The sequence below is a fragment of the Chionomys nivalis genome, chromosome 2 (genome assembly GCF_950005125.1).
Source record: "Chionomys nivalis chromosome 2, mChiNiv1.1, whole genome shotgun sequence".
Classification (NCBI taxonomy): Eukaryota; Metazoa; Chordata; class Mammalia; order Rodentia; family Cricetidae; genus Chionomys; species Chionomys nivalis.
Genome location: NC_080087.1, coordinates 77,855,187 through 77,923,070, shown reverse-complemented (window position 1 = coordinate 77,923,070; position 67,884 = coordinate 77,855,187). Strand labels below are relative to the sequence as shown.

General features: G+C 50.3%; 6 protein-coding genes across 7 annotated transcripts in view; all 6 read left to right on the top strand.

Annotated features, from left to right (window-relative positions):
• Tomm40 (translocase of outer mitochondrial membrane 40) overlaps positions 1-1,653 on the top strand; it is a 12,529-nt gene extending 10,876 nt beyond the window's left edge. The window contains exon 10 of the mRNA XM_057763035.1: positions 474-1,653. Coding sequence (XP_057619018.1) covers positions 474-613 — 140 coding nt within the window. The 3' untranslated portion in view covers positions 614-1,653. The remainder of the gene's footprint in view (positions 1-473) is intronic.
• A 1,110-nt stretch (positions 1,654-2,763) lies between these two features.
• Positions 2,764-5,745, top strand: Apoe (apolipoprotein E). Its single transcript, XM_057761674.1, has 4 exons — positions 2,764-2,852; positions 3,612-3,677; positions 4,252-4,432; positions 4,908-5,745. Exons 2-4 carry the CDS (start codon positions 3,635-3,637, stop codon positions 5,632-5,634), a joined length of 951 nt encoding a protein of 316 aa, XP_057617657.1. The 5' UTR covers positions 2,764-2,852; positions 3,612-3,634; the 3' UTR covers positions 5,635-5,745.
• Positions 5,746-9,031: 3,286 nt separating this feature from the next.
• On the top strand, positions 9,032-12,454 carry Apoc1 (apolipoprotein C1). Its single transcript, XM_057762947.1, has 4 exons — positions 9,032-9,122; positions 9,233-9,308; positions 9,690-9,837; positions 12,315-12,454. Exons 2-4 carry the CDS (start codon positions 9,251-9,253, stop codon positions 12,373-12,375), a joined length of 267 nt encoding a protein of 88 aa, XP_057618930.1. The 5' UTR covers positions 9,032-9,122; positions 9,233-9,250; the 3' UTR covers positions 12,376-12,454.
• A 5,795-nt stretch (positions 12,455-18,249) lies between these two features.
• Positions 18,250-21,864, top strand: Apoc4 (apolipoprotein C4). The gene is made up of 3 exons (XM_057763284.1): positions 18,250-18,339; positions 21,225-21,357; positions 21,699-21,864. Exons 1-3 carry the CDS (start codon positions 18,264-18,266, stop codon positions 21,862-21,864), a joined length of 375 nt encoding a protein of 124 aa, XP_057619267.1. The 5' UTR covers positions 18,250-18,263.
• A 1,106-nt stretch (positions 21,865-22,970) lies between these two features.
• Positions 22,971-26,501, top strand: Apoc2 (apolipoprotein C2). Of its 2 annotated transcripts, none has more exons than XM_057762871.1 (4): positions 22,971-23,059; positions 25,679-25,753; positions 25,929-26,088; positions 26,304-26,501. In XM_057762871.1, exons 2-4 carry the CDS (start codon positions 25,699-25,701, stop codon positions 26,389-26,391), a joined length of 303 nt encoding a protein of 100 aa, XP_057618854.1. In that variant the 5' UTR covers positions 22,971-23,059; positions 25,679-25,698; the 3' UTR covers positions 26,392-26,501. The 2 variants fall into 2 exon arrangements, with proteins under 2 accessions (XP_057618854.1, XP_057618853.1); XM_057762870.1 differs by lacking the exon at positions 22,971-23,059 and adding an exon at positions 23,395-23,470.
• Positions 26,502-36,034: 9,533 nt separating this feature from the next.
• Positions 36,035-67,016, top strand: Clptm1 (CLPTM1 regulator of GABA type A receptor forward trafficking). Its single transcript, XM_057763105.1, has 14 exons — positions 36,035-36,143; positions 44,591-44,703; positions 54,685-54,808; positions 55,494-55,652; positions 57,702-57,819; positions 60,890-60,975; positions 61,536-61,656; positions 62,223-62,467; positions 62,959-63,052; positions 64,392-64,582; positions 64,843-64,938; positions 65,221-65,356; positions 66,035-66,202; positions 66,304-67,016. The coding sequence occupies exons 1-14, from the start codon at positions 36,072-36,074 to the stop codon at positions 66,573-66,575; spliced, it is 1,995 nt and encodes a 664-aa protein (XP_057619088.1). The 5' UTR covers positions 36,035-36,071; the 3' UTR covers positions 66,576-67,016.
• The last annotated feature ends 868 nt before the right edge of the window (positions 67,017-67,884 follow it).

Sequence of the window (67,884 nt, the reverse complement as noted above, 5' to 3'; positions counted from 1 at the left end):
TGAAGACCTTTCAGTCGAGGTTCCCTCAAGTGACACACAAGTGGGGAAACAGCCCATTAGAGTCTAGGGGGTGGCAGGTTCAGACTGTCCTTCTATTCTAGGCAGTAACCCAGTCTTTTCAAACCTGGGTGATCTGAGTCTTAGGTGGTCACAGCTCTCTTTGGGGCCCTGATGCTGGGGTCTGCTTGTGACTCCAATACCACAGTCCCCTGCAGTTAGGGGTCAGTTGAGTCCAGCCCTGCTACCCTTGTCCTATTCATTCTGTCCCTTTCCCTGGGGACAGCTAAGTTGGCACCCAACCCCTAAGGTTCTCATGCACCTGCATATTCAGGAAATCGACCATTCCCAGAGATCAGGGCTTTGGAGAGGAGCTGCCCAAGTAGCTGCTTGACATGTGACAGGGCTGGTGTGACTACCCACGGAGGTGATCAGGCACATCTACCCACCCATTCTCTTCCCCTCTTGGCCCACAGGCTCTGTGAACAGTAACTGGATCGTGGGTGCCACGCTGGAAAAGAAGCTGCCGCCTCTTCCTCTGACGCTGTCCCTCTGCGCCTTCCTGAACCACCGCAAGAATAAGTTCCTTTGTGGCTTTGGCCTCACCATCGGCTGAGCCCTCTCGTCGTTCCTCTGCAGACTACCACTGGGCTGGCCGCCTTCCCCTCCTCTCCGTCCCTCCTGGGGTCTGGGCAGCGGGAAGGAGGGGATCCACCCCATGCCCGAGGATCCCTAGTGCCAGGGGATAGTGTCCAGGGGGCCTGGGGTCCCAAAGGGAGTTCTGCAATCAGAAAGGCACTCAATACTGAGCGCTCCGGCAGAGGCAGCCGGACAGGCTCAGGGACGAAAGACATGACGTGATGTCCCTGTCCTCCCGAGGGCAGCAGAGGAGCGCCCGGCCGCCCGTCACTTTCCTCTCCACCCCTCCATAGAAATCATGTTTATAAGTTATGGAAGAACTGGGACATTTTACAGAAAAAAACTTAAAAAAAACAAAAAATACACATGGAAAAAAAAATCTGAGAGGCCTCGATTTTCTCCACTTGCTGAGCACGGCTGCCAGCAGGGGGCGCCGAGGTTCACGGGTACACAGTAACAGGATAGGGAAAGCCTGGCCCAGCGTCAATCACCCTCGCGTGGTGCGGACATCACAGAAGGGTGCCCCCAGGTCACTTGCCCCTGTGCGCCCTGACCCTGAGAGGTGGCAGAGGACTTTGTCTCTACAAATAGGGTGGGGGCAGGGAGATGGGGCTCCGGAGCCTCCCTGTTCCAAAAAGGGCTGAGGTAGCTTGTGGTGACTTTCTCCGGGTAGGAAGGTCAGAGGTCTCGGAAACTTCAGGAAGAAACTAAGTTCCTGGAAGAAATTCAGCACAATACAGAAAGTAGCTCTCGGGAAGGAAGGGGCCCTTGGACCTTCCCAGACTGAAACAAAGGAAGTGTCCAGCTTTAGTTTTTGCTGGTTGAAGATGTAACTGGACCTCACGTGTCAGGCAGGTGCTGGGTCACCAAAGTGCTTTTTCCATGGGGCTACATTCCGGCCCTTGCTCTGGTGAGGTGTAGTACCAACTTCAAACTGGGTCCCGTCTCTGTGGCTGGAGTCATGCGCTCCTCATGTCTCCCTGCTGGAAGTGCCGGATTTTGTAATGCCAAGCAAGACTCAAATAAACTGGCTCATGTCCCTGTAGACAACAACACCGAAACCCTTTCTTCTGCATGTTCTGGGGATGTTAGCTGGCCAATGGAGTTGACCCTTAATAACCCACAGAAATCTCACCACACCCACTTCTTGCCATGCCAGTGTTCAATAAAGCCAAAGCTAACAGGCCTGGGCCTGGCCAGGCACCCTGTACCCTTCTTGGAATAAGGTGTTCTCCTCTTCCATCCTGTAGAATCATGTGCCTGCCCAGTCTAGTGCCAAACCTTACTGTATGGCTTCTCCTTCTGCCACCCTCTCTGGGCAACAGCTGGAAATAGGAAACTTTGGTGCACCTGGCAGGCCTCTAGCAACCTTGGCCCTACCTGAGACAACCCGGGTGCAGCTGCCTTCTCACTTTGTTAGCATGGGGCTTACCCTGACTCCCTGAGCTCCTGCCTTGGCTTCCCAAATGGCCAGGACTATAGGTGCCTGCCAGCAAAAATAACTGCTCTGATCTCAGGGCAAAGAAGCTGCTCAGAAAGGCCAGTGGCACACACAATCCCGGCTTGTGCTTTTGAGGCCAGCCTGAGGGTCCTGTACTCTGGGAGGGTAGTTCCTTCTCCCAAGGTCACACATCCGGGAACTGGCAGGACTAAAGTCCTGGCATCTGGCCTTCCAGGGCTTGCTTCGGTGTATTGCTTCAAACCCAGTGGAACTGGAGTTTTTGCAGCCCCGGGATACGGAGAGTTTACCTTTATGTACCTGAGGAATAAACAAAAGGGGTGGGGGGCTAAAGTTTACCCCAGAAGTCTAGCCTCATAACAGACTCAGGCCTGGACCCCCGCAGCTCTCCCCACTTTCCACGTAAGCCTCCAACCCTCTTCCTTTAAAGTGCACCAGACCCCATAAGAAAAGTCGGGAAGGATTACTCTGGGCGCCAGCATCCCACTATGGAGAAAGATGCCTGGTTTATTCGATGAAGTGTAAACTCACTTGTGGGGATGGAGGGGGGGGATCACAAGGCCTCCAAACTCCACCTCTTTCCTCTGCCCTGCTCTGAAGGGGGGGGGGAGCAACCCGCCTCGTGACAGGGGGCTGGCCCAGCCCGCCCTAGCCCTGAGGAGGGGGCGGGGCAGGGGGAGCCCTATAATTGGACGAGTCTGGGATCCAGCGACCTGCTCAACCCCCAGAGGCTAAGGACTTGTTTCTGAAGGAGCTGGTAAGACACGCTGGGCTGGGGACTCACCCAGGGCCCTTGGGACGTTGTAGGCTGGGGACCTTGGAATCTCCAGACGTCTAGGAAACGGGCAAGAATTGGAAAAGCAGAAAGCACGATAGAAGCACTTGGGGACAAACTAAGGACATGAGGTGACTAGCCTTTGCCCGAGTCAGGACAGATGGAGGAGCTGGAGCGGCCACCTCCTGGCGTATGTTGCGTGGCATCCAGCACAACCAGAAGGTGGGACCATCCTTCCGCGAAAGAGCTGGGAATGTGCCTTGGACTGCGTTTATATAAACACCTCCTGGTTTCCATCGCAGTCCCCAAGTAACCTGGGCTGGCCTCAAACTGACGATCCCCATGCCTCAGTGTCCCGAGCTCTGGGGTTATGTGAGGGCACCACCTCGCGGGGCTAGAGGATGATTAAGTGCGCGGTAAATTAGCACCAAAACGGAAAGCAGGGCTTAGCCGGGAAGGCAGAACGAGGGATGTAAATTGGACTGCCCGCTGTGTCCTGGTGAGGTGGAATTTGAACCGTAGGAAAGGGAGCTGGAATTTTTGGCAGCGGATCTACCCCAGGGATGCCGATAGCTAACACCGGAGCGGGAGTACTTAGACCTTTGGGAACTGCGGGAGCTCTCTTTGGGAAATGTTTGTGATTGGCTGAGCTCTCAGATCTGAGAAGGGAGGTAGGGTGGGGCTTTCTGGGTGGGCGGAGTACCCCCCTAACTTTTCTAAGACAATTTCTCTCTCCCCCAGACTGGCTACTCACAATCGGGAAGATGAAGGCTCTGTGGGCCGTGCTCGTGGTCACATTGCTGGCAGGTATGGGAACAAGGGTTCACTCTGGTGCCTCTTCCTCTGCTCCTCTCTTGACTCCTTTCTAGCCCTAGGTCTCTAACGCTGGACGCTGGCGGGCTGGGACTGGGGCCTCTCTGAGATTCAATATCCTGAAGCACAGCTGTGTGATTTCCTTGATTGTTAAATAAGAGGATTGACTTGCCATATAGCTCAGGGGATAAAGGTGCTGCCACCAAGCCTGAAGATCTGTCATCTCCAGGACCAATATGGTGGAAGGAGAGAGCCGATTCCCTCTAGCTGTCTTCTGACCTCCAAGGGACACGCGCGCGCGCGCGCGCGCACACACACACACACACACACACACACAAACACACACACAAATAAAAAGTTAAAATATGTTATATATATATATATACTTTTAAAGGGAGGTATATATTTTCTAATTCCACACCTGCCTGGTCTCTGTACTTCTGGGACACCAAGACAATGCATGCTTGTAGTAATGGAACAGACTCCATCCCCTTCGGACCCACTGTTACTTCAAAGAAACCCAAGGGCACTGTAGGTCCTGATCCAGTCTTGAACTTACTCTGCACAGGATGCCTGGCCGAGGGAGAGCCGGAGCTGGAGCCGGAGGTGACCGATCAGCTGGGATGGCAGACCAACCAACCCTGGGAGCAGGCCCTGGGCCGCTTCTGGGATTATCTGCGCTGGGTGCAGACACTGTCTGACCAGGTCCAGGAAGAGCTGCAAACTTCACAGGTCACGCAGGAACTGACGTGAGTGCCCAGCCCTGTACCTTCACCCTCTGCACCCACTGAACATCCTCCAGGCCCTGGGGTGTCTGACTCTCTGGGCACCTACCCCCTTCTTGTTTCTTGTGTGTAACCCTGGCTAGCCTTGAACTCTCTATATTCCAGCCTTATTTAGCCTTCTGGTGCTGGTTGGTTTTGTTTGTTTGTTGTTATTTTCGAGACAGGGTTTCTCTGTGTAACAGCTCTGGCTGTCCCGGAACTCACTCGAACACTCAAAAGAACTCAAACTCACAGAGATCCACCTGCCTCTACGTCCTGAGTGCTAGGATTAAAGATGTGCGCCACCCAGCGGTTTTTGGCTTAAAACAAGAGTCCCAATCAAGCTGGTTTCAAAGGCTCAGCACACCCTTCTGTCTTAGTTTCTTGCCCACCTCACCCCTGTCTTTGGGGCCCTTCTATCTTGGTCCTCATCTTTCTTGTGTTTCCTCTGGGCCTGTAGGGTACTGATGGAGGACACCATGACGGAACTGAAGGCTTACAAAAAGGAGCTGGAGGAACAGATGGGCCCAATGGCAGAGGAGACACGAGCCAGGCTGGCCAAAGAGGTGCAGGCAGCACAGTCTCGGCTCGGTGCAGACATGGAGGATCTACGCAACCGACTGGGGCTGTACCGCAACGAGGTGCAGACCATGCTGGGCCAGAGCACAGAGGAGCTGCGGGCCCGCCTCACCACGCACCTGCGCAAGTTGCGCAAGCGCTTGATGCGGGATGCGGAGGATCTGCAGAAGCGCCTGGCAGTGTACAAGGCCGGGGCACGCGAGGGTGCAGAGCGTGGCGTGGGCGCCATCCGTGAGCGCCTTGGGCCATTGGTGGAGCAGGGTCGCCAGCGCACAGCCAATCTAGGCGCTGGAGCCGCCCAGCCCCTGCGCGAACGCGCCCAGGCTTTGGGTGCCCGCATCCGAGGGCGGCTGGAAGAGGTGGGCAACCAGGCCCGTGACCGCCTGGAAGAGGTGCGTGAGCAGATGGAGGAGGTGCGTGCTAAAGTGGAGGAGCAGGCCCAGCAGATGCGCCTGCAAGCCGAGATCTTCCAGACCCGCCTCAAGGGCTGGTTCGAGCCGCTGGTGGAAGACATGCAGCGCCAGTGGGCAAACCTCATGGAGAAGATACAGGCCTCCGTGGCTGCCAACCCCATCCCCCCCTCCTCAGTGCCCCAGGAGAGTCAATGAGTATCCCTCTCCTACCCACTGCGGCAACACCCACGGCCAGCAGGTGGCCCTGTCCCCAGTACCGCTTTGGCCCTCTGGTGGCCCTTGCTTAATAAAGATTCTCCAAGCACCTGCTGGGTCTCTGCGAGTGAGTGATTCTACACAGTTAACAGCTCCAGTCTCAATTTATCTTCTCTCCCTCACATTAGCCACACATTCCCTGACACTGTCACTGCCCTGCAGGGTAGGGGAGGCTATGTTCTTTTGTTTCACCTATAGTTTGGCTTCTTCTGGTTCTGCAGCAAAAGTTTAAGCCTTGAACCTAGCAACTTTAAGAGCTGATTACCATTGGGCCACACCCCAGCCCCTCACTGGGGGATTCTCGGCAGGGGCTCTACTACTGAGCCACACCCCAGCCCCTCACTGGGGGATTCTAGGCAGGGACTCTACCACTGGGCCACACCCCAGCCCCTCACTGGGGGATTCTAGGCAGGGGTTCTACCACTGGGCCACACCCCCAGCCCCTCACTGGGGGAGTCTAGGCAGGGGTTCTACCACTGGGCCACACCCCCAGCCCCTCACTGGGGGATTCTAGGCAGGGGCTCTACCACTGGGCCACACCCCCAGCCCCTCACTGGGGGAGTCTAGGCAGGGGCTCTAATACTTGTCTATATTACTGCCCTTCTTTTTATTTTGGGATAGGATCTCAACTGAGATTCCTTGACCTCCAGCCCAGGCAGGCCTTGAATATTTGAATCTTTGTCCTCAGCCTCTGTGGGAAGTAAGAAAACAGGTGTGCACCACCCTATCTCTGCTGAGCTACTTTTCCCAACTTAAACATCTGCTGGGCTGTGTTTACTCATCTGCCAGCCTCAGCCCTCCCCCATCCCTCCTCCGCTGTAGTCTTATCTGATTCCTTCTCGGGCTTTGTCTCCTCTCTGTTCACTCTTAGGGCTTCCTTTTCTGCTTCCTGTTTTCCTGAGCCTCTGTTATCTCGCCTCCTGCTGTTTCTTTTGCTCTGGGTCTTTGGTTGATCCATTCCCCTCTAACAGTGTGGCTCTTGGAGCCTCTGCCTTTCTCTTGCACTCTGAAGATAGCTAGGTCTCTGCTTCCTCTGGGTCAGGCTTTGGGCAGCCCCAAGCCCACCCTTTCTCCCCCACTTCTGCTATTTGTCTTTCCCAGAAAGCCTATGGGGATACAAAGACATTTTCTCTGTTGATTGGAAGCTGGCACTTCGAGGGGTCAGGGTGGAAGCTGGAGAGCCCCTGACTGGCTTTCCCTCCCACCCCCTCAGTTCTCAGGAGCATAGCAGGGCTCCCACCAACAGGGGCAGGCCAGGGCTTGAGCTGTTTGTCTCTTGGGTCAGACCATGGTTTCAGTCCCCCACTGCCTCTGGCACACCCTGAGCCTGGAGCTCTTTCTGGCACCAAATTGAGCATTATCTGGAGGCAGGCACCACTCCCACAGATGATTCATGGGACCCAGGGAGAAGAAGGGTCAGTGGGCTGAGTGGCAGGGCTCAGGACGGCCGCACTTCATGCCTAGGGGCTAGGAACACACTCTCAGAGCCTCCAATATCTAGATGAGGGGAGACCATATCAGGCATGACTCCACTAAAGACCTGAATTGTTTTGGTATTATTTGAGCCAGGTTGGCTTTGAACGCTGAATCTGCTTGCCTAAGCCCCAAATGCTGGGAAGGCTGGAATTACAGGTTTGTGCCACCAGATCAAGCTTAGAGCTCAGTAAGAGAGATTTTGTTTTTGTTCATTTGAAACAAGGCCTCAATGTACCCACCCAGAGCTATCTCCGTGTAGCCAAGGATGACCTTGAACCCCTGGTCTTCCTGCCTCCGAGTCCTTGGTGCTGGATAGACGTGCACTATCACCCCCAGCTGTATGTAGTGCTACGAATGGCATCCAGCCTTTCCTTCCATGCCAGGCAAGTGTTCAACCAGCTGAGCCGTGTCGTGTCCTCCTCAGCCCTTTTTGTTGTTGTTGTTTTTGAATCAGGATCTCCTTCTATAGCCCAGGCTGGCCTAAACTCACTCTATAACCAAGACTGTCCTTGAACTCCATATCTTCCTGCTTCCGCACCCCAAGTGAGGGGTTTACAGGAATGTACCACCAAGAGCAGAGAGAGACCTGGTCGTACCAGAGGTGAGACAGGGACCATAGAAAGACATTACAGAAGAAGGTTTGTAAGGGAAGCCATGGAGTGCTGGTTGACCTTACTAAAAATCAGAGCATTATCTTCAAGTGTAAGAATCAGCATTGAAGCCGAGCAGAGGTGGTGCATGCAACTTGGGAGGCAGAGGCAGGTGGATCTCTGAGTTTGAGGCCGGTGTGGTCTACATAGTGAGTTTCAGGACAGCAGGGTTACACAGCAAAACTGTCTCACAAAAAAAAAAAAAGAAGAAGAAGAAGAAAGAAAGAAAGAAAGAAGAAGAAGAAGAAGAAGAAGAAGAAGAAGAAGAAGAAGAAGAAGAAGAAGAAGAAGAAGAAGAAGAAGAAAGAAAAAAATCAGAGTTGAATGATGGCTAGTAGTTTAATGACCTTAGCTGTGCTTCCATGACCCACCTGTGGCACAGAAGGCCCCATTGCCAGGGAGAGGATGAAACTGGAAGCTCCAGGATGGAGCAGGGTGAATCTGTTACATTATTCAGATGGGTGCTTGAGCATTGAGCTGTGTTCAGTTCAGGAAGCAAGAGGGTCAGGCCTGGCGCCCACACGGACAAGAAGCTGTGAGCTGGCCCCAGAGATGTTGCAACCCAGCCAGGGTCGAGTCTGTTCCTCCCCTTTCACAACCATCCCCTGTTGAGCCCCCTCCCTGGAACTGACACGTGGGTTGCAGGGGCAACCGGCCAGCCAACCTAGAGTGTGGGGCCCATAGCCACCAGCTGCCAGGGGGTCACTAGCGGTCAATGACATCTCTGAGGGAGGGAAAGGCCTTGGACTCCAGCCTCAGGGAAAGGATGTGGTGGAGGAAGGGGGCAGGGAGGCCTGTCTGGGGCCCGGAGGGGCTTGAGAGGCCCAACAGAGCTAATAATGTCTTACAGGAGGGGAGGGGGTAGTTTGTGTCAGTTGGGGGGGCAATGTGCAGCTTTGCAAGCTGAGAGGCTCTGCAGTTTTGACTCACTGAAGAGGCAACTCCTAAAGAAGGCAGATTAGGGCGTGACAAGATCCTAGAGGGCCATCAGAGGAGGTCTGGGGTGCCCAGATGCAAAGGTGTTGGAGGTGAAGGGAGGTGGGTGGGTTATGGTCGTGCATGCCTGTAATCTCAACACTCACTAGAGAGGCAGAGGCAGGAGGATCACAAGTCCCAGGCCAGACAAAGAGACTATGTCAAAAAAAAAAAAAAAAAAAAAAAAAAGTAGGTGGGCACAAAGGCAAGAGGGAGGCTCAGGGGGAGGGCGATGAGCCTGCTCCGCCCCCTGCCCCAACCTGTTAAACCCCTGTGCAAGATCCTCCCACCCCTGCGCTCCACCTAACAGATCTGACTTAGATCCAGGTTGGTGCGTGGGAAAGTGCTCCCCACTTCCTACAGCCAAGGGATGGGGGTGGTGGTATAATGGTGGGGGTGGGAAGGTGTTAGTGATGCCCCCCCCCGTCTGCTTCCAGGGTGCCCCTCCAGCCACCATGAGGCTCTTCATCTCACTTCCTGTCCTGATTGTGGTCTTGGCCATGGCTTTGGAAGGTAAGAAATGGGCATGGAAGTGTGGAGCTGGTTGTGGGCCCGGGGACGAGACTTAGAGGACCCTCGCGAGAGCTCTGAGGTGCCCTTCTTTGTCCCCGTTCCGCTACGGCCCTTGGATGGTCTGCCACCCCACCTGTCAGATAGCTTATTTTTCTGTCAAAGTGGTACTGCGGGAGGCTAGTCTGTCCATAAGAGCCCTAGCTACAGATGGCGTGGGACATCTCCCCGCTGGGATTGGCTGATCTTCCTAAAAGAGGTGGAGCGTGGATGGTGGCGGTGGACAGTGAAGTGACACACTAGTGAGCATCGTCCTGAGTCTGGTGGGTCACTCCGATACCCTACCCCATGCTAACGGGTTTGCTTACAACCCTCTCGTTGCAGGCCCAGCCCCTGCCCAGGCGACCCCTGACTTGTCCAGCACATTTGAGAACTTACCGGATAAGCTGAAGGAGTTTGGGAACACTTTGGAAGACAAGGCCCGGGCAGCCATTGAACACATCAAACAGAAGGAATTTCTGACCAAGACCCGGTTAGGCCCTTTCACGGCAGGGCGGGTTCTGAGGGTGTTTGTGTAAAAAGTCCTAGGGGACAATCCGACACTGCCACAGTGGGGAAACTGAGCACCAGAAAAGTGATTGACACTGTCCCTGAGGTCACAGAGCTAGGTCTCAAGGTGCTCGGAGTCTGGGGAACAGGCTGTGGAACTCCTAGCCACCTGGTAGAGGGGTTTCTGGGAGGTAGTGAAGGGCCCAAGCTTGGGGGCTAACAGACCACCTTAGACCCTGAGCTCCCTTAGATCCTGAGATACCTATATGTTCTTGAGACAAGATATGACCAGGAATCTCGGGGACAGGAATAGAAAGAGAGGAGAGTTGGGATGGGCATCATAGTTGGAGTTGTGCAGGTCAGAGGCTTTCCAGTTCACACTAGCCCAAAAGATAACTAAAGAAGGGAGATTAGGGGATGCTGGGCTAAGACCCCAGCCACTAGCTGGGCGCTGGTGATGCACGACTTTAATCCCAGCCCTCAGGAGGCAGAAGCAGGCAGATCTCTGTGAGTTCGAGGCCAGCCTGGTCTACAGAGCCAGTTTTAGCACAGCCAAGGCTACACAAAGAAATCCTGTCTGGGGAGGGGGGAGGGACAGAAAAAATAAAACCTAGCAACTTGGGAGGCTGAGGGAAGGCCTGGGGCACAGGACAAGGCTCTGCCTCAAAACAGAAACAAAAGCGGGAAAAAAAGAGGGGGCGATTTTGAAAGGGAAATGAGAGCGACCGGTGAGGCGTCTGGTATGCTGTAAACAGGTTGGTTTAGCCAATTTCTGCTCGTTTTGGCAAGTAGACAAACCATTCATTTAAAGTGAAGTCTGAATTTGATTACCAATATCCAGCCAGGCAGGCCTAAACTTGGCAAGAAAGTTTCCTGTGTAGCGAAAGTGCAAAGGCCCTGGGGCAGGAAGATTTACAGACAAGAGAGACCTGCCTTTCAGACAAGGGGAATAACTTAGGCCAAAGGAGGAAGGCAAGAAAATGGGTGGTGACAGCTTAGGCAAGCACAGGCCAGAGTAGGCGCGAAGCAAGAGATGGCACGCCTCGTGGGGTGTGGTGGCATGTTTTTAACCCCGACAAATAAAACAAACAAGATTTGGGGGGAAAAAAGCTAACTAAAGATAAGAAGATGGAGGGAGACTGAGGGAAGGCCATTCAGCGTATAAAATGCCTGAAGTTGATACCCAGGCTCCGCGTTTTAAGACAGTCCATCTTGAGGTTCAGCAGCTAAGAGCACTTGCTGTCCCCAGCACCTACGTCAGGTGGCTCACAACAGCCTGTAATTCCAGCTCCAGGGGCTACAATGCCAACTCCTGGCCTCTGCAGGTGCACAAGCACACAAATTTACGTATAAAAGAAAAGCTTTAAAAAACTGTATAAATGACCAGGTAGTGGTGGCGCACCCCTTTAATCCCAGCACTTGGGAGGCATATTAGGAGGCAGAGACAGGTGGATCTCTGAGTTCGAGGCCAGCTTGCTCTACAGAGTGAGATCCAGGACAACCAAGGCTACAGAGAGAAACCCTGTCTTCAAAAACCAAAATCAAAACCAAGAAACAAAATAAAGTGTAAGTGAAGTAAGGTGGTGAATGCTCTTAACCTCCCTGCTGGAGAGGCGGGCAGATCCCTGGGGCTAGCTGGCCAGCCTAGATCAGGGAGATGCTGTCTGAGGAAACCTGAAGGTGTCCTTTGCCCTCTTTACACACCTGCTCGCCAACTCTCACACTGGCGGGCTTTGAAAGAGGAAGTTCTTTGACTTTTGATTTCTTCCTGTCTTTTTTTTCCCTTCCATTTTTTTTTTTTTTTTTTTTTTTTTTTTTTTTTTTTTTGGTTTTTCAAGACAGGGTTTCTCTGTAACTTTGGAGCCTGTCCTGGAACTAGTTCTTGTAGACCAGGCTGGTCTCGAACTCACAGAGATCCTCCTGCCTCCATTTTTTTTTAAGACAGGGTTTCTCTGTAACTTTGGAGCCTGTCCTGAAACTAGCTCTTGTAGACCAGGCTGGCCTCGAACTCACAGAGATCCACCTGCCTCTGCCTCCCAAGTGCTGGGATTAAAGGCGTGCACCACCACTGCCCGGCTGAGCTATTCTCCATCTGAGTGGGGAACGTGGTTCAGTTGGTAGAGTGCTTGCCTTGCATGCGGGAAACCTAAGGTTTGGCCCCCAGCACCACAGAAAACCAGACATAAAAGTACATCCTAGCATCTGGGAGGTAGAGACAGGAGGGTCAGAAGTTCAAGGTCATCGTTAGCTACCTATCAAGGTGGAGTCTAGCCTGGGCTACCTGGGACCCTTTCTGAAAACACACAGAGCTCTGGTCTATGTGAGGAAACAGACAGAGAAACTGACCACAGACAGTGTGGGTGGGGATTAAGGACAGGGACACTAAAGGAGTAGGAAGCAGGGCTCTGGCCCCTTGGAGGGCACAGTAAACAGTGACCCTGTCCTCATCTCTTTCTAAAGGACCTGGATTTCAGAGACATTCAGCAAAATGAAGGAGAAGATCAAAACCACATTTGCCTGAGCACTTGGTGGGCCACCTAGTGCAGCAAGGACGCCCACGTGATGTGGCAGGTCCCTCATCCTACACCAATAAAAAGACTACCGTGAACAAATGCGCCCTGAAGTGCTTTGCGTGGGGGCGGAGCTGAGGGACGATACTGAGAATGTCTGCTTTGTGCGTTTATTTTTACGTGTATGGGTGTTTTACCTGCATGTGTGCATGTGCACCACGTATGTGCGGCGTTCACGGAAGCCAAAAGAGGGTGTGACTGCTCCTGAAACTGGAGAAGGTTGTGAGCCACTGTGTGGGTGCTGGAAAGTGAACCCCGGTCCTCTGGAAGAGCAGCCAGTGCTCTTCACCGCTGAGCCATCTCTCCAGCCCTGGCTCTGTCTCCATTTTTTTTTTTTTTTTTTTAAAGACTTTATTTATTTAGTATACATACATGCCAGAAGAGGGCACCAAATCTCATTATAGATGGTTGTGAGCCACCATGTGGTTGCTGGGAATTGAACTCAGGACCTTTGGAAGAGCAGGCAATGCTCTTAACCTCTGAGCCATCTCTCCAGCCCCTGTCTCCATTGTTTTAACTTTGTGATTCCCCCAAAGAACCTTCTTTGAGAACCATATTCATGTCCTATGAGCATGGAGACTCAGAGAGGTAAGGTCATGCTGCCAGAAAGCAGGAAGCCCGGACTGAATGCATAACCTGGCATGATCGCGGGCTTATGCTCTTCTGGTTTGGTATGACCCAGGTAAGGCTGGGTCGCTTTTACTTCTGCACAGAGTAGGTGCTCATTGAACTGTAAGTGCATAATGAAGAGAAATGGAAAACAGTAGCAGGGACTGGGGAGGGCACAGAAGAGAGCCAGAAAGACAGATGCAGTACTCAGCTACCAGGTTTTAGTATTCATATCCCCTCCTCCAGGAAGCCCTCCCCCACTCCAGGCCTGTTCTGCATTGCGTCTCTGTCAACTCTAGCTGGGAACTGTTACCATGAGCTCCCAGGTAACATGGCCAAGACTGTTGTTGCCTATACATCCATAGGCATTGTCCACCTAGAGCTGATCTCAGGGCCAATGATGAATAATATTTGGTCAAAGCAATGATTGCTTAATTTAAACACATCAGTTTTTGGCTTTGGGCTTTTTGTTTTGCTTTTGTTTGCTTTGCTTTTTTGAAAAGGGTTTACAAGACATGACTCAAGAAGGCTTTTTAGACCAGGCAGGCCTCACTAAACAGTGTCCTGCCTCAGCCTCCTGAGCTTCCTGAGTGTTGTATTGTAGGTCTGTGCTAGGCCTGTTTTAACACACTGTATTCCCACAAAACCCAGAGCCTGACACATGCTAGGCAGGGGCTCTACCACTGAGCCACACCCCAGCCCCTCACTGGGGGACTCTAGGCAGGGGCTCTACCACTGAGCCACACCCCAGCCCCTCACTGGGGGATTCTAGGCAGCGAGTCTACCACTGAGCCACACCCTAAGCTACCTCCCTGGGGGATTTCCTCTTTCCTCATCTCTTTCCTCCTTCTTTTTGAGACTTTTGGGTCTTTTTGGGTCTTGCTATATACTTCCTACATAGACCAGGCTGTCCTGGACCTCACAGAGATCCACCTTCCACTGCCTCCCAAGTCCTGGGATTGCAGGCTTGTGCCACCATGCCTAGTTTTCTGCAATGCTAGAGATGAAAATCAGGACTTGATGTGAGCTAGTCAAGCATGCTACTAACTGAGCCACATTTCCTAGGCCCCCGAAAACCCTTTTACTCCAAACTTTCCTGCCACAACCCCAAGCATACAGCTGAAGAGGTTAGAACCTCCAAAAGAAGAGTAAAAAGAATGAGGGTTGAGGACTCAACGGTAAAAGCAGGGATTATCGATCATGGTGAGATCAGCGACCAAGGGACAGGAGAGTAGGGACCGGGGAGGTTTTGCAAGAGGATCAGCATGAGCTTGAGACCAGCCTGGCTACAATGTGACTCTATCTCAAAAGCCGAAAAGAGAACTAAAAGGAGAGTTTCTGTTTGTTGGCGTGCTTGGCGACTTGAAGGACAGTTTGGGTATCAGGGATGCTCTCAGTCCTCAGGTTTGCACCGTCATGCCACCAACTGTCCCATTCCCTTCACTGATTCCTTTTCTTTCTCCTTGTTTGTTTGTTGCCCCTGATGTCCATCCTGGACGACCTTCAATCTGTTCCTGTCCCCAGGATGAGCAAACATTGCAGGCACCAAACAGCAAACAGCCCACAGACACCCTGTGTGCTGACTTTGGATTAAGGGCAGAGGACAAAGACCTTCCCCAACCCCAGCCCCACTGCCTTAGAATCCCTTATGGGCTGTAGGGTTTGCATGGAGAGGGTCAAGCGTTGTCCCAGCATGGTAAAACGGTGAAGGACAACTAGATTCATTCCCCACTAACAACTACAGTCTCAGTTTCCACATATGTGAGAAAAGAATGCTGGATAGGAGCATGATTCGGTGGAAGACCCCTTGTCTAGAATCCCCAGTGAAGGGCTGGAGCATAGCTCAGTGGTAGAGCCCCTGCCTAGGATCCCCCAGTGAGGGGCTGGGGTGTGGCTCAGTGGTAGAGCCTCTGTCTAGAATCCCCCAGTGAGGGGCTGGGGTGTAGCTCAGTGGTAGAGCCCCTGCCTAGGCACAAAGCCCTGGGTTCAATTCTTAACTCGGGGGGGGGGGATCTCTAAACCTCTGGGAAGCACCAAAGCCACTCACTCTGGGCCTGTAGCACAAGTGTGTGTAAGGAAGCATGTGCCAAAAAAGACGATCACACTCAGGCTCCGTTGGTAGAGTTCTTGTTTAGCATACACTTGACCCTACATTCTATCCCTGTGGTGGTGCAGGCCTATTACCCAAGCACTTGGAAGGCAGATACAGGGTGATCACAGTTCCAGGCACCTAGGGCTACATCGGGAGAACCCTTATTCAAAAAAGTCAAAGTCTGGCCTGGTGCTGGTGGTACACACCTTTGATTCTGGCACTGTGGAGGTAGAGGCAGGTGGTTTTCTGAGTACAAAGCCAGCCTGGTCCACATAAGTGAATTTCAGGTCAGCCAGAGCTACATACTGACCCTATCTTTAAAAAATAAAAATAAAAATTACTGGGTAGTGGTAGCACACACCCTTAGTCCCAACACTCGGGAGGCAGAGGCAGGAGGATCTCTGTGAGTTCCTGATCAGCCTGGTCTACAGAGCAAGTTCCAGGACGTCCAGAGCTACACAGAGAAACCCTGTCTCAAAAAACAACAAACAAACAAACAAGTCACAGTGTGATATGGTGACTTACAACTATCCTCCTGTCTCTGCTTTCTGAGTTCTGGGATTAAATGCCTGGGCCACCATGCCTGGCTATCAAATCTGTTTTCTTTTTCAAAAATGAATAAATAAAATAGCAACTAACTTAGTTACACTGTGGTCACCCATCTCCTGACGCTCTGGCCTGTCTCAGGCCAGCCTACAAGCCAGATAATTAACCAATCCCTTGTCGGTGTGAAGTAATCAGTCCATAGAGGTTAAGCAACCTGCACCAGGTCTCAGTGCTGAAAAGAGGTGGGGTTTGGCTATAAACAGCACGCCCCTCCTGCTCTGGTGGGCAGCAGGGTCTTCCTATGTCACTCTAAATCAACCCAACAGTCCTCCTGCCTCAGCTTCTCCAGTCTTGGATGCCAGGCGTGCATCACCATAACCATGTCCAGCAAGAGGTCCTTTTCATAGCCAGACATGGGGATCTGTGGTTGGTTTGCACTTCTGTTTTCTTTCATCTGCTGTGGAAAAAATAAAACCACAGACCATAAAATTTACCATTTCAGCCACTTTCAGGTGTTTAGGTCAGCAGTGTTGAGTACGTTTACACTGTTGTGCAACCACCCCCGAAGTCTGTTCCTAAAATGTTTGCATCATGGCAAACAGCAGCTCTGCGTGATTTTTTTTTAACTGTCCACGAGAAGCCGACATGTGACAAGCAGTCAGCGTCTGTAGGCAGGCGTCTGGGGCAGGGTTGCTCGTAGAGTGATTCTGGCTGCAGCAGAGAATTCCTCTGGAGAGTCGCTGTATGGAAACAGAGTGTCCTGGGCATGTCATCCCAGCACAGGGAAGGAAGAGGCTGGAGGATAGAAATGTAAGGCCACTCAAGGTTGTCCTGAGAACCTGTCTCAATGAACAGTAAAAAAACAAACAGGAAGCCACAGGGTACACGGTTACATTTCAACTTCAGATGAATAGGTAATGTTTAAATATCTCTTGGTGACGTTCCTAAATCATGCGTAGAACATATTTAAATTAATTTTTTTTCACTCGCTGATGTGGTTTACCCTTGAAATCATAGAACTCAAGAAGCTGAGGCAAAAGGGTCATAATAAGACCCTGCCTCACGCAGAGAGTGAGGAAGGGAGAAGAGGAGGAAGAAGAGGCAAGATGGCAGGTAAAGGTACCTGCGGCCAAGCCTAACTACCCAAATTTGATCCCTGGGATCTACCTGGTGGGAGGGCAGAACTAGCGCCTGAAAGCTGAAGCTGTCCTCTGACCTCCATATGTATTTGGTGGTGTGGACACACCCACAGCCACACAACATGTATACACATACAACACACAGCCACACAACATGCACACATACACACACAACACACATCACATGCACTCACAACACGCACATATATACACACAACACACAGACACACAACATGCACATATACACACACAACACACATCAAATGCACTCACAACACGCACATATATACACACACAAACAGAGACACAAAACATGCACATATATACACAAACACACACATTACATGCATTCACAACACGCACATATATACACACACACAACACACACTTGCAAATAAACATAACTAAAAACAACTAAAGGGCCACCGGAATGGCTTAGTTGGTTAAACCTATCTCCAGAGGACCTGAATTCATTTCCCAGCACCCACCCACATCAGGCAGCTCACATCCAGTTCTAGGGAAATCTGACACCTCTGTGGGCACCTGCACTCACACACTTATGTGTATATACCTCGACACAGGCAGACACATAAACACATAGTTAAAAAGGTTGCCAGGCAGTGGTGGCGCACTCCTTTAATCCCAGCACTCGGGAGGCAGCAGCAGGTGGATCTCTGTGAGTTTAAGGACAGCCTGGTCTACAAAGTGAGTTCCAGGACAGTCAGGGCTGTTACATAGAGAAACTCTGTCTCAAATAAATAAATAAATAAAGTTAAATAAATTATTTTTTTAAAAAGTACATAGGAGAGCCAGGCATGGTGGCACCTGCCTATTGCGCCAATGTCTGGGAGATGGAGGGAGGAGAATAGGGATTCTATATCATTCTTGAAGATAGAGTTCCAGGGCAGCCTGGGCTACATGAGACCCTGTCTCAAAATAGAACAGAACAGCCGGGCGGTGGTGGCGCACGCCTTTAATCCCAGCACTCGGGAGGCAGAGACAGGCGGATCTCTGTGAGTTCGAGACCAGCCTGGTCTACAAGAGCTAGTTCCAGGACAGACTCCAAAACCACAGAGAAACCCTGTCTCAAAAAACCAAAAAAAAAAAAAAATAGAACAGAACAAATTCCACACATGCACCAATTTCTCATGTATAGATTGTAGTCTCAATTCCCATAGTGAAAAACAGGATCCAGGAAAAGTTTGGTGGAGGCAGGATTTGAATCCGCTTTGGTGTCGGAGCTTCTGTCTTCTGTCAGGCCAGGGCAGCACCCTGGGAGGCCAGGAAGGAGGGAGGCAGGCAAGGGCGGACATGGCCTTTGACTGCCAGTGTCAGCAGGCCCATCTCTTTGAAGTTCTGCCAAGAGGAGTGGAGAGGTGGCAGAGGGAGGTCTCTTTCCAGTGTAGAGTGGAGCACAGAGGGACATACGGACAGAGGGATCAAGTCCCCCGAAATGTCCTTCCTGGGATGTAGGCTGCAGGTCCTGCCCTCACTTTGCCTCTCGGTGCTGCTCCTGGCCAGCCTTGTAGGTGAGGAGTGGGGGACGTGCTGGAGGTGGGATTCTCTGGGTGGGGTACCATTTGGTTTCATCAAATGTGTCAGTAGCCATGTAAGACAAGTATAACACACACACACACAGGCACACGGGCACACATGTGCACACACACACATGCTCCTACACACACACAGCCACACACGGGGATAGAACATAGGGTCTAAGGATGATCTTGAACATCTAATGCTCCTGCCTCCATCCTGAAGTGCTCAGATTACAGGCATGCCCTGTGACACCTGGGTTGTGTGGTGCTGGGCATCAAACTCAGGACCTCGTGAGAACTCTGCCAGCAAAGCCTTATCCTTGGCTGCTCGGTGCCAGCTCCAGTGGTGACAAATGTACACATCCCCTGATGGGCATCAGTATGCTTTCTGTTGCTATTGCTGCCTAATTCTGTCTATTCGTGATTTTTTGTTGTTGTCCGGCTTTTTGTTTTGTTTTGAGAAAGGATCTCAGGTAGCCCAGACTGGCCTCGAACTTGCTATGTAGATGAGGCTGGCCTTGAACTCCTGATCCTCCTGATTCTACCTCCTAAGCTCTAAAATCACAGGCATGCAATGCTTCCTAGGTGGACATGTGTGTGCATTTGTGGTTCTCTACAGGGTACATGTTTGAAAAGTTCTAAGTGTGTGGCTGTTTCTGTCTGTGTGTTCGTTCACACATAGCTTTTTATTTTGCTCAGGTATTCAAAATTCTCATGAGCAGAGTATGTTGGCACAGGTCTGTAATCCCAGTTCCTCAAAGGCTAAGGCAGGAGGATTGATGGTCAGGGTCCTCAGTCTTTTTTTTTTTTTTTTTTTTAATATTTATTTTATTATGTATATAGTATTCTGTGTGTATGCCTGCAGACCAGAAGAGGGCAGCAGACCTCATTACAGATGGTTGTGAGCCACCATATGGTTGCTGGGAATTGAACTCAGGACCTTTGGAAGAGCAGGCAATGCTCTTAACCGCTGAGCCACCTCTCCAGCCCCCAGGGTCCTCAGTCTTTAAAAATTCAGAAAATAGTCAGGAGTGGGGGTGCACACCTTTAATCCCAGCACGCGGGAGGCAGAGACAGGTGGACCTCCATGAGTTTGAGACCAGCTTGGTGTAAACAGTGAGTTCCTGGTGAGCCACGGTTATACAGTAGGACTCTGTATGACATGCTGCGGGGCTGGAGAGATGGCTCAGCAGTTGAGCACTGGCTGTTCTTCCAGAGGACCTGAGTTCAATTCCCAGCACCCACATGGCAGCTCACAACTGTCTATAACTTCAAGATCTCACACAAACATACATGGAGGCAAAACAGCAATGTACATAAAATATAAATATAAATATACATGCTTCTCCTACAGACAGTGCTGGTGGTGCCAGGTCCCTTCCTGTGTATTTCTCATGTGCTTAGCTTAGTGCCCCTTTCACAGAATGGGAGACTGTGTCTTGGAGTAGTGAAGTCATAGGTGAGACTTAGGATAGCAGGTGACATAAGTGTCCTGGTGCTAGAGTACGTGTGCGGTCTGGGTTTGATGGTGGTGCTAGAGTACGTGTGCGGTCTGGGTTTGATGGTAAGTGCCTGGACCCCAGCACTCGGGAGGTGGGGGCAGGAAGATTAGGAGCTCAAGGCTAGCGTCAGTTACATAGGAGGCTTCAGGACAAGCTGGGGCTTCGGCTTAGTTGGTAGAATGCCTAGCTAACACACAGAAAGCCCTGGAGTCCAGCCCTAGCCCTGCACGAACCAGGACAGGAGCACACATCTGTCAACCCATGGCTTTGGAGGCGGAGTCAAGAGGATCAGCAGTTATCCTCAGCCTCATGAGACCAGCCAGGACTGCAAGAGACCTGTCTTGAGTCTCGAAACAAACAAACAAACAAATAAATAGATAAATAATAGGTTACAGTTTGGAGGGATGACCTAGTTGATAAGGACGGTGGTTAAGGACATGTACTGCTCTTGCACAGGCCTGCTGTTCCGTGGAGTTCGGTTCCCAGGCTCACAACTGCCTGGAACCCCAGATCCAGGGGATCCGATGCCTTTGACCTCCATAGGCAGTGCACTTGCGTACATACTCATACAGACAGGAACATACACACACAATTAAAAACAAGTCTTCAAAAAATGTTAAAACAGGTTGGGCATGGTAGCTCACATCTTTAATCCCAGCACTCAAGAAGCAGAGGCAGGCGGATCTCTGTGAGTTTGAGGCCAGCCTGGTCTACAGAGTGAGTTCCAGGACAGCTAGGGCTACACAGAGAAAGCCTGTCTCAAAAAAGAAAACACAAAAACAAATGAAAAAAAAGGGGTTAAAACAAAACAAAAATACAAACATGTGCGCCTATACTTGTGTGCTAATATCCTCGTATGAGTCTCTAGCTAGGTGTGTGGGTGCTAGAGCAAGAGGGGTTGGTGGGGGAAGAACTGGGAGGCAGGGGATGTTCCGGGTCAGGGGTCATCCTTGGGCAGTAGGGTCAGGCGGTTAGAGGAAAGAGGCGCCAGGTGAAGTGAAGGTGCAGACTGAGCAAGAAAATCTCAGGAGACAGAGCCAAGGGAGGGACCAGCAGAGGGGAAGGGAAGATGGTGGCAGGGGCCAGTCAGCCAGGCTGGTGGACAGGGCTGGCAAGGTGTACAAGATACAGGGCACTTCCTGTACTCTTGCTCCTAGGTGGCACAGTAGCCCTCAAGTAGGAAGTCACTGTGCCCCTTTTACAGGATGGGAAACTGAGTGTAGGACTGAGGAAGTGAGGTGTCACCTATGGTGACGGATGACATGGGTGTCTGGGTACAAAGGTGAGTTACACCTGCCCCCAGGAGCAGCACACAGTGGGAGAGGAATGGGGTTCTGGGATCCGGGCCCACTCAACCTCCTCTGATCTTCCCAGCATCCGTGACCACAGAAAGCCTGCTCCCCACGCCTAGCCCTGAGATCAGCCGCTGGAGCCTGGTGAGAGCCAGGGTGATGGAGCTGGTGAAGCCGCTAGTGACCAGGACTAGGGACAGATGGCAGTGGTTCTGGTGAGAGAGTTCTGTCCTTGGCTGGGAAGAAACACCAGAGTTAAAGGAAAGAGAGCCAGAGGCTATACCCTGGGTCTGAGAGAGGAGGAGGCTGGGCCTGGACCCCTGGGTCTGAGGGCCTGAGGGAGGAGGGCAGGATCCCTGGGTCTGAGGGAGGAGGGCTGAGCCTGGACCCCTGGGTTTGAGGGAGGAGGGCAGGATCCCTGGGTCTGAGGGTCTGAGGGAGGAGGGCTGGGCCTGGAACCCTGGGTCTGGAGACTTGAGTCTGAAGAAGGTCAGAAGCAAATGTGCCAAACCCCTGTGGCATCCAGGATGTCAACTAAGATGTCCCCTTTACACAGGGGCCCTGGGGCTGTCCAGGGCTTTGTGCAGACCTACTATGAAGACCATTTGAAAGACCTGGGTCCTCGCACTCAGGCCTGGCTGCAAAGCTCCAGAGACCAGCTCCTGAACAAGACCCACAGCCTGTGTCCCCAGCTGCTCTGCAGGCACTGGACTCAGGGTTAAAGTGCCACACACCTCCCCCCCACCTCCGGCACCCACAATAAAGGTGTTTGTTCTTAAACTGTGTCATTAGCTGAGTAGCTCCACTTGAGGCCAGAGGTCACTGCTCGTCATATCTAGGAGTTAATAAGTGGAAAGGCTGTCACCTGGCAGGGAGGACACTAGGCAAGCTTTAGGGGAAGGGGACAAGGTGATAAGCCCCTCCCCTCATGGTTCTGGCTTGAAGTGAACTGGAGACTTCCAGGCGCCTGCTCAGATCCAGGAGCTTTGAGGGCCGGCATGGTTCAGAGGAGCCATATCTTTATACTGTCCCTTCCTCGACCATACAGACCTTAGACCCTATTCCAAGTGGGTTCCCCAAATCCAAAACCCCTCCATAATATCCAACCCTCTCTCTCAGGGATTGGGGGGTTGTGTCTCTTTCTTTTGGGGGAGGCAGTGGGGGAGGTTCTAGGAATTGAACCCAGCGCCTCACACATGCCAGGTAAGTTCCCTATCACTGAGCCACACTCCCAGCCTTCTTTTAAAAATTACATTTATGTCGGGCCGTGGTGGCACACCTTTAATCCCAGCACTCGGGAGGCAGAGGTAGGCGAATCTCTGTGAGTTCGAGGCCAGCCTGGTCTATAAGAGTGAGTCTAAGATAGTCAGGGCTACACATAGAAACCCTGCCTTGAAAAAACAAACAACAACAAAAAATTACATTCATTTAGGGGATGACAAGGTAGCTAAGGTTAGGGCAATGGTCAGTTAAAAGTTACATTTATTTATGTGTGAGTGTCTGTGTATGCTTGCTTAGGTGTGTGTGCCTTGTGTACTGTAGAGGTCAGAAGACAACTTCCGGAGTTGTTCTCTTCCTTCTTTTGGGGAACTGACTCAGATCCTTGGCACAAGCTCCTTTACATGATGGGTCAACTTCCCAGAATTATTGTTTTTTATTAATTAAACTTTTCATTTATTTTATATTCCCACTGAAACTTCCCCTCCCTCCCTTCTCTCCTCCAAGTCCCAGAATTCTTATCTTTCTATGTATTTTTAGACTGGATTTCACCATGTAGCCCTGACTGTTCTGGAACTTACAGAACAGTTTTCCTGATTGGCTTTGTTTTTTCATTTCAAGCTGGGTATGGTGCTACAAACCTGTAATCCCAGCACCTGGAAGACCAAGGAAGCTCAAGGACAGCAAGGACAGCCTCAGGTACACAGAGAGTTTCGGGGTAGCCTGAGCTACCTGAGACCCTGGATGAATAAAACGCCTTTTGGTCTTCAGATAAAATCTTGCTAAACCACCCAGTGGTTCCTGTACTCACTCTGAATTCATGATCCTCCTGCCTCAGTCTTCTGAGAGAGATTGAGATCTTAGCTCTGCCCAGTTTATGGATAGCTCTTTCAAAACGGGGCTTCCCTGGGGTTTAAGCTGGCAGGGGACGTCACTGGCCACTGCCCTTCCAGCCTTGCCACCCCACCCCCTCCACGGCTCTGTTGGCTAGGACTTTGGCCTAGGACAGAGGAGCTGCCTGATATGGAGGGAGGGGGCCCTCCAGACCTATAAAACCTGCCAACCCACTGGAGTTAGTGAGGACAGTCCCAACCTGCCCGTTACATTCAGGTAAGAGAGGGACAAAGGGGAGGGGGCAGGAACATCAGGGAGGGACAGAGATCCCTAAACCAGAAATTACAGGCATCACCTTCTTAGAAGTTTGTCTTGGAATCAAGAAATGGAAGGATTTTTATTTTGTTTTGTTTTATTTTATTTTATTTGGGACAAGGTCTTTCACTATGTAGCCCATGATAACCTTGAATTTTTGATCCTCCTGCCTCAGCCTAGCCTGCTCTGGTGTGCCTGACTAAAACCGTGGAGTTTAGATTTGTAGTCTGTCTGTTTAGCTTGGCCCTTCTCCCAGGTTTCATCTCTACCTCTTTTTCAAAGGATTTTTTTTTTTCCAAGACAGGGTTTCTCTGTAGCTTTGGAGCCTGTCCTGGAACTAGTTCTTGTAGACCAGGCTGGCCTCAGACTCACAGAGATCCACCTGCCTCTGCCTCCCGAGTGCTGGGATTAAAGGCGTGCGCCACCACCGCCCAGCTGGATCTTTTATTTTTTTATATGTATAGATGTTTTTCTTCCATGTATGTGCACCATGGGCAGGCTTGGCTACCTGAAGAAGAGAGCACGGGACTCCCTGGGACTGGATTCAGACAGCTGTGAGCTGCCACAGGGGTGCTGGGAATTGAACCCAGGTCCTCTGTAAGAGCGGTCAGTGCTCTTAACCGCTGGGCCATCTCTCCAGCCCTGATTTCAGCCTGTTGCTGTCCCAATTTTCCATTCCCAAAATATGGGTGGTGACTCTGTGCTTTGGTTAGACAAACCTCTAGAGTCACAAGTGTTGGCGTGGACTCTGTCCCAGGGTGTCTTTCTGCCAAGCTGGTCTTGAACTCATAGAGATCTGCTTGCCTTTGCTGGAGTTAAAGGGGTGCCCACCACTGCCCAGCTACATTTTTTATTTCAGTTTTCTGTTTGTGTGTGCGCACACACGTGTGCATTGGCACACATGTAGAGGTCAGAGAACAACTTGCAGGAGTTGGTTCTTTCCTTCCACCATGTGGGATTGAACTCAGGTCCTCAGGCTTAGCGGCAGATCCCCTTACCCACTGAACAAATCCACCCAGAATGCCCAGCTTCATCCTTAAGGTTTTAACAAAGAATGTGTTTGTTTTAAAAGGGTTTGTTTATATTTCCTACTAATCCAGACCTGTTTAGGCCTCCTGACAGCTTTCCTGAGTGAGCGAATGAATGGAAAGGTGTTTCTCAGTTTTCTAGTCTGGGCTTCACTGCCGTGTTGAAGGCCCTGAGTGAGATCCCTACTACTTGAGGAAAAAATGTCCCCTGACATTGTGGTACATAACACAGAAATTATCACAGAACTAGAGTTGTGGCTCACTGGGTAGAGTGCTTGCCTGATGTGCTCAGGGTCCTAGGTTCAGTTCCCAGGACCACAGAAACTAGGCATGGTGGGACACATCTGTGATCCCAGCACTGCAGAGGCAGGAGGATCAGAAGTTCCCAGTGAACTTAGTTAATTTGTGGCCAACATGGTTTATATGAGACTCTGTGTTAAAAAGAAAAGTGTGGGAGGGTGGTTGGAGAGGTGGCTCAGTGGTTAAGAGCACTTGTTGCTCTTGCAGAAGACTTGGGTTTGGTTCATGGCATCCACGTGGTGACTCACAAACCTAACTCCAGTTTTAGGGGATCCTCTGCAGGTCCTAGGCATGTGCTCGGTACTGCGTGCAATTACATACATGCAGGTGAAATCCCATATACATTTATTACTATTATTATTATTATTTGGTTTTTTGAGATAGGGCTTCTCTGTAGCTTTGGAGCCTGTCTTGGAACAAGATCTTGTAGACCAGGCTGGCCTCAAACTCACAGAAATCCACCTGCCTCTGCCTCCCAAGTGCTGGATTAAAGTCATATGCCACACTATCCCTGGCTTCATATACACTTAAAAAAAAAGAACCAGGTGTGGTGATACACACCATCAATCCCAGCACTTGAGAGGCCAAGGCAGGTGCCTATCTGATCAAGGCTAGCCTGGTCTACATAGAGAGCTCCAGGTCAGCCAGGACTAGATAATGAGAAGTTGTGTTGCCCACCCTCTTCCCCCAAGAAGCGTCTACAGTGGAACTCCAGAAGACACCTTATCTGAATGAACAGGTTTAAAACCCTTGTTGGGCAGGAGTAGGGACAGAGAAGGGTCCCCGGCCACCCCTAGCAACATCCTGTCCAGTGGCTCTGTTAACATGACACTGTCCTCAGTGCTCCAGGTCACAGACGGCATGGGCTCTCGGTTCCTCTTGGCTCTCTTCCTGGTCCTCCTGGTGTTGGGATGTGGTGAGTGGGGCTTCAAGGTGGTGGGGAGTGGGTGGTGGTCGGTGAGGAAGGGGTGGAGTCGTCTTCAAGCAGGTTTCCACATTCCTCTGCCACCCCTCTTCTCCCTCACAATGCTTCCGCTTACCAAAGCCCCCTGTGTGCCTCCAATCTCACCATCACCTCGGGTTTCTCCCAGAGGTCCAAGCAGCCCAGCAGCCGCAGCAAGATGATCCAGGCAGTCCAGCTCTGCTGGACAAGGTGCAGGAGTCCATCTCCAGTTACTGGGACACGGCTAAGGCGGCTGCCCAAGACCTATACCAGAAAACATACCTGACCAGTGTGGATGAGAAACTCAGGTGCGTCCTGCCTGGTAGAGACAGATCCTGGCACACTCCAGTAGATCAGGGACCATGCCCAGCCTCCTCCTTCACACCATGGGATCCAGACCCCAGGTGTCCTCTCTCAGACATTTTCTCTCAAATGCAGAGGTCCAAACCCTGCTTTGTCTCCCTCAGACCCAGGGCTCCATTTTCTAGGCTCTTCCTCCAATCCCCCTCTGCTTTCTCTCCAGGGACATGTACAGCAAAAGCTCGGCAGCCATGACCACTTACGCCAGCATTTTTACGGATCAGATTCTTACTCTCTTAAAGGGCGAGTAAACCCCGTGTGAGGAGAAGGGAGAACCAGCCCTCGGGCTCTTTGCCCTCATCACCTGACCAGGATGGGTCTACATTCCACTGTCCCAGCAGCCCTTGTCTTCCTGTTCCCATCTCCACACTGAATTCTTTCAGTGAAAGAATAAACAAACCCAGTTCACTGACTTGGGTGTGGCCTTTTTTTCTGAGACTCCCAGAGCCTATGGAATCTAGTCAACATTTGATGGGTGTGGTTTTCTGACAAGATGGTTAGCATCCTGCGTTCTGAACATTTGGTGAGTACCTGCATGCCTGTGCCTTTAACCCCAGACCTGTTCCATTGGAATGAAGGGGTAACTACAAGCCAGGCATGTGGATGTGAACCTGAGCGTGATACCTGAGGCAGGAGGATCATAGCCATCTAAACCCTGGGCTACATAGTGAGTTTTAGTTTTCTTTTAAAATTGCACTTATTTATTTATTTACTTGGTTTGTTTTGAGACAAGGTCTCTCCACGTAGCTCTGGCTCGCTCTGTAGACCAGGCTGGCCTTGAACTCACAGAGATCCTTCTGCCTCTGCCTAACAGTGCTGGGATCAAAGGTGTGCGCCACCAAACCCTTTTTCCTCTTTTTTCTTTTTTTACACAGCAAGATTTTTGAGGCCAGCTTAGGTGGCAATGTAAGATCTGTCTCAAAACAATCATACAAATAATGCGCACACACATACACACACACAATTTTAAAATAACAAATAAATAATTTTAATACCCCCAAAATATCCAGATGTAGCAGCTGGAGCCTATATTTACAACACTCCCGCAGTCTTGAGACGGAGGCAGGGAAATCAGAAATTCAAGGTTATTCTCCACTATATAGTGAGTTTCAAATTAGCCTGGGGTGCATGAGACCCTGTTTCAAAACCAAACCAAACCAAATAGACACACACCGGGCTGGTTAGGTGGCTCTGAGAGTACAGGTGGTCTATCCGCAGAACCCACGTCAAGCGGGAGGAGAGAACCACTCCACAAAGCTGACCTCTGGCCTCCATAGGCATGCGCGTGTATATGTATACACTTATATATACACACATAATGGCACACTCCTTTATTTATTTTATTTTATTTTTTTGCTTTTCAAGACAGGGTTTCTCTGAATAACAGTCCTAGCTGTCCTGGATCTAGTTCTTTTTTTTTTTTTTTTTTTGGTTTGTTTTTTTTTTGGTTTTTCGAGACAGGGTTTCTCTGTGGTTTTGGAGCCTGTCCTGGAACTAGCTCTTGTAGACCAGGCTGGTCTCGAACTCACAGAGATCCGCCTGCCTCTGCCTCCCAAGTGCTGGGATTAAAGGCGTGTGCCACCACCGCCCGGCTTGGATCTAGTTCTTGTAGGCCAGGCTGGCCTCGAATTCACAGAGATCTGCCTGCCTCTGCCTTCTGAGTGCTGGAATTAAAGGCATGCACTACCATCACCCGGCTAATTCCAACTCCTGGGAGGCAGAGGCAGGCAGACCTTTGTGAGTTTGAGGCCAGCCTGGTCTACAGAGTTAGTTCCAGGACAACTAGGACTACACAGAGAAAAGAAACCCTATCTCAAAAAACAAACAAATTGCCCAGATCACGTAGTACCCCCCAAAACCAACCAGGAGACCGAGTCTTGTATGTAAAAGAACTTTTATTCTTACACAAGTTTGCAAACTCAGTCTCTCTGTGTGTCCAACGTATTAGGTAGGTATGGTGGCACACATCTATAATCCCAGCACCTGGGGGGCTGAGGAAGGCAGATCTCTGTGGGAAAAAAAAAGAAAGAAAAAAGAAGCCAACCGCTCAATGGTGGCACACACCTTTAATCCCAGGCAGGCAGATCTTTTATGAGTTTGAGTTCAGCCTGGTCTACAGAGCGAGTTTGAAGACATTCAGGGCTGTTACACAGAGAAACCCTGACTCAAAAACAAAACAAGTCAATAGTTGAAAGCATTTTGATGATTATAACTTCGTCATAAGTTTCCTTTGTTTGTTCTTTTGTTTACCGAAGATAAGGTCTTACATGCAGCCCAGGTCTTCCCCCTCACCCTCTTGAGTGGACTGAGGACAGGTCTGTGTTCCTCTCTCTTGTGTCCCATAGGTGGCGCTGTTGGTCCCGTAGAGGACCCATGTCCTGAATTCTCTTAATTTGTTAGGCAATAACCTACGGGCCAGTCTTTCAATACTCCGGGGCAATTTTCCAGGTCCTGAGGCAGGGCAGCTGTGAGTCCAGTAAAAAACAGGGAGTGGGAAGGAGGGGCGGTGGAAGGCTCCCAAGTCCCCAGGGCCTGGGAAGAACTGAGGCTGCCAAGCTCTGGGGGTGTTTGGGAGGGGGAGATGCAGGGGGAACAATTCCCGCTCTGTGCACTGTTTCCCACAGACTCAAGCCAAAGGGAATCACTGCCCAGGCCAGTTCTGCTCTCAGCCAATCCCGGTACCACCCGCGAATTCCTTTCTTTCTCAGATTCCCAACCACCTCCGTTTAGGACCCCACTGTCCAGGCGCCCAGATTCAGCCTCTCTAAGAACTGAGTGATCGGAACCCTAGATTTCTCCTTTTTCAGACTTAGGACTGTGGATCTTGCGTTTTGTCTCCTGAAGACTTAGAAAATGGGGTGGGTCAGTCCCCCTTCTCCTTTAGAATCTGTAAACACAGTTCCTGGTGGAGTTGGGTGCCCCCTAATGGTGAGCAGAATGAGTCGATTCTGTGATCCACTTAATGGTATGAATCAAATCGGCTCTGAGTGCAGGCCAAGCGAGACCTGTAATCTCAGTTTATGACAATTCCTGGCCAACCTCCACAACATAGTGAGAACTTGTCTCAACAACAAAAGCCTGGTTGTTTGCTTGCTTGCTTGTTTGTTTTTTCAAGGCAGGTTTCTCTGCACAGCCCTGGCTGTCCTGGAAATTGATCTGTAGACCAGACTGGCTTCAAACTCACCTGCATCTACCTGGGATTAAAGGTGTTCAAAAAGCGCCGGGTGGCGGTGGCTGGTGCACACCTTTAATCCCAGCACTCAGGAGGCAGAGGCAGGTGGATCTCTGTGAGTTTGAGGCCAGCCTGGTCTACAAAGCGAGTTCTAGGACAGCCAGAACTAAACAGTGAAACCCTGTCTCGAAAAACAAACAAACAAAACTAAAAAACAAAAGCCCTGGTTTTATAGTGCTGGATATTGAACCCAGGGTGTTGTGAGCTCTATCAAGCACTCTATTAACTACACCCTCACCCTCATTTGAATGTTATAAAAATTTAATTTTGCGTTTGAGTGTTTAGCCTGCCTGTATGTGAATGACTGGCATCCAAGGAGGTCATAAGAGAACATTGGGTCCCCTAGAGCCTTAGCTACAAATGGTTATGAACTTCCATGTAGGCACTGAGAATTGAACCTAGGACCTGAGTTCTCTAGCATCCAGTGCTCTTTCTAAGGATTATTTATTTTATGTATGAGTGCTTTATGTGCACATAACACCTTTATGCCAGAAGAGGGCATTGGATCCCAAGAGACATGGCTATGAACTGCCATGTGGGTGCTGGGAATTGAACTCAGGACCTCTGGAAGAGCAGTCAGTGCTCTTTCACTGAGCCATCTCTCCAGCCTTGCATCCAGTGCTCTTAACTACCGAGCCAACATTCCCGCCTTCATCTGCCTGCCTCTGCCTACTCAATGTTGCACCGCCACACCCAGCCTGGCCACTCCGAATACTTCAGTCTCTTCTTGCCATGTGGTGACGAGAGCTTGGTTTTTTCATTCGCCAGGGATCCTGAAGTCAGTGCTGGGGACACATCAGTGACCACAGTAATCTCAAGCCTGGCCTGCATAGTGCAGGTAGATACATTCAGTCATGGGAATATTGCTACTCAGTAGGCATAGATGGGGGAACTGAGGAGACTAGGGAGCCTGGAGGGCTTTCCAGAGGAAGAAGTACTACCAGAGAGCTGAGATCTAAAGGATAGGAGAGCAAGCAGAGAATAAAAGGGTAGATGCTTACTTTTTTTTTTTTTTTTTTTTTTTTTTTTTGGTTTTTCGAGACAGGGTTTCTCTGTGGTTTTGGAGCCTGTCCTGGAACTAGCTCTTGTAGACCAGGCTGGTCTCAAACTCACAGAGATCCGCCTGCCTCTGCCTCCCAAGTGCTGGGATTAAAGGCGTGCGCCACCACTGCCCGGCAGATGCTTACTTTTTACATTTTATTATGATGGGGGGGGCGTGCGCATGGCACATGTGTGGAAGTCAGAGGGCATCTTTTAGGAATTACCTGTCTTTCATCATGTGAGTTCCAGGACTTGAACTCCCAAGAGCGTTATCTTTACACTTTTGATCTTACTAGGTCTTTACAGTTGCCATGCTGGGGGAGGGGAGTAATATAACTCATAGCTAGGAGGGAGGGAGATGCTGTCAAGCCATTTAGCCTGTCAAGAGCAGATGTGGATCTCTTTTGTCTTTTTGCTAGACAGGGTCTCTAGTAACTCAGACTAACCTAGAACTTGCTATGTAGTGGAGGCTGGCCTTGAACATCTGATTCACTTGTGTCCAGGATTACAGGTGTGCATCACCGTGCCCAGCTGGCTGTGGTACTAGGAAGGGAACACAGGGCCTCCTGCATAGGTTAGGAGTTCCACCGAATTTCATTCCCTGCCACAACCTGATATGAACCCAGGTGAGACTGAGGCAGGAAAGAAAGACAAAAAATTGCCAGTGGTGGGGCACGTCTTTAATCCCAGCACTCGGGAGGCAGAGGCAGGCCGGCGGATCTCTGTGAGTTCAAGACCAATCTGGTCTACAGAGTGAGTTCCAGCACAGTCAGGGCTACACAGAAACCCTGTCTCGAAAAACCAAAAAGAAAAAGAAAAAAAAAAAAAAAGATAAAAAATCCAGGGAACAAAGGGAAAAATGGGAAGAGGAGGGTCTCTCTCGGGGGGTCCTGTTTGCCTTTTCTGTGTAGTCAGGAAACTTGAGAAACCAATGATACAGCAAAAATTGCCTGCAGGAACAACTCATGTCTTCCTAAAGTAGTTTGAATGAGGATGTCCCCTCCCACACAGGGTGAAGAGATGTGAACACCTGGTCCTCATTTGGGAACCTTTAGGATGTGAGGTCGAGCTACAGGAAGTATGTCACTGAAAGTGAGTGTTGACAGAGGCTTCATGACGGACACAGCTCCCTCCCTCTGCTCCATGCATGCATCTGAAGGTCAGCTCTTTGATTCTTGCTCCAGTCACAGTACCTGCTGCCTGTTGCCATGCATCCCTGCCATGTTCCATATGGTTCCCTGGAACCATAGCCCAAAACAAACTCTTCCTTCCAAGATCACTTTTGGCCATGGTATCTTATCATAGCAATGAAAACGTGACCGATACAGACTTCACGTGGCTCGCTGCGACCTCAGAGATCCACCTGTCTCTGCCTCCCGAGTGAGGGCTGAGATTAAATGCATTTGACACCACTGCCTGGCTAATTTATTTATCTTTGTTTTAGGTACATTAGTCTTTCTCCTGCATGTATGTGAGGGTGTCGGATCCCCTGGAACTGGAGTTGCAGTCGGTTGTGAGCTGCCACGTGGGGCTGGGAATTGAACCTGGGTCCTCTGGAAGAACAGCCAGTGCTCTTAACCTCTGAGCTGTTTCTCCAGCCCCTTATGATAAAGATGTGCTGTTGATTGGGTCTGCGGAGATAGCTCAGCTGTTCTTCCAGAGCACCTGGGTTCTATTCCCAGCATCCACATGGACACTCAGAATAATCTCTATGGCGTAATTGGATATCAACATGTAGAAAAATGAAAATAGACCCATATCTATCACCATGCACAAAACTCAAGTCCAAATGGATCAAAGACCTCAACATAAAGCCAGCCACACTGAACCTCATAGAAGAGAAAGTGGGAAGTACACTTGAACGCATTGGCACAGGAGACCACTTCCTAAATAAAAACCCAGTAGCACAGACACTAAGAGAAACAATTAATAAATGGGACCTCCTGAAACTGAAAAGCTTCTGTAAAGCAAAGGACAGGGTCAACAAGACAAAACAACAGCCTACAGAATGGGAAAAGATCTTCACTAATCCCACATCAGACAGAGGTCTGATCTCCAAAATATACAAAGAACTCAAGAAATTGGACACCAAAAGATCACATAATCCAATAAAAAAAAGAGTACAGATCTAAACAGAGAACTCTCAACAGAGGAATCTAAAATGGCTGAAAGACACTTAAGGAAATGTTCAACATCCTTAGTCATCAGAGAAATGCAAATCAAAACAACTCTGAGATTCCATCTTACACCTGTAAGAATGGCCAAGATCAAAAACACTGATGACACCTTATGCTGGAGAGGTTGTGGGGTAAAGGGAACACTTCTGCATTGCTGGTGGGAATGCAAGCTGGTACAGCTCCTTTGAATGTCAGTGTGGCAATTTCTCAGAAAATCAGGAAACAACCTTCCTCAAGACCCATTAATACCACTTTTGGGTATATATCCAAAGGATGCTCAATTGTGCCACAAGGACATGTGCTCAAATGTTCATAGCAGCTTTGTTTGACATAGCCAGAACCTAGAAACAACCTAAATGCCCCTCGATCAAAGAATGGATACGACAAATGTGGTGCATTTACACAATGGAGTACTACACAACAGAAAAATAGCGACAGCTTGAATTTTGCAGGAAAATGGATGGAACTAAAACACTATTTTAAGTGAGGTAACCCAGACACAGAAAGACAATTTTCACATGTACTCACTCATAGGTGGTTTTTAAACATAAAGCAAAGAAAGCCAGCCTACAAACCACAATCCCAGAGAATTAAGAGAGACTTACATAGATATAATCTACATGGGAAGTAGAAAATATAAAAAGACAAGATCTCCTGAGTAAATTGGGAGCATGGGGACCTTGGGGGAGGGTTGAAGGGGGAGGGAAGAGGCAGGGAGGGAAGCAGAGAAAAACATAGAGCTCAATAAATATCAATAAAATAAAATTGAAAAAAAAGTCTCTAAATCTAGTCCCAGGGGACCTGGTGGCCTTTTTAAGCCTTCAAGGGCCCTAGGTACGTACACAGTGCCCATCCATATGTGAAGACATAAAATAGCCAGGCGGTGGTGGCACATGCCTTTAATCCCAGCACTCGGGAGGCAGAGGCAGGTGGATCTCTGTGAGTTTAAGGCCAACCTGGTCTACAAGAGCTAGTTCCAGGACAGGCTCCAAAGCTATAGAGAAAAAACCCTGTCTCGAAAAGCAAAAACAAAAGACATAAAATAATCTAAAAACAATGTAAAGAGTTTTCAGTGGGGCTGAAGGAATATCTCAGCAGTTAAGAGGGCTTGCTTCTTCCTGACCAGCATTCAGTTCCTAGCCCTTTGATTGGGCAGGCTTGTCTCCATCTGACCAGCGTTCAGTTCCCAGCCCTTTGGCTGGGCAGGCCAAACTGCTTGTAACTCTTTCTGAAACAGGGCATAGTTATGTAGCCCAGACTGGCCTAGAACTCAAAGATTTGCTTGCTTCTGCCTTCCAAGTGCTGGGACCAAAGTCGTGTGCCAACACACCCAATCCTTGATTGCAGTCCTTTGGGAGATATTGGAGCTAATCTAAAATTTGATTTTGTAGCTAATTAAATTATGGCATTCTAGCTTAGTGTGCTAGCCATGAACCTGTCCATCCCAGCTCGGGAAGCCGGTGCTGGAAGATGTGGCAAATTCTACGACTGCCACGTTTCAAGGCCGTTTCATTCCCCTACCAGGTCAAAACAAACAAAACACAAAATAGGAAGAGTTATTAAGCTCATGGTTCATGTCTGTATCCTCAGTACTATGGAGGTTGAGGCAGGAGGATCACGAGTTGAGTCCAGCCTGGGGTAAAATATGAGATCCTGTCCTTAAAAAAATTGTGCTGGATGGTGGCACACACCTGTAATCCCAGCACTGGGGAGGGAGAAGCAGACGATCTCTTTGAGTTCAAGACCAGCCTGGTCTACAGAGCGAGTTCCAAAAGAGTCAACGCTAGAGAAATCCTTTGTATCAGGGGAAAAAAATACTCAAAACAAGAAATTCTGTCTTTCACTGGGTGGTGGTGGCTCACACTTTTAATCCCAGGGAGGCAGAGGCAGGCAGATCTCTGTTGAGTTCGAGGCCAGGCTGGTCTACAGATGAGTTCCAGGACAGCCAGAGATAGAGTGTAAAACTTTAAGAAAATTCTGAGGACAATTCTGAGCCCTCTCAGTCTCAGTAGTAGTGCTCCTCCCCCTCCCCTGGGAACCAAGGACCTAACAACTATACATGCAAGTACTGAAATGTTGGGAACTTTCCACCATCTCCCTGCGTCCTTGTGAATGTTCTATGGAATAGGGGCAAGATAACCCTTAGGTGTTGACTCAGTTCCTAGTGTTTTGACTCAGTCCCTGGGAAAGGGGCAAAATGACCCTCAGATGTTCCCTCTTACCTCATTTGATCTGGCAACCGCCCTCCAGCCAATTATTGGTAATAGCCCTTTTGAATAAGCCAATCATAATAGTTAAAGAACAACCCCCAGACACCCCCCCTTGTTTCTGTGGCTTTTTACTTTTAAAGTAGCCTGTACCAGCCTTTAGGGGTCTTTCTGGCTTCTCGAATGCTGAAAAGACCCTGTCATGACAGAATTAACGAAATCCTCATGCTTTTACATCAACTGTGGTGTGAGAGATGGTCTCTTGGGGCGACTCCTCCTGGTAGTTGTCCTCTAGGGTCCAACAAGAGAAACCCCGTCTCAAAAAAAAAAAAAAAATAAAATAAAATAAAGAAATCCTGTCTCTCGGAAAAAAAAACCCTCAAAATAAATAAATTCATTTGAGCCCAGCCGGGCGGTGGTGGCGCACGCCTTTAATCCCAGCACTTGGGAGGCAGAGGCAGGCGGATCTCTGTGAGTTCGAGACCAGCCTGGTCTACAAGAGCTAGTTCCAGGACAGGCTCCAAAAGCCACAGAGAAACCCTGTCTCGAAAAACCAAAAAAAAAAAAAAAATTCATTTGAGCCCAAGAAATGGTGTTTAAAAGCGGGGAGGTTTGCTGGAAAGCATAAAGTTCTATTGGAGTGCACATTAAGTTGCCTAAAAGTGGCTAGGGTCCCATTTCCAGGTGTGGTGTCGTTAAAAACCCTGAAATAGGGCCTCTGAATGCTACCACCTTCGGGGACTTGATGGCGAAAGCTTAGACTAAGGAAAACCACACCAAAAGTGAAGAGCACAAACCAACAACCACCCGCGAACCCGACAACTACGGCTCCACCACGGACTTCCCGTCCGAGCGGGGAGCGGCTCCAGCGGGTTTTCTACGGTGGCCGAAAAGCTCAGGAACTATAACCTGTAGAACTCGCGAAAAACAGCGAGAGTAAGCGGAGCAGATTGCTAGGAACGACCGACCGTACTGTCCGAAAAGACCCGCCAGCTTGGCCCAGGGTATGAGAGGAACAGTTTAGACTAGAAAGAGCACTTCGGAGCAGTTCCTTCCTGTTAGATCAAAACAAAACAAACAAAAACACACACACAAATAGCCTCCAGCGAAATGTTAGGGCGGAAGCCGAGTACGGTGGCCCAATCGGGCCTTCCAAGGGGTGCGGATACGGTAGCCTGGCGGGGCCGGCGAAGTGTGAAATCTCGCGCGATCGCGCTGGCGCCGTCGGAGACGGGGCGGGGCTGGCGGCGGGGGCGGGGACCCGGAGCGGGAAGATGGCGGCGGCGCAGGAGGCGGACGGGGCCGGCAGCGCCGTGGTGGCGGCCGGGGGTGGCAGCTCTGGTCAGGTACGGAGGCCGAGAGGTGCCTGAGGGGGGCGCTTCCCCAGCGGGGGGCACTCCCGCGTGGAGTGTCTTGTCTCTTTTGGAGGAATCGCGTGCACCGGGGGCTCCTTGCCCCAGAGGGACCTTGACTATTGGGCCCAGGCAGCACTCGGCCGCCCAGGAGGCCGGACCGTGGCGGGAACCGGGCCCTGTTGCGCGCCAGGTCTCCTGCAGGCTCGCGCCGGGCGCCCGCCAGACTCCCAGCTCGAGCCAAGGAGAGGGACGCAGACTCGTAAACCCAGACGTCCTAGGTTCTCTACTGTGCTCCAGGCTCCAGCACCGTTCCTAGAGTGCTCTGGTGTTCCGGGTCCGCTCCGCAGTGCCTGAGATACGGGGCAGTATTTGGTTAATCGGGAGTTTTCTAGCTCTGGGGAAATACGGTAATTATGATGGGTAAAGGGCATGGGCTGCGGAGGCCGACAGACCCATTTTACAGACGAGGATCCCAGGGACAGCAAGACGAAGACACTTACGGAAGGTCACCCAGGTTAACTTTGGCTCCCGCTCCATGAAAAGGCTGACTGCGGGTGGTCTGTCCTGAGCTGGGTGCTCCCTGTCTAAACTGACCACATAGAGAAATTGGTCCAGATGCATTTGCCTGCTAACCCAGCACCACTCAAACTACACCGAGACCTCGGAGCACACCAGTTCACTCAGGTTTCGTGCAGGCTTCTGGGAGAATTGATGGAGTGACAGCAAGGTGCTGTCGGCCCACCCACCAGGATGTCACTGACACGTAGGAGGCTGCTCAGGGCTGATGAGTACCGCCTGGGAGGGAGGCAGGAACCTAACTCTGTGTGACCTTGGACAAGTTTCTTTCTGTGGGCCTTCATTTCTCCAGTGGTTAATGGACGAATTGGGTGGGAGGGCTAGCCTTGTGGGCTGTAAAGATGGCTCGAGCCACGTCCCTGCAGTGAGGAGAGCCGGTGAAGAAGCTGCAGTATGCCGGGTGGTGGTGGCGCACGCCTTTAATCCCAGCACTTGGGAGGCAGAGGCAGGCGGATCTCTGTGAGTTCGAGTCCAGCCTGGTCTACAAGAGCTAGTTCCAGGACAGACTCCAAAACCACAGAGAAACCCTGTCTCGAAAAACCAAAAAAAGAAAAAAAAAAAAAAAAGAAGCTGCAGTGTAAACAGAAGGGTAGAGACAGAAATCTGGATAAGAGGCTGCAGGATCTCCCAGGCAGGGCACATATGCTCTTTTGGGGGGAATTACCAGGCTAAAGTTATGAGATAGAGCCCAGCGTATCTGGACTAAGTCTTTCTGGCATTTCCAGCCAGCCCTAGGGTGCAGGCATCTTGGGGAATTGTCATTGGTTGAGTCCTTGCTGGGATGAATGCATTGGTCTGTAGGGACTTCCTAGTCTCTGGACTGTGGTCCTCCTCCTTTAAATGCCTATCAATTAATGGGTGTCAGTGGCATGAGAGATCAAGACTTACAGTGTGTTGAACTTCCAGACACATCTGGAGCCTCTCTGGTTCCCATCTGTGCCCTAAATCTTTTGTCTGTTACTTGAGTCAGGGTCTTTCTATGAAGCTCAGGCTGGCCCTGAACTCGCCACCCTTCTGCTTCAGCCTTCAGTGCTGGGATGATCGGCATGTCACTAATCCTAGTTCATGCTTATAAACTTTTAACATCCTTTGGCCCTCAGGATAAAGTACGCACTGTTTTTTTTAAAGCAGATCAAGACCTGGCATGACTTTTTTTTTTGGACTAGACTAGGCTTTTTTTCTTTTTTTTTTTTTGGTTTTTTTTTTTTTTGGGTTTTTTCGAGACAGGGTTTCTCTGTGGCTTTGGAGCCTGTCCTGGAACTAACTCTTGTAGACCAGGCTGGTCTCGAACTCACAGAGATCCGCCTGCCTCTGCCTCCTGAGTGCTGGGATTAAAGGCGTGCGCCACCACCTTCCGGCTTAGACTAGGCTTTCTTTATTCCTTTTTCCATTTTAGTCCTTTCTCTCTCTCCCTCCCCCCACTTTCTTTTTTTCAAGACAGGGTTTCTCTGTGTGTAGCTCTGGCTGTCCTGGAACCCACTCAGAGATACGTCTGCCCTCTGCCTCCCAAATACAGCCCGGCCTAGACTAGGCTTTTAGCACCCTTGGTTATTGACATTTTGAGTTGGGAAATCTTTCAGTGTGGGGCTGCACCTGCACTTTAGGATCCTTAGCACTGCCTCTGGTGTTTGTAGACTACGTTGTAGTGGGCATGCACCTTCCTGGCTTGACAACCAAAAATGTCTCTAGAAACTTCTAAATGTTCTTGGGGGTAGGGGCGGGCAGAATGACCTGTGCTAGAGAGCCAGAGATTGGAGAATGTCCCCCACTGCAAATCTGGCCTCCTCGCAGTCTCCTTCTCTTGTTTCTCACTCTCGGGTCCTTGTGTCTGCCATCTCACACAGGCCCCAGGAGCATCCACTAAGGAACCTCGGAGGTAGCTGTAATCACAAGGCACCTGCAGGACCCACAGGAGGCAGGGCAGTTTTTGTTTTTGTTTATTTGTTTGCTTGAAGAGTCTCCATGTTACCCAGGCTGGCCTCAGATTCAAACTCCTCTGCCTCAGCCTCCTAACAGGAGCCAGCATACCCCCTACCTGGATGATCTTTACTTGTCCTCTGATCTAAGATTTCCTCTCCCAAGATAGAAGTCCTCCCAGGTTGGGTCAGGTGTGCCCTTTGGGCTCCTGGGGTTCTGCTGGGCCAACTACTCTGTTGGGATTGTCTTCTCTACTATACTCTTGGCCAATACTGTATCACTAGCCCCTCAGCTCAGGGCTGGCCCAGAGAAGGTGCTAAGAGTGGGAAAGTTTGTGTTTGTTTTGAGGCAGGGTTTCTCTGTGTAACAGTCCAGGGCCTCGTTCTGTAGACCAGGCTGGCCTCGAACTTACAGAGATCCACCTGCCTCTGCCTCCTGAGTGCTGGAATTAAAGGTGTGCACCACCACTGCCTGACTGTTCTGTTTTCAACAATGGTATAGGTAGTGGGACCCAGGAGGGTTCCTGCATGCTTAGCCAGCCCTCCACACTGAGCTACACCCTAGCCCATCCCTGGCAGGTGTTCTGTGCCAACTCACTTCTGCAGCAGTGAATGGGACTTAGCCAGAGGCTGGACTGAGTTGGAGTCTGGGTGGTCATGGTGGATCTCAGCGGTCCTTGAAGGCATGATTCTATACAGCCATGGCGGTCACAGCTGTTCCCAGACTGGTTGGAGCCTCGACAGGAGCTGTACTTTCCTCTCTGCTACCTTCACATTCTCTCGCATCGTCCCCTAGCCAACTGGCTTAGTAGGGAGCAGGCAGATCCTTCCCTTGCCTTTGTCACAGCAGCCTGCTCCTCTTCCCTCCGCAGGTGCCTGACTCGCTGGGGACATGGTTGTGGGTAAAATAGGCTCTGCTTTCCCAGACCTTGTGAGCCCAGTCGGAGGTGGGGAAGCATGGATGGGGACACAGTAATAAAAATCTCCCTGATCTCAGATGACAGTGACTTGGACAGATACATTGCTGGGATGTAGTATGGAGTGAGTGGTAGGTAGGTGGGAGAGCTGCCTTTTAAGTAGGGTCATGGGAAGACTTCTCAGAGGAGGTGGCACTTTGTCAAAGACCTAAGAGAGGTAAAAGAATTTCCAGAAAGAAAAACCATTGATGTAATGGAACTAGCCTGTACAAAGGCCCTGAGGTAGAAGATATGTGGCATGAGGAAGGGCATCAGACAGGCTAAGTAAGCACTGTGGCCAGACAGGTAGGGGGAGAGAACAGAGAAGTGGGGAGGCATGACGTGCCAGGCTAGTGAGGATTTGACCTTGACTCCATGGGCAAGGGGAGCCACAGGAGGGTCACCTCTTTGTTGAAGTCCAGCGTAGATACAGTCACAGTTGTTTGAGAGTGTAGTGGCTTTGGATGCACTCTACAGTGTTAGACCACAGGGTCCTGGTTTTAGGATTTCCTTCTTCAGAACCCAAATCTCAGATGCTCAAGTCCCTCTGTAGAGTAGCACACTGTTGGCATGTAACCCGCCTGCCTCACGGTCCGTGCTGGTGGGGTGGAAATGCTCTGCAAGTAGCTGCTGTGCTGTGTTGGTTAGGAGATGTGACAGAAAACAGACTGTAAACGTGCAGGCCAAAAGCAGTTTTAGTTTGTGTTTTTAGTTTTTTTTTTAAGATTGATTTATTTTTTTCATATGGGTGTTTTGCCTGCATGTATGTGTGTACAGCACATGTTTGCCTGTTGCCTATAGAGGTCAGATCCCTTAGAATAGGTGATGGATGGTTGTGAGCTCATAACTGCTCAACCATCTCTCCAACCCTGTTTTTGTGGGTTTTCTTTTTTCTCTTTCTTTCTTTCTTTCTTTCTTTCTTTCTTTCTTTCTTTCTTTTTCTTTCTTTCTTTCTTTTGGTTTGGTTTTTGGTTTTTCTGTTTTTTTTTTGTTTGTTTTGTTTTATTTTGTTTGCTTGCTTGTTCGTTTGTTTTGGTTTTTTAAGACAGAACTCTGTAGCTTTGGAGCCTGTCCTGGAACTTGCTCTGTATATCAGGCTGGCCTCGAACTCACAGAGATCCGCCTGCCTCTGCCTCCCGAGTGCTGGGATTAAAGGCGTGCGCCACCACCACCCGGCACCAGGGTGGCTTTTAACTCAGAGATCCAGCTGCCTTTGCCTCCCAAGTACTGACTTTAAAGGCGTGTGCCACCACCTAGCTTTAATGCTGTTTTGTAGAGAAAGGACCTCATGTATAACCTAGGTTGGCTTCCAACTCAAGGCAGCCCTCTAGCCTTTCCTTCAAAGAGTTGGTATTACAGGTATACACCACCTCACCTGCTTAGATGCAGTTAAAACTCTGGGGTTCGAGAGGCTGGGGAGATGGTTCGGCCATATAAGCCTGGCAACCAGTGTTTGTCCCTAAAGTCTACATAAAAACTAAGGGAGCGCTAACTCTAGAGTTGTCCTCCAGACGCCACACACATCACACACACAACAATGAGAAGTAATTACTCATGTATTGACTTTTTTTTTTTTTTTTGAGACAGGGTTTCTCTGTAGCTTGAGCATGTGTACTTCTTTGAGACAGGAGCTTTCTTTGTATCCTTGACCGACCCAGAACTCACCATGTAGATCAGATTGGGTTCAAACCCACAGAAATCTGCCTGTGTTTGTTTCGTGGGTGCTGGGATTGCGGGATTGCACACCTCTCGGGCTGGAAAGCTGGCTGGCTCAGCCAATGAGAGGCTATACTGCTTTTGTGGGAGACTGCAGTTCAGTTTCCTCACCCACATTGGGCAACTCACAAGTAACTGCCTGTAAGTCCAGCTCAGGCTCGGCAGCCTCCAGGGGCAACTGCATGCAAATGCATATACAGTGTGTATGCACATGCTGACATACACAATTAAAAAAATGCATATACAGTGTGTATGCACATGCTGACATACACAATTAAAAAAGCCAGGGGTATTGGTACATACCTTTAATCCCAGCACTTGGTAAGTTTGAGGCCAGCCTGATCTATATAGAAAGTTCCAGGATGCCAGGCGGTGGTGGCACATGCCTTTAATCTCAGTACTGGGAGGCAGAGACAGGCGGATCTCAGTGAGTTCGAGGCCAGTCTGGTCTACCAAGCAGTTTCAGGACAGCCAGGACTGTTACATGGAGAAACCCTGTCTTGAAAAACCAAAAAAAAAAAAAAAAAAAAGGTCCAGGATAGCTAGGGCTATGTAGACCCTGTCTCGAAAGACAAAAACAAAACAAATCAGTGTTTAGTGATAGATAAGACAAACAGACTGGCAGACAAAAACCTTTGGGTGGCTCAGTAGTTAAGAACACTTGCTGCTTTTTCAGAGGACTAGGTTTGATGCCCATCACTGTGAGGAGAAACAGCCAGGTGTGATTTCAAATCTTGACCTGGCCACCACCTCTCTTCCTGATTCTGAGTCTATCTAGACTTGCTAGAAACCTTAGTTCCACCATCAGCCTTCTCAGTGAGGTCTGGTGGAAGGTTTTCACCTTGTAGCCAGACAGGTCTGTTGGCCCTTATACTTTCTCCACTATTAAAACACCCTTCCCTAAGTTCCCCATGTGACTGCATCTTTCACAGCCTGCGAGGCTCACTGAGTTGTTGACCCAGTCTGTGTGGGTTCCTACACCCCATGTCCTGGTGTCTGTCTCCTGCTTATTTCTCCAAAGCATATTTTCTGTTTATCTTAGTTACGTATTTTAGGAAGAACGTTGATTGTACCACAGAAAGGGCTGGGTAGACGCTGGACTACTGCCTAAATCAGGTCGGTGATAGGCTGGTAGGTCAGCAGGTAGGGAGAAGGTAGAGAAGCAGATGTAAATGGATGCTAGGTCGGTCTGTAGGTGAGTGTCGGCGTGGTAGGCATGTGGCGCTGCACACGGCTCGTTACTGCTTGCTGTTCTGCAGGTATGTTTCCATCTTGATGCAGCCTGGGCCACCGGGCCCCTGAGCTTAGTGGCTGCCACCTAGCTCAGGGCCTGGCACACAGTAGGTATGCAGAGCAGTTCTGGGAACTCATGGAGGGGAGCTTTTCTGTTAACTCTGTGCCAGTATTTTCACAAGTTTGTCTCCAGGGCAAAGGGCGTGACATGCCTAAGGAGTCTCAGGCAAGAACCGTGGGAGAAGCTGAGGTCTACTAGACCCCAGAGTTGACCCCTCCCTGCCACCTCGGTGCTGTCCTGCACTTTGGGTAATAATAAGAAGGGCTCTTGCTGGTAATGGGGACAAGAGGTAACAAATGACACCTGTCCTGCTCCATGGCTGCTTTGCTCTGTTCCCTTTTGGGAATTGATCAGGAAAGATGTGTGAGCCTGGTGGAGAAGGCTGAGCAGTGGAGCCTGGGGACCATGGGTGTGTGTGTGGCCCCGGGACATTGAGGCACTGTATCTGTTGACTTCACAGGTAGATCAGGTGCTGATTCTCCCCAATACCCATGGTGGTGCAGCTCCTGCCCACCCCCTTTTTAAAGATTGATTTGTTTTATTTTATACATCTGAGGACTTTGCCTGCATGTATGTGTATGTACTACATGCGTGCCTAGCACCCGTGGAGGTCAGAAAAGGGTGTTGGATCCCCTGGAACTGGAGTTATGGATGGTTGTAAGCCACTGTGTGGGTGCTGGGTACTGGGGTTCTCAGAGCAGCCTGTGCTCTGAACTGCTGTGCTTCTCTAGAGCCCTCAGGTATGCCTTGAAGGCTGACAGGGTTTGGCACAGCTGGCAGGAGAGATGGACAAGGACAGGACTGGGGAGCCAGCAGGGCCCAAAGAGAGGCTTCTGAGACGGCCTTACCCTAGACTCTCCCTCCTGGCTGTCAGAGTGTCTCTGGTGTGCCTCTGCTTCTGAGGGGTCTTGTTTTGAGATGGCATAGACTGGCTTTGAACTCCTTGTTCTTTCACCTCTCAAGTGCCGGGATTATAGGCATGTGCCTCTCTGCCCGGTGAGACACGATTCTTTCCACATCATCCCTACTTGACCCTTCTCCCTGTTTTCTTGCTCCTGAGTAATCCAGACAAGTGTCTTAACCTCTCTGAGTCTTTGCTCAGTTGCAGAGTGCAGCGGGTCGGAGCTTGGTGTCAGGCTGGGTGCGCTGGGATGGATGTTTGTATACCGGCGCACAGTAGTGAGGTTCTGCTCCAGGCTGTCTGTTTCCCTGCTGGACTGCAGCACTGGAGAAAACCCTCATGCCCGGGGAAGGACCTTCCTTGGTGGCCACCCTCCTTTAATGTCAACTGCAGGGTCCTAGGACAGCTCTGTGAAGAGTGTTCAGCTTGGACTGTTGGACTGTCCCTCAGCTGCTGGCTGCACCTGCGTCTGCTCCCTGCCCCAGAGCACAGTGATTTAGCTCTTAGCACCTGAGCCCTAGGTCTGACCACAGGTTCCCTCTGAGTGCCAACTTCTCGGTGCTGCCACGCTGATCAGTGCGTTTGTATCACCACCATCCCCAGCACAGGTATTCTTGGTAGTAGTATTCAGGCATCTGTACTGGCCTGCCCTTGAGGTCCTGACAGGATCCATCCTCAGCTGCAGCCGCTAAGAGCACCTTCTGTGCACATTTGCCACGTTCCCTTTTAAAAGGTGGGCCTTAACCAATCTCTGTCTCTTCCTTTCTCTCTTTCTGCTTCTCTGCCTGTCTCTGTCTCTCTTTGTCTGTCTCTCCTTTTCTGCCACTCCTGTCCCCAGAGGCTGGTCTCCACTCTACCCTCCCACCTTTCCATTTGAGCTCTGTCGCTTGGCGTCTTTCTCTCACGTGCTGCCTTTTTAAAATTACGATACCTGGGGAGCAGTTTCCTCTGGAACCCTCCTGCCCGGGCACTCCTGCGTGTGCCTTTCCTGAAGATTGGTGAAACCCTTATGTGTTCAGCCTCTGCAGCTCAAGGTGCCCAAATCAGCTCCTTCACCCTACACTTTGTTCCCCCCACAGGTGACCAGCAATGGCAGCATTGGGAGGGACACGCCGGCCGAGACCCAGCCTCAGAATCCCCCACCCCAGCCTGCCCCCAACGCCTGGCAGGTCATCAAAGGCGTGCTTTTCAGGTGAGCAGGTGGGCTTGGGGCTCCCACTCTGCAAACAGCAAGACCTAGGGAGAGGGACTGGTGACCAGGAATGGCACATTGCTGCCTTGGCAGACGGCTTGTGCCCACAGAGGCCTCACGACCTCCATGCCCAGAGAAGTACCTTGTGGATAGGCTCCAGCCTCTCATGTCACCCCAGTAGTCACCTTCTTTAATGCTGGCTTCTGAGCCTTAGAGAGCCCTCCTGGATAGCACTCAGCCTAAAGTAGGTTTGTTTTGAGACAGGGTCTTTCTGTTATGTAGCTCTGGCTGTCTTAGAACTCCATCTGTAGACCAGGCTGGCCTTGAACTCACAGAGATCTACCTGCCTCTGCCTCCTAAGTGCTGGGATGAAAGGTGTTCTTTTTGGTAGTATCAAGAATTGAACCTAGGGCCTTGGGTGTACTTGAGGCACAGGCACACCTCAAGCCCCTTATTTGAATGCACAGTCTTACTAAGTTGCCAGGCTGAATTTGAACTTGCTATGTAGTCCAAGCAGGCCTTGAACTTTTTAATTACATTGTCTTATTAACTTTATGTGCATAGGAAGGTGTGCATTGACAAGGTACACATGTGAAGGTCAGAGGACAACTGGGGAGTTAGCTTACTCTTTTACCCTGTAGGTCCAAGGGATCAAACTCAGGTGGTCAGGCTTCACGGCACACACCTTTATCCGCTGAGCCATCTCACTGTCCCAAGTCCTTGAACCTTTGACCCTCCTGTCTCAGCTTTCTAAATGCTGAAGTGACGGGCCTGAAGCAAGGACTGGCTGAAAACCCCCTCTGTATGGGAAATGGAGTCCTACCAGGCACTGAAAGGGGAGAAGTTTTCTAGAAACAATTAGAGGCTCGGCTTTGGAAGATTTTCCCTTAAGCTTAGAAATGATCTGTGCCCTCACACAACACAGTGCATGGCTGTTGAGCATGTGCCCGTGCCACTCGTGCAGTGACATACTAAGTGCATAGCACACATCTGTGTCTTCTCGTGTAGTTTAGAAAATCTCTTGTCAGCTGGGCAGCGCACACTTTTAATCCCAGCACTCAGGAGACAGAGGCAGGAGGATCTCTGTGAGTTCGAGACCAGCCTGGTCTACAAGAGCTAGTTCCAGGACAAGCTCCAAAACTGCAGAGAAACCCTGTCTCAGAAAAACAAACAAAAAAAGAAAAAAGAAAAGAAAAGAAAGAAATTTATAGAGCTGGTGCTCTATAAATAGGCCTTACATTAACAACAGATATAGGTATTGTGTTCTCTTGTTTAGTATGGGTCTCTCAGTATGTAGTCCTGCTGGCCTGAAACTCACAGTGATCCTCCTGGCTCATGAGACCTACCATAATTGCTTAGGGACCATGCACAGTACACACTTAGTCCTTGAGCAGTAGGGATGCAGGCATGTGTTGTATTTGCACGGGGTCTCACTCTCTAGTCCAGTCCTCAGACATGAGTGAGTACCAGGATTACAGGTGTGAGCCACTAGGTCTAGCAGATGTATCTAATGTTTACAGACATTAGGAGCCTCGTATTTTCCTGGATAGAGGATTTTTTTTTTTTTTAATTTTATGTGCATTGATGTTTTGCCATGGGTGTCGGGTCCCCTGGAACTGAAATTATGCAGTTGTGAGCTACCATGTGGGTGCTGGGAATTGAACCTGGGTCATCTGGAAGAGGGGTCAGTGCTCTTAACCATTAAGCAATCACTCCAGCCCCTGTGGTTGGTTTTTGTTTGTTTGTTTGGTTGGTTTGTTTTGTTTTGCTTTCTTATCTCTGTCTCTCTCTGTCTCTCTCTCTTTCGCATTTTGCATTAAAAGAAAAAGGTTGCCAGACTATGGTGCTGCACATCTTTAATCTCAGCGCTTGGGAGGGAAAGGCAAGTGAATCTCTGTGAGTTCAAGGCCAGCCTGATCTACAGCGCAAGTTCTAGGACACCCAGAGTTGTTATACAGAGCAACTTTGGCTTGAAAAACCAAAACAAAAAAAGAAAAAGATTTTTTAGATTTATGTTATATGTATTAGTGTTTTGCCTGTGTGTACTGTGTGTGTGTACTTGGTCAGAAAGGGACATAGGACTCCTTGGGACTAGAGTAGGCATAGTTGTGAGCCAGCTTGTGGGTTCTGGGGACCAACCCAGTGCTCTTAACTCTCGAGCTGTCTCTCTAGTTATATATTGAATTTTTTTCTTCCTTTTTTTGAGACAAAGCTCAGAGATCCGCCTGCCTCTGCCTCTGAGTGCTGGGATTAAAAGTGCATCACCACTGCCCAACTGTAACTTAAAACTTTGTGTGTATAAGAATTTGGGAGACAGAGGACACCTTTCAGAATCCAGTTTTTTCCACCTAAGACCTGGGATTAGACTCAGGTTCAGGCTTGGTAGAGGCTTGACCTTCACCCACTAAGCCATCTTGCTGGCCCTTATTCTGTTTAGGCAGCTGTTACTCAGGCTGGCTTGAACTTGGGGCAGTCTTTCAGGCTGAGCATCTTGAGCGCTGGTGTTCCAGACGCATGCTACCATGTCTTGCCCTGTTGGAGTTTGTTTCTTTTTAAAGCATGTTCTCATGTGGTTCAAGGTAGCCTCAAACTTATAGCTAAGGGTGACCCTCAACTTCTATCCTCTTCCACCTCTGCAGTTTCTTACATGGTTATTACAGGCATGTGGCACCATACCTGTATGCCACGTATGGTACTAGGAATGCCACTCAGAGCTTCGTGTGTGCTGGGCAAGTCCCTCTGCTAACTGAACTGCATTCCCAGCTGAATTCATCCTAGGGATCCCATGAAAATCTGTCACCAGAGGGAAGGAGGTATATGTGTGACAGAAAAGGGGGTGGCTGCTGTTTTAGAAGGGTAGTCCCTATAGAGGGCATGGGTGTGGCTCGCAGGAGAGCACTTATATAGCATGCTTGAGGTTCTAGGCTCTCTCTCCAGCACTGCAAAAAAAAAAAAAAACATGACTTGCATTGCAGTCTTCAGTCATATTCTGGCGTCATTCCTGCCGTTTGTGCCCAGGCTTCTCAGCCGTGGAATCTGTTCCTTATCCCTTTTTCTCTCGTCTTCCCTTCTTGCCCTGTGCTTTCAGATTTCCTTGTTATTTCCTGTCTGTGTGTTTGTACTTTCATTCATTCATTTATTGCATGGGAATACCTGTTGTGAATGCATGTGTACCACAGCACATGTGTAGAGGCCAGAGGGAACTTGTGGGAGTTTGTGTTTTCTTTCTGCCACATAGGTTCCTGCTGAGCCTTCTGCTAGGCCCTTTTGATTAGTTTAATCCCAGCAGTTGCGGGGAGAAAGGGACAGGCAGATCTCTATAAGTTCAATGTCAGCCTGGTCTAAAGGAGTTCTAGGACAGCCAGGGCTGTTACTCAGAGAACTCCTTTCTTTCTTTCTTTCTTTCTTTCTTTCTTTCTTTCTTTCTTTCTTTTCTTTTCTTTTCTTTTCTTTTCTTTCTTTTTTTAAAATATTTATTTATTATGTATACAATATTCTGTCTGTGTGTTTGCCTTCAGGCCAGAAGAGGGCACCAGACCCCATTACAGATGGTTGTGAGCCACCATGTGGTTGCTGGGAATTGAACTCAGGGCCTTTGGAAGAGCAGGCAATGCTCTTAACCTCTGAGCCATCTCTCCAGCCCCAACTCCTTTCTTGAAAACTAAACAGAACCAAACCTTTACAAGATTACATTTATTGATTGGTTGTTTGTATATGTACATATGTGCCATGGTGTGCATGTGGGGGTCAGAGGATAACTTGGGGTCAGCTTTCTTCTGTGACCATGTGGGTCCTGAGGAGTGAGATCAGTTGTCAAGGTGGCTAAACCAAATTTTCAGCTCCTTTTAAATTTATTTTTCTTTTATATACATTGGTATCTTACCTGAATGTGTGTGTGAGGATGTCAGATCCCATGGAACTGGAGCTACAGACAGTTAGTTATAAGCTGCCAGGTGGGTGCTGGGAATTGAACCCAGGTCCTCTGAAAGAGCAGCCAAAGCCGGGCGATGGTGGCGCACGCCTTTAATCCCAGCACTCAGGAGGCAGAGGCAGGCGGATCTCTGTGAGTTCGAGACCAGCCTGGTCTACAAGAGCTAGTTCCAGGACAGGCTCCAAAGCCACAGAGAAACCCTGTCTCGAAAAACCAAAAAAAAAAAAAAAAAAAAGAGCAGCCCTAACCCCTGAGCCATCTCTAGCCTCTCCAGCTCCTTTTAAAGATTTAATTATTTATTTAGAAGCAAGTGTGAAACTCACTGTGTGGACCAGACTGGCCTCATACTACTAGAAATCCCCCTGCCTCTGTTTCCTAGGTATTGAGGTTAAAGTTTTTATTAGCATATATTAATTATACATAATAATGGCCTTTCTATAACATTTTTATACCTGTACATACGTATTTTGATCCTATTTTGCCCCTCCCACTTCCTTGTCCCCCTAGTTTATACAGTGTTGGGGAGCAAACCCAGGGTTTTCTATGCTAGGCAAGCACTCTGTTAACTGAGCTACATGCCCAGCTCCTTGGGTTTCCTTGTTCATCATCATCCTCTCTCCCTCCCTCTCCCTCCCTCTCCCTCCCTCTCCCTCCCTCTCCCTTCCTCTCCGTCTCTCCTCCCCCCCCCCCCGCTCTCTCAGTTGAGACAGTGTCTTGATATGTAGCCGAGACTGGCATGTAACTTGGGACAGTCCTGCCTCCACTCCCTGAGTGCTGATCACAAATCTGTGCCATCATTTCTGGCTTACTTTTTGCTTTCATGCGCCAAGCAACTTCTAGGACAGGTTAGCTCGCTCAAGTCCTTCCCTTCATTTCCTCAAGGCCTGCACCTCACCCTCCCAGTGCTTTTCATTAGTTCATATCTGGAAATCTGCGCCTTAGTACTGAGCCTTCAGAGGGGGCTCCAATTCAGCCTCTGCAGGCTCGTTTCCTTTCTTAGAACTAGTGGCAGCAGACATCAGGAGGGTGTGGGCGGCTGCTCATAGACCATCTCATCCATTTCAAGTCCTCTGTGTATGTGTCTTGTGTGTCTTGTCTGTATGCATATGTCTGTCTGTGTGAGTCTATGTCTCTGTATGTGTGTGTGTGTCTGTGTGTGTTGCTGTGGTTGGAACTAAGAGCCCCAAATATGCTAAGCATAGAGGTTGTTTTACTTTTTAATTATGTGTTGTTTGTATTTGATGTTGGTGGTCTGGTATGTGCTGCAGTGAAGGTGTGGGGGGGTCAGAGGACAGCTGTGTGGAGTTTTCTCCCACTTTACATGGTCACCAGGCTTGCATAGTAACACACTACATACATCAGTCACACAAGCTGTAGAATTCAATTTTTGTTTCATTTTCTTTACTGAGACAGGACCTCACCATATAACTGCCTGGCCCGGAACTCATAAGAGATCTGCCTGCCTCTGCCTCCCAGGTGCTGGGATTAAAGGTGTGAATCACACACCTGGGCCAGATTCTTTTTTTTTTTCTTTCTTTTTTTTTTTTTTGTTTTAACTTCTTTTATTTATGTCTGCATGAAGGTGTCAGGTCCCCTGGGATTACAGAGTTGTGAGCCACAATGTAGGTGCTGGGAATTGAACTCATGTCCTCTGGAAGAGCAGCCACTGCTCTTAACCACTGAGCCCTCTCTCCAGCCTGGGTGCCAGTTTTAGAAATGAGAACCAAGATTCTGGCATAGTGATGTGATACACAAAGCTCCCTGAAACAGATAATGTGACAGTGGCCCTCTGTGTTAGGATGATGTGCATGATTTAAACTCTTCCTTCACCTGGAGTGGAGCTGGAGAAGGACTGGGGCATGGAAAGGAGCAGAGAGAGACGGTTGGTTCTCGTGCATGCATGCTTGTGCCCACACATACCTGTGTGTGTGCCCGCACACACCTGCAGGTGCTTCTTCTCTTGGCTTTTCTTTTTGACAGTACTGGGGAATGTAGAGCCTGGCTATGCCAAGTTATGCCTACCTCCTGAGCTACAGCTCCTGTTTTTGTCTCGCATCGCACTGTGCATGTGTTTTGTTGCTGTTTTGTTTGTTTGTATATTGAGATAGCAACTTCTTATGTATCCCCGACTGACATTAAACTCACTGTGCTCCAGCTCGCTTTAAATTCCTAGTGATCTTCCTGTCTCTGTCTCCCGAAAGCTGGAATTAACAGTTATGAGCTGTCACACTCATTGGTTTATAAGCTTTATGCACTCGTGACTGTAAAAATAGCACGCCTGCCGGGCGGTGGTGGCGCATCCCTTTAATCCCAGCACTCAGGAGGCAGAGGCAGGCAGAGCTCTGTGAGTTCGAGACCAGCCTGGTCTACGAGAGCTAGTTCCAGGACAGGCTCCAAAGCCATAGAGAAACCCTATCTCGAAGAAAAAAAAAACAAAAAAAACAGAAAACAAACAAAAAGCACGTCTTTGATCCCAGCACTCAGAGGCAGATGCAAGTGGATCTCTGAGTTCCAGGACAACCAGGGCTACACAGAGAAACCCTGTCTTGAAAAGCCAATAAAGAAACAAATAAATATAAATGGAGGCTATTTGTAGTGGGATAGAGGATTTATTGCCTTTTTTTTTTTTTTTTTTTTTTTTTTGGTTTTTCGAGACAGGGTTTCTCTGTGGTTTTGGAGCCTGTCCTGGAACTAGCTCTTGTAGACCAGGCTGGTCTCGAACTCACAGAGATCCGCCTGCCTCTGCCTCCCGAGTGCTGGGATTAAAGGCGTGCGCCACCACCGCCCGGCTCCTTTTTTTTTTTTTTTTTAAGCAAGTTTTTGGTTTGGTTTGAGACTAGGTCCCACTCCATAGTCTAGTCTGGCCTGGAACTTGAGCAGTCCTCTTGCTTGCTACTCTCTCAGGTGTTGAAATCACAGGCATGAGCCACCATGCCTGCTTTACTCAGAGAAGTTTGGAAACCTGGGAAGGCCTGGGTGCATAGAGGAAGAGCTTTTTCCCACAAGCCCTTTGAGAGGGCTCCAGAGGTGATTTTCTGATGGCCTCACATGCATTCCAAGTGACTAGGGCATGAACTCGAGAAAGCGCTGGTCCACACATGGGGACAGAAGGCCTCTCTGACAGGGGCAGTGCTGTTCCCATGCTCTCCCTTGGAGTACTTACTGAAGTGGAAACCGGAGGCCGCAGGGGTCCCCAGAGAGCACGGGTTCCAGACCTTTGTCAGCTTTGTGCACTGGGAGCAGGTGGCTCAGCTGGGCTGCAGCCCCTGAGACCCCAGACCCCAGGGCTCCTTGGCTTCAACAGGCAGAGGCAAGTCCCTGTGCCCGGTCCTGCCCTAATGGGGCCCGGCTAGGAGGTACCAACCCACTGAGCGTTCACTCACAGTACTTTTCCACTTAGTGGGTTTTTTAATTTGTCGTTGTTGTTTTTTGTTGTGTTTTTTGCAGCCTTGCACTTGCCAGGACAGCCTCTGTCACTGAGCTCCACCCTGGGAGCTGTACATGCCTTTTCCCCTGATGAAATAGTTGGAGCAGCTCACACAGGGAAAACATTGATGGTGTGGGCACCATGCTCCATGTATAGTGCCATTAGAACTCGGGGAAGGTGCATGCTTTTCACACCCCAGCAGAGGTCACAAGAGGTCGAGTCTTGCTGAGAGTGGGTGTTGCACTTGTAGTTCTAGCAGTCAGGAGGCTGAGGTAGAAAGGGCTGTGAGTTCTAAGCTAACCTCAGCTATAGAGTGAGACTTACTCAAAAAGCCAACCAAGGCTGGGGCGATGACCCACCCAGTGGTCAAGCATGAGGACCTCAGCTCAGATTCCTAGTACCCACGCGTGGCTGAATAAGTCTGAAACCTTGACCTTGGTTGTGGGAAGAGAGACTACCTGGGGCTTGCTGCTCAGTCAGCCCAACCCCAAATCCGTTGCTTTTCAGAAGACAGGATGTGACAGAATCAGGTTGGCCTTCATTCTCTGGGCTCAGAGGATCCTCCTGCTCCAGCCTCCTGAATTACAAGCTTGTCACCAAGCCCAGTTACAGTTTTTTATTTCCTTAGTGTTTTTGATCTGTAAGTTGGTTGATTCCTCTGATGGAGATAGGGAGGGTCCTTTGTAGCCTTGCTACGTCAGTATTATTAAATATAAAATACATTCGTATAATGTGTGTGTGCGTGCATGTGTGTACAGATTGTGTGAAGTAGCAGAGTGGAACTTAGGGCCTTTGCATACACTAGATAAGCTCCTGACCACTGAACTGCATGCTATTCCTATAGATCTTTTAGCATACAGTAATTCTGTAAAACCAAATTATTTTATTTTATTGATTGATTTTAATTTTTTTTTTTTTTTTTGTCGTTTTTTTTTTCGAGACAGGGTTTCTCTGTAGCTTTGGAGCCTGTCCCAGAACTAGCTCTTATAGACCAGTCTGGCCTCAAACTCACAGGGATTCTTCTGCCTCTGTCTCCTGAGTGCTGGGTGGGATTAAAGGTGTGCGCCACCATTGCCCAGCAGTTTTTTGTTTTGTCTTAATTTTAAAAGAAATTCTGTGTGTACGAGAGAGAGTGAGTATGTGTATGTGTGGTCCACACGGCAGTGTGCGTGCGGAGCCCAGGAGAGGGCATTGTCCTTTAGTGCTGGAGTTAGAAGCGGTGTTAGTTACTTTTCTGTTGCTAAAATACTCTGAGAAGAGCAACCCAAGGTGGAAAAGGCTTATTTGGCGTATTCTTTGGGTTACATTGAGGGAAGTCGGTAGGGCCTGGAGCAGAAACTTAAGGAACACTGCTTGTTGGTTAACTCACTTGCTTAGATACAGCGTTGTTACGCAGCCTGGGGTCACCAGGTACCGCCCACAGTGGGTCCTCTTGTGTCAATTAATGAAGACAGTCGTCCAGAGACGTAGCCATAGGCCAGTCTGCAGCAGCTCCTCAGCCATCTGTCTAATTTTTTTGTTTTGCTGTTACTGATTTGCATTTATATTTTATTTTGGGTTTTTGGGCCTTGAGTTCACTGTGTTGTCAAGGATGATTTTGAACTTCTGTTCCTCTTGTTGCCACTTCTCAAGTGTTGGAATCGTAAGTGTGCACCACAGTTGGTAATTAGCTTTGTCAAGCCTTTTTGATTCGTTTGGTTGGGAGAATGAGTCTGAAAAGGTTGCTCAAGCTAGGCCTGACAGCCCAGGCCAGATGATCGAAGAAGAAATCTCAAGTTCAAGGCCAGCTCAGACACCTTAATAAGAACCTGGCTCGAAATGAAAAATAATAAAATGGCTAGGATATAGCTAAGTGCCAAAGTCTAGAACCCGCCAGTGAAGGGCTGGGGTGTGGCTCAGCGGTAGAGCACCTGCCTAGAATCCACAAGTCAGGGGCTGAGGTGTGGCTCATATGACATATGACAAGCCTTGGTTTAATTTTTTTTTTCTTTTTTTTTTCTTTTTTTTTTTTGGTCTTTCGAGACAGGGTTTCTCTGTAACTTTGGAACCTGTCCTGGAACTAGCTCTTGTAGACCAGGCTGCCTTCAAACTCAAGAGAGATCCACCTGCCTCTGCCTCCCAGGTGCTGGGATTAAAGACCTGTGCCACTACCACCTGGCCTGGCTCAATTTCTTAATACCACAAAAAAAGAAACCACCACCACTGGAACTGGTTTTCTGTGGCTAAAAAGACTAACCGATTACCTCCATCTTTCTTAGTCTGCCATTGAAACTGAGAGTAATTGCACTAAGGTTTTCTGCTAGTACAGTGGGAAGAGTCTAGGTCTTTGGATCTTCCTTAGGCCTCTTGGGGCCAAAGCACCTACCTGACTGCCTTAGACTCCCACCTCTGAGCCTGAGTGTCTGAGCCCTGTTCCCATGCATGGTATGAGGTCCTGGAGAGGTCAAGGTGGTGGCCCTGTGTGGATGGCAGCCTCTGTCCAAGATAGTACCTTGCCTTCACTAGCCCTGCCACCGCTTTCTCACTGCCTCAGCCCTCAGAAAGCAGGGGCTAGTGTGGAGGCTGATCCACTAGATGCTGGCATAGGGTATAGGGCTTTACCTGCTGCTTCTTTCTTCCTCAGGATCTTCATCATCTGGGCCATCAGCAGCTGGTTCCGCCGAGGGCCATCCCCTCAGGACCAGTCAGGACCCGGAGGAGCCCCACGTGTCGCCAGCCGCAACCTCTTCCCCAAAGACACTCTAATGGTAATGCTAGGTGGGAAGGAACTTGAGGGCTGGGAGAGTGGTGTGTTGAGGGCCAGCAGGATGGGACACTTCCTGACTGCTCTCAGCTCTGTGGACACGTGGGACTCGGATGCTCTACCCCATCAGTGCGTGTGACTTGTGCCACCCAAGAGACTGAGAAAACAGGACTCTGGGGACCTCATGTAGCAGTCTTCCTGGTTGTTGTGCACCCGTTGGGAGTTTTCTTCCAGAAACATGTTTTGCCTTCGTGGGTCGTGGGCAACAGGGTGACTGGGTTAATGGCACAGTCACCAGACCGCTCAGCCCCTCCTAGATCCATATTTGCTTTGATTCTGTTGCTGCATTTCCCAGCCTATTAGCAGACTACTACCGAATAGTGGATCCTGATGAGGGCGGAGCCGGGCTGAACAGGGGAGGGGGTCACCAAGCTTGCCTCCCCTTCTGAGGCACTGGCCTTTGACTTGCTTGTCCCAGGTCTCCACAGCCATCTGTGGTGGTCCTGTTTCCCCTTGTGTTTAAGTTCATTATTGCCAATCTGAAGCTCCTTGATGTCATAGCTCAGGGCAGAGCTAGCACAAGACAAAAGCAAAAGTTGAGTTTACCAGTTTGCATTAGGCGCTGTCCACAAATACCGACATCCCATGAATGTCCGACTGGTGATCCCAACACCCTCCTCTCTCCACAGAACCTGCACGTGTATATCTCAGAGCACGAGCACTTCACAGACTTCAATGCCACCTCAGCACTCTTCTGGGAGCAGCATGACCTGGTGTACGGCGACTGGACTAGTGGGGAGAACTCGGATGGCTGCTATGAGCACTTTGCAGAGCTTGATATCCCTCAGGTAACCCCTACCCTGTTCTGGCCTGGGTCCTTGCAGCCACCTGGAGTGTGGTGTGTTCCCCAGCTTTAGCCAGTTAGCCATCGGTCACTGTCCCTGAGGGCCTGCTTAGCACGATGATGCCAAACAGCATAGCTTCAAGGTTATACAAATAAATGGTGATGGGGCATTTGCTGTGCAGGCCCGAGCCAGGCTGATGCATGGAAACCTCTGTACCCCGTAAACTGAGAAGTGTTGCGATTGGGGATGGTAGCACTCCCCTATAGTTCCAGAAACTTGGACAGCGGAGGCAGGAGGATTATCATGAGTTCAAGACCAACCCAGGAATTATGGGAAGATCTGTCTCAAAACCAAAAGCATGTAACTATTACTGTCTCATGTAACTGTCACTGTCTACTGTCAGTGTGATAGGTGAAACTGGGGTTAGTTGCAGCTTGGTGGCTTTCCCAAGGAAGTATCTAGTGGAAGAGTCACTTGACCCTCTAGCTCTGGGTCCAAGGCCTGCCTCCTCCAGGAAGCCTTTCTTAGCTGGTTTAAGTATGTTCTCTAGCCTCACGGCCTGTTGACTTCTGTAGGCTAGGCTTCTGGGTCTTCTGTCTAGGCACAGATCTTTCTCACCAGTCCTTGAGACCTAGGAGGGTAATGTGGGGCTTAGCAGTGTTTGTGTCATCACTGTCCAGCAGAGGACTGGGCACACACAGAACTTCAGCAGTCTTTTATTTTTAATGTTGGCAGTTGAACCTAGAGCATCTATCTTGCACACTATGTAAGTACCATAGAGCTGAGCTAGATCCCCTGCCAGTGGGTTTTAGTTTTTGAGGTAGTCTGTGTAGCTCAGGTGTTAGTCTTGCTATGTAACAGAAGCTGGTTTTGAACCCTTTAAACTTTCTGCCTTAATATCCCAACTCCATGGATTATAAAATGTGCTGTCACACATGACCTCGGCCTCCAGTTTTTTTACTTTACATGTTGAGCTAGGGGCTTGCTGAGTTATCCAGGTAGGCTTTGAACTCACGGTGTGGCAGAGCTCTTGTCCTTTGTGCCCAGCAGGCTTTGGGAATGGGGAAGAGAAATGCCCTACCTCTCAGTGGCTGGAACTGAGCAGACACGATCTCTGTGACTCTAGTGAAACTGCTGACTGTACTATCAATCCCAGGCCCTTTCTTGAGGTTCAGAAAAGCATGGGAACCAGTAAGCTGGTCGTGGGGACTCAGGTCCCACCTCCCAAGAAGCTCCTGGGAGCTTGGAGAGGAGGACCCAGTGTGGGCCAAGCTCACAGACAGAAGACTTGGGCTCTCCTTTCCTTCCCAGTGCCCTGCACAGTTCACCTCCTCCCTTCACAGCTTGGGTTTCCTCCCCTAAAGTCCCCATTCTTGGGCAGTTGGGAGAGCTAAGGTGAGGAAGCCTTTGGCCAGAGGGCCAGCAGGAGATGGCCCATGGAGTTTGGGGTAGCAAGGAGGGTCATGGGCTCACAGTCTGGTTATTTTCTGTTTTATCATAATGTGATCTTCCTTTGTGGCCCAGACTTGCTTCAAACTCTCAATCTTCCTGCTATAGCTAGAATTAGAGGCATATACTGCCACAGGTGGCTTTCAAACAACTGGGTTCTGACTCTGTCTGCAAACCCTTGAGTATGTGAGCACCCAGAGCCTTGTCAGCAAAGCAGGATCATGTCATGACCCTGTCACAGTGCAGTGCAGTGAAGTGTAGTGATGGGCATCCTGACGCACTAGAGCAGGCCAGTGGGCAAGTTCCTTGGCTGGATGCTCTGGGAAGGCCTTGCTGCGGTGATGGGATGACCTGCATCCCACAGTTGAGGCCCTGAGTCCTGTGAAGGAAACCTGAGCTTATGGAAGCCAGGACCAACTCTCAGTGTTCGGTCCCTCTGGGACCTGACCTTCAGTCTATCTTGCTCCAGCACTTGAGGCAGAACCAGTCAGATGTCTCTATGCCCTGAGTCCTCAGGAAGTAGCTGGAGAGTCAGAAGTAAATGGAAGCTGCTGTAGGCAAGTGACAAGCAGCTTTGGCATTTTCTACTCCCTTCTCTTGTAGAGTGTGCAGCAGAATGGATCCATCTATATCCATGTCTACTTCACCAAGAGTGGCTTCCACCCAGACCCTCGGCAGAAGGCCCTGTACCGCCGACTTGCCACTGTCCACATGTCCCGGAGTAAGTTGCCTCCCTTCTGATCCTGGTGGACCATGTCTGGAGTGTGACATGCAAAGTCTCAGTCCTATAGAGCGGGCAAGAACCCTGTGCTTTGCTGGGCGGTGGTGACGCACGCCTTTAATCCCAGCACTTGGGAGGCAGAGGCAGGTGGATCTCTGTGAGTTCGAGACCAGCCTGGTCTACAAGAGCTAGTTCCAAGACAGGCTCCAAAACCACAGAGAAACCCTGTCTCGAAAAACAAAACAAAACAAAAAAAGATTGGTGAGACAGGTACTGGCCTCATTTGTCTGTTCCTAGCTCTGGGACACTCAGGGACTTGCAAGTGAGAGCCGGTGAATCTGGGTGTGATGCATGCCTGGCATCCTAGCTAGGGAGTTGAGGGCTAAGACTGAGGCAGAGTGGCGAGTTTAAAGCCAGCCTAGGCTTCTTAGTGAAACTGCCTCAGTAAAAGCAAAGAGTAAGAAAGGGCAGGTGGCCAGGCAGTGGTGGTGCATGCCTTTAATTGTAGCACTTGGGAAGCAGAGGCAAGCGGATCTCAGTGAATTTGAGGCCAGCCTGGGCTACAAAGTGACTTCCAGGATAGCCAGGACTGTTACACAGAGAAACTCTGTCTTGAAAAACAAATGCGCAAACAAATAAAAAAACAAGGGGGTGGGGGACTGGGCAGGTGGAGCATAGAACTGCTGGACGAAAGGTGACAATAAGCTTGGCTGGAGTGGAGGGAAGGAGCTGATCAGAGTCAGACACAGAGCAGGGGCCTTGAAAGCAGCTGCATCCTAAGGCTGGGGCTCAGTTGGCAGAGTTCTTGCTTAGCATGAGGAAGCCCTGGATTGGATCCTTTGTGCAGCAAACCAGGTATGTGTACACCCAGATTCCGGCCTCGGAGAGGTAGAGGGAGCAGAAGTTCAAGGTTATCCTTGCTTACTTAGGGAATTCAAAGCCAGTGTGGACTGTGTGATACCCTATGCCCACCCCCCCCAAAAAAAGGAAAAAAAAAACAGCCCTCTTTTCTCCCAAGATCTGGGGCAGCACTGTCTGTGGAGGAGGTGTCTATAACTTAACTGCTATAAAAAGACTATAGGGAAATAAGGAAACTACCTACCTATCAACAGTGACAACAGCCAGGAGTGGACTGGAGTGGACTGAGCCACACGTGCTAGTGAATACCTTAATCCCAGCACTGTGAGGCTGAGGCAGGTGGGTGGTGAGCTCAGGGCTATCCTGGAATACATAGTACGTTCTAGGCCATATAGCCAGATCACAAGCAAAGATAGTAGCCAGGTAGATGGCTCTGTAGTTAAGTGAGGACCAGAGTTGTCTCCCCAGCATCCATGTAAACTGCCAAGGCAGCCTGGCAAGCCCTCGCTTCCAGTTCAAGGCCACACCTTGCTATATAAAATAGAAAGCAATCAAAACAGCTGGTATCTTTCTCAGGCCTCCACAGGCCCACAGTCACTCATGTGCTTCCACACACAGGCATGCATTCACACCAAGAGAAAAATGAATGCTGAACTCAACATTGTTTCAACATGGAATTGACAGAAAGAACAAATATGATACTTCCCATTGGGAACAAATGTCATACTGAATATGTGTCACACCCCAGTTGTACTAGGCACCTGTGACGCCATACTGGATGGAGCAGCTTTAGAAGCTTGGCCTACCAGAACAGGGCTTCTCTGTTCCCATGGGACTGAGGCATTTCTTATTAGAATCCTTTTTTGTTGTTGTGTTGTTTTGTTTTCAAGACAGAGTTTCTCTGTGTAGCCCTGGCTGTCCTGGAGTTCGCGCTATAGACCAGACTTGCGCTGAACTCAAAGATCCTCCTGCATCCTCGGCCTCTTAAGTACTGGGAATAAAGGGCTTCTCACACACTAGACAACTGCTGTGCTTTCATCCACACCCCAGCCCCTCACTGGGGGACTCTAGGCAGGGGCTCTACCACTAACAGTCCTGAGCCCATTTTATCAGTTTTAATTTTTTGTTATTGTTGTGTTTGGAGACGGGGTCTCTTTGTTTTCCTGGCTGTAACTCAACCAGGCTGTCCTCAAACTCACAGCCTGCGTCTGCCTTCTGAGTGTTGGGAGTAAAGGCGTGCACCATGCACGGCCACGTTTGTTCTTTTTGATTATTTGAGTTTTTGTATTTGAGCGTTTTGCCTCTGTAGGTGTACTTGCACACTAGTGCTCTACTCACAAGCCATCTCTCCAACTGCTGTTTTTATTTTGAGAGGATCTCACTAGGTTGTTTGGGCTGGCCTTGAACTTAATTTGATCCTCTTGTCTCAGCCATTAACTCTCTGGGATTGCTGGACCACTAGGTTCCTTCTCAACATTAATTAGAGCTTGGCGGTATCCAAATTGAGAGGGTGTGGTCAGCTCTTTGCTCTTGTCTCAGGCAAGGTGGCGGGAATTCTGGCCAGCCTAACTGTAGCAAGGGGAAGTGAGTCTACTTGTGGTTGGGGATTCACAGTGTCGGAGTTCTCATGTTTGCTTCTCACGTTGCTGGCCCCAGGCCTTCTTTGAAATGGTCCTCTGACTCCCCCGTGTGTGGCCTGCCCCTGAGCCCAGGGCATAGAGCACATGCGTGAACTAGAGGCAGGTGGGTGTGTGATGATGGAGGGCCATGAGGAATGACACTGTCCAGGAGAGGAGGCTTACACCTGTAACCCCAGCTGAAGCAGGAAGATGGCCTCAAGTTTAAGGCTAGCCTAGATTACATAGTGAGTTGCTGTTTCAGAAAAACACAGTGGCCACCACCATTCAGGAAGGAGACCTTGAGGAAGGGATCAATGGCCTGGTGTGGGTTTCAGGCAGATGGATGTCCCCTGCTGGCCTAGGGAGTGGCCCAGCAAGTTTGGAGAAGGGAGGCTCTGTTTTCTGCTCAGATGACTCCAGCAGTCTTTCTCTGTAAAGGTGGAGTGATGGTTCCCAAGATTAGCGGGTGATTGGGGCTGCCCAAGTGAAGTCAGCAGCAACAGGGAAGCCAGGACACAGCAGCCATGGGACAGCATTCTGGAATCTAGGCTTTTAAGTATTTCCAGGTCTCACCCACCTCTCTCTGTCTACAGTGATCAACAAATACAAGCGTAGGCGATTTCAGAAAACCAAGAACCTACTAACAGGAGAGACAGAGGCTGACCCGGAGATGATCAAGGTAAGCAGAAGGGGCTAGTGTCGTCTAGTTGCAGACAAACCTTGGTCAGGCCAAGTGGCACACACCTCTGTTACCTTCCCTGGGAGGAGTCCAGGGATGTGACCACCGCAGCATGAGCCCATCTCAGTTGTAGGGGCAGCAAATAGAGAGGCTACATGGACACTGTGCAGCTGGCACAGAACAGGCACTGGAGATGGTGGGCTGAGCAAACCAGGGCATTTTTCTGAAGGCACATGAGCTCGCTTTACCCCATGGTTTTGGGCAGGAGGCATGGTCCCAGAGTGGAGTAGAACCACGCTGTGAGAGGGGATGCGAAGGTGCTTTTTCTGGGCCAGGCGTTGTTTCCTGGCAGCCTGCCTCTCCTACCTTCAGGTGAGAAGGTAGAGAATGGTTGGATCTCAAGTCTGCTGCAGGCTTAGTAGCTGATGGGCTCCAGCGTGAGCCTCCCAGACATGGCTGTAGGGTTGCTGTTCTACCCCATTTGTCAGGGGAGGGCATGAGCAGTGGTAGCTGTGGGGCCACTGCCTGAGGCCTGCTGTTCATTTCCCATCTCCCTACAGAGGGCTGAGGACTATGGCCCTGTGGAAGTGATCTCACACTGGCACCCCAACATCACTATCAACATCGTGGATGACCACACCCCATGGGTGAAGGGCAGCGTGCCACCCCCACTGGACCAATGTAAGCCTAGCCAAAAGCCCAAGGCCTTGTCTTCCCCAACCCCATCTGAGACCCTTGTAGTTGTACGCTCTCCTGACCACGCTGTGCCTCTGCCCTCTGGCTTGTCTCTCATACTAATCATGGGCAAGGCCTGGCCACTACAGGGAATGACCCGCAGACTGTCCCTGAGTGTAGGTTCACACCTGGTTTCTTACTACTTTATAGAGCTGGGGGCACATGACTTCTAGTGTAAGCTGTACCAGAGACAAGCTTTAGTGGCCTTCATTCAAGGCCACTGCCTTTGCCACTACGTGCTTTCCCTGGAGGTTCAGGGAACCCTTTGCTCCTCATGGCACAATCAAGAAATGCTATATGTTGCCGGGTAGTGGTGACACACACCTTTAATCTTAGCACTCAGAAGGGAGAGACAGGTGAGTTCGAGGCCAGCCTGGTCTACAGAACAAGTTCTAGGACAGGCTCCAAAGCTAGAGAGAAACCCTGTCTCGAAAAACCAAAAGAAAAGAAAAGAAATGGTATGTGGTGTCTAGGCCAGGCTGAGCAGTGCCCACCACCCTGTGTGCCCACAGATGTGAAGTTTGATGCTGTGAGTGGCGACTACTACCCCATCATCTATTTCAATGACTACTGGAACCTGCAAAAGGATTACTACCCCATCAACGAGAGCCTGGCCAGCCTTCCACTGCGTGTCTCTTTCTGTCCGCTGTCACTGTGGCGCTGGCAACTCTATGCTGCACAGAGTACCAAGTCACCCTGGAACTTCTTAGGTGACGAGCTGTATGAACAATCAGACGAGGAACAGGATTCGGTGAAGGTGTGTGGGGTGGCCATGGCCCAAGGGGAAGTGAGGACTCCCACCCAGTGCTCCCCCAGACCTGGTTTCACAACTGCCTAGGCTCCCCACTCCAAGCAACAGGCAGGAAGTGGGTCCCCAACCCTGGTGACATGGCTCCCTGACTGGAGTTCCTTGCTTTCTCCTCATGTCTTTTCAGTCCCTTTCTGTCTCCTATCATCATCTTCTGTGCTCTGGGTCTAGGCTTGGCTTGTCTGGGCCACCATTCCACTGTTCTTTCCTGTTCTCTCTTGTACCTCTCTGTCTGACCCCTGTGTTGGCTCATTCTCCTGTGCCTTTCCCCTGGCCTGCTTTGGTCTTGAGCTAATGCTGTCTCTCTCGTGGTCCCTAGAGCAGGTCTATAGTGGTCTTACCAGGTCCTGCCTAGGGTTTCCAGGGACATAGGGGAATGGCTTTTGAAAGTGAGGTGCCGTAGCAGTGACAGGGCAATGCTCATAAGCTCCCCTCCCCAGGTGGCCCTGCTGGAGACCAGCCCATATCTTCTGGCACTCACCATCATCGTCTCCATCGTCCACAGTGTCTTTGAGTTCCTGGCTTTCAAAAATGGTAGGCATGGGTCCTGGGACATCAAGGTAACTGCAGAGGCAGTATCTCCTCCCTGTTTCTTCTTGTGCCTGGGGTCTCTCACCTGTACTCTAGAGGCCTCATGGGCTGGAGGGATAGTGACCCTACCAGGCACAGAGCTGAGGGAGGGGCTGGGCCTGCTGCCTGGGCCAAGGCCAGGGTGGCAACACCAGGAAGCAGGGCGGGGAACTCCAAAGCCAAGGGAAAGGGAAGCCCCGGGGCTGCTCCCGGTACCCTGCCTGTCAGGAAGCCTCAGCATGCGTCTACCCAGTTACGGAACAGCCCATCGCTCTGTTCAACTCCAGGTGAGGAAACAGAGGCTTAGTGACTGGAACTGCTGGCCTGCAGCTGCACAGTTCTGCTGTGGCAGTCATTCCAGGTGCTCGGTCAGTTTTTAGGCCTGTGGCCCACAGTGCAGGGAGCTGGGAGATGTCCTGAAGCTCCTGGGATTGGCAGGAGTGATGGGAACCTGACATTGCACAGTGGAAGCAAGAGAAAATGGTGGGCAAACTGGAGGAGTTCTCGGTGTGGCCTCTCCTGGAAGGCCTTACATAGGGAGCTTTCCTGTGCTATGCTGCCTTGGAATAGAGAAGAGGGTGGGCTGGCCTATCTTGTGTGTGTGCTGGGTTCGTCCCCAGTACTACAAAACAAACCCTAAACAACAAAACCGATACAGCATAGAGATTAGTGGGGTACAGGTGTTGCCACACATCATGGCAGCAGACGTGAGCCTGGCTTTGCTCCCTGTACCAGATCCCCCACTGTCCTGAGGGATGGATGACCTTGTGAGTGGGGTGTGCTAAGCCCCACGTTTGGTCGTGTGAACCAGGGTCCATGCTCCTGTGTCACAAAGGCCTGGGGTCCTATACGTCTGTGGTCTACTGTGACCTAGAAGCCAGACACCAGGGGGAGACTAGGAAATAGAAGGATGTCATCAACTCAGCTCCCCCACGTGTCCACATGGAGACCAGAAACCAGGGCTTGTCTCTGCCCCAAGGAAGCCATAGTTGGAGTGAGAGGCCAGAAGAGAAGGTCCCCAAGCATGTACTTTGGATTTTCCTGTCCAGGAAGCAGCATTGTGTGATACTGACCTGGTGTCTGCCCAGGTTCTGCCATACAAGACTGTACACCTCGGGGTTGTTAACTTTGTCTCCTTACACCTGAATGTCCTCACTAGAAAACAAGGGACCAACCCCATGGTACAGGGTGTTCCTGTCCCATGTGACCATGGAAAAGGTCCCGTGTGCCCTCTGCTTTTGTGAGAGAGAGAAAGTGCAGCCCAAGGAAGGTTGCTAATTGCCTGTGCCCACACCCTCTGCAGACATCCAGTTCTGGAACAGCCGTCAGTCCTTGGAGGGGCTGTCAGTGCGCTCTGTCTTCTTTGGCGTTTTCCAGTCCTTTGTAGTTCTCCTCTATATCCTGGACAATGAGACCAACTTCGTGGTACAGGTCAGCGTCTTCATTGGGGTCCTTATTGACCTCTGGAAGATTACCAAAGTCATGGATGTCCGGGTGAGTCAGGCACCATGTTGCTGTGGGGCTTGCAGGTTGGGAAGGGGGTCGCCTGCCCAGCCAGGCCTTGCCTTGGTCTCTAGGGGTTTCCCGACGCCTGCCTGGCTCCCAAGACCTAGGGGATTTTTGCAACAGGGGATTTTTTTTGGGTCACATTAGGGCAGGGGAACTGGGAGGAGTGAGGAAGGGCAGGGGCCTTTCTGACTGGGGAGTGGCAGGAGTCAGATCCCAGCTGACCTTGACCTCCTTCCCGGTTGCAGCTGGACCGGGAGCACCGAGTGGCAGGAATCTTCCCCTGCCCAACCTTCAAAGACAAGTCTACCTACATTGAGTCTTCAACCAAAGTATATGATGATGTGAGTGACCCCTTGGCCCTGGGGTGGTCTCCAAGCACTCACACTCATGAGAGACAGGCTGGGCCATTGGTCCTGCCTGCCAGATCACTGCCAGGCCCATATCACACCCTGTATTCCCCACCTGCCGCATCTACTTCCTGGCTGAGTCCAGAGTTCCCAGAGTCACCTGGAAATTCCCCTGGCCCAGCCTGCTGGACCAGGTGTGGGTGGAAGAGGACAAGGAGTAGGGCCACTGAACAGGGCCTGCAGAGCCAGTCCCAGCCCGTCCTGTGACCCCCACAGATGGCGTTCCGGTACCTGTCATGGATCCTCTTTCCGCTGCTGGGCTGCTATGCTGTCTACAGCCTTCTGTACCTGGAGCACAAGGGCTGGTATTCGTGGGTGCTCAGCATGCTCTACGGCTTCCTGCTGACCTTTGGTGAGCAGGCTCAGCTCTACCCTACCTGGAGGGCCTGCCATAGTGTCAAGCCCATCATTCTTGTAGGCCACAGCCTTGAAGCTGGCTGCCAGGCCTGACTTTGCCCCACCTAGAGGGCTGGTACCAGCAGACCATCTCAGGCCCATGTTCTCGAGCTATAGTGAGCATGGCAGCCAAGTCTTGTCCTGGGGCTCACTGGTCAGTAGGGAAGGCAGACCCATTTCAGACAATGCCCATCTAGTGTAGGCAGGCATGGGACTAGGAAGCCCTAAAGAGGCTTCTGGCCTGGTCAAAGAGAGGCATTCCTGTGTTGTGGGGACCCCAAAGTACAAAGAGAAGCCAAGCATTCACAGCAAGTGATACGTACGGACAATAAAGGGTGCACTTAGGGGGGGCTTAGGAACCACTCTGAGGAAAGGATGTCTAAACAGTCCCTAGAGGTGACCAGGGAGACAACATGAAGATCTGGGTGTGATGACTCAACCTATACTTTTAAACTTGAAAGGCTGAAGTAGAAGGATCTCTGAGGTCAAGGCCATCCTGGCTATAGCCTAAGACGCTGTCTCAAAAAACAAAACAAATTGTTGGAAAGAAAATGTAAAGACCCTGGAGTAGACTGTGCTGGAAAAGCAGAGTGAGCCGGGGTGACTGGTCATGGTGTCCTTTGTCTTCCCTCAGGTTTCATCACCATGACACCCCAGCTCTTCATCAACTACAAGCTCAAGTCTGTGGCTCACTTGCCGTGGCGAATGCTCACCTACAAGGCCCTCAACACCTTCATTGATGACTTGTTTGCCTTTGTCATCAAGATGCCTGTCATGTATCGGATTGGCTGCCTGCGGGACGGTGAGGCCCAGGGGACATAGGGACGTGGGATGCAGAGGGCAGGAAAGAACCTCATTCTCCGGTGGGGTGGGCCATGTACCTCACACAGCCCCTTCCCCCAGATGTGGTTTTCTTCATCTACCTCTACCAACGGTGGATCTACCGCGTTGACCCCACCCGTGTGAACGAGTTTGGTATGAGTGGAGAAGACGTCTCAGCAGCAGCATCCAAAGCCCAGGCGCCCACTGCGGCAGGGGCTCTCACACCTGTGTCCAGCACGGCTGTCACTGAAGAGGATGCCTCCACAGTCCCAAAGGCCACTCCTGAGGCCAGTACTGCCAGCCAGCCCCAGGAAGCCCCTCCAAAGCCAGCAGAGGACAAGAAAATGGATTAGCCACTTGGGTCCTCATCTGCTCCTGGTGACCACCACCCACCTCCCCGGCCCCTCCCCTCCCCTCCCTGTCGCCCTCTTCCTGGACAGATCGGGCCAGGGCGGCAGGAGGCCCCCTAGGGCCAGGGCCCAGTGTGTGAGATGAGGGCCAGGCGGGCCGGGGCTGGCTGTATGTATGTGAAGACACCATGGGTCGTCTTGTCTGTTCGTCTGTTCCTGTGTATTTGCAGACATCTCGCCCTGCCAGCCCAGCACCATCGGGAATCATGATGAAGCCAATGTGGCGCCGAGGGTGGGCCAGGCGGGGAAGGGGCCAGGGCTCCTCTGTGGGATGCCTGTGGTCCTCCATCATCTTGTCCCTCATCCCCTGACCACCCCGCTCCCAGACCGCCACCCTTTAACACAGTCTGGATTTAATAAATTCATATGGGTGTTTAACTTAAGCTCAACCACTACACCTCCACTGCCTTCCTTGCCTGGAATGGGCAGCTGGCTCAAGTCTGGGAGGGAGACCTGGAGGTAAATGACAGGGAATGCAGATGTGGGGTTGTTTCTTAGCTTTTTAAACACTGCTTACCTAGCATGAGCAATGCCCAGCACTGCATAAACCGGTCATGGAGTCAGAACTAACCTGAGCTGCAAATGGCGGCGGCTCGGTAGGTGAAGGCATTTGCTACATAGCCCTGACACCCTGGGTTTGTACTACTGTTGTGCAGAAGGCCGCACAGTCTGAATTGATCACTAGGACACACATAAGGCAGAAAGGAGGGAACCAGGTGCAGTGTTGTCTGCTTCCATGCACATACATGGTGGCACATGTACCCAAACACATGATACTGCCCTGCAAGGGGCCTCCCAAAGGATTCTTCATCTTAGACTCCCATGAGAGTGCTGGCTGAAAACATCTAGTGTCCCTGAGGTTCAGCTACATGAAACCAGGCAGGGTTGGAACACTAGACACTACCAGTATAGAGTAAAGAGGCCACCCCCAAGAGGAACAGGTCCTACTCAACACTCCTCAATGGGGATGCCTGAATGGGTCTTGTACCAGTTTACCACCTGGACTGCAACAGTACAGAGTGAATTCTTGGTTGGCATTGCAATGTCCCTAAACAATGGCTTCAAGAGCCAGCTGAGCTGTCAGTACCAGGAACTGGGTTTGCTCACTCTAGAGAAGTGATAACCACTTGGCTATTCACCCTATCTTCTCAGACACTGTAGACTCATCCATGTTGTGAGGAGACCCTGGACCAAGGACCACCCAAGGTTCCACCTGCTTCCCCACCCTGCTGAGTCAAGCAAGGAAGTCAGA

Coding starts and splice junctions, on each gene's coding strand:
- Apoe (XM_057761674.1), top strand. CDS start 3,635: ATGAAGGCTCTGTGGGCCGTGCTCGTGGTCACATTGCTGGCAG. Junction 3,678..4,251: donor CGTGGTCACATTGCTGGCAG/GTATGGGAACAA, acceptor TACTCTGCACAG/GATGCCTGGCCGAGGGAGAG. Junction 4,433..4,907: donor CAGGTCACGCAGGAACTGAC/GTGAGTGCCCAG, acceptor CTGGGCCTGTAG/GGTACTGATGGAGGACACCA.
- Apoc1 (XM_057762947.1), top strand. CDS start 9,251: ATGAGGCTCTTCATCTCACTTCCTGTCCTGATTGTGGTCTTGGCCATG. Junction 9,309..9,689: donor CTTGGCCATGGCTTTGGAAG/GTAAGAAATGGG, acceptor CTCTCGTTGCAG/GCCCAGCCCCTGCCCAGGCG. Junction 9,838..12,314: donor GAATTTCTGACCAAGACCCG/GTTAGGCCCTTT, acceptor CTCTTTCTAAAG/GACCTGGATTTCAGAGACAT.
- Apoc4 (XM_057763284.1), top strand. CDS start 18,264: ATGTCCTTCCTGGGATGTAGGCTGCAGGTCCTGCCCTCACTTTGCCTC. Junction 18,340..21,224: donor GCTCCTGGCCAGCCTTGTAG/GTGAGGAGTGGG, acceptor TGATCTTCCCAG/CATCCGTGACCACAGAAAGC. Junction 21,358..21,698: donor GACAGATGGCAGTGGTTCTG/GTGAGAGAGTTC, acceptor CCCTTTACACAG/GGGCCCTGGGGCTGTCCAGG.
- Apoc2 (XM_057762871.1), top strand. CDS start 25,699: ATGGGCTCTCGGTTCCTCTTGGCTCTCTTCCTGGTCCTCCTGGTGTTG. Junction 25,754..25,928: donor CCTCCTGGTGTTGGGATGTG/GTGAGTGGGGCT, acceptor GGTTTCTCCCAG/AGGTCCAAGCAGCCCAGCAG. Junction 26,089..26,303: donor AGTGTGGATGAGAAACTCAG/GTGCGTCCTGCC, acceptor CTTTCTCTCCAG/GGACATGTACAGCAAAAGCT.
- Clptm1 (XM_057763105.1), top strand. CDS start 36,072: ATGGCGGCGGCGCAGGAGGCGGACGGGGCCGGCAGCGCCGTGGTGGCG. Junction 54,809..55,493: donor TCCCCAAAGACACTCTAATG/GTAATGCTAGGT, acceptor CTCTCTCCACAG/AACCTGCACGTGTATATCTC. Junction 64,939..65,220: donor CAACCAAAGTATATGATGAT/GTGAGTGACCCC, acceptor TGACCCCCACAG/ATGGCGTTCCGGTACCTGTC.